This window comes from Melanerpes formicivorus, unplaced genomic scaffold (genome assembly GCF_026170545.1).
Source record: "Melanerpes formicivorus ecotype bairdi unplaced genomic scaffold, bMelFor1.0.p_v2 SCAF_13, whole genome shotgun sequence".
NCBI classification, from domain to species: domain Eukaryota; kingdom Metazoa; phylum Chordata; class Aves; order Piciformes; family Picidae; genus Melanerpes; species Melanerpes formicivorus.
Genome location: NW_027142365.1, coordinates 10,336,289 through 10,407,638, shown reverse-complemented (window position 1 = coordinate 10,407,638; position 71,350 = coordinate 10,336,289). Strand labels below are relative to the sequence as shown.

General features: G+C 46.5%; 1 protein-coding gene across 1 annotated transcript; it reads left to right on the top strand.

Annotated features, from left to right (window-relative positions):
* The first annotated feature begins 21,358 nt into the window (after positions 1-21,358).
* On the top strand, positions 21,359-26,121 carry BAMBI (BMP and activin membrane bound inhibitor). The gene is made up of 3 exons (XM_068146033.1): positions 21,359-21,703; positions 24,665-24,955; positions 25,356-26,121. The coding sequence occupies exons 1-3, from the start codon at positions 21,628-21,630 to the stop codon at positions 25,772-25,774; spliced, it is 786 nt and encodes a 261-aa protein (XP_068002134.1). The 5' UTR covers positions 21,359-21,627; the 3' UTR covers positions 25,775-26,121.
* The last annotated feature ends 45,229 nt before the right edge of the window (positions 26,122-71,350 follow it).

Genomic DNA, 71,350 nt, shown 5'->3' with positions numbered 1-71,350 from the left:
ATGCTCCATCCTACAGATCTCTGTATGTCTCAGCATGGCCTTTTGAAGATCCTGAGAGAAAGGACTGGTGCAAAATTTCTACCAATTCATTCTCCATCTAGCTGAGGATCTGGAAGTAACAAAGCACTTTTCGTCACCCTAATAAAGACACTACCTATCTGATTGGACTCTAGAGAATGAACTTTCAGGTTTTGTCTCCCATAGAAACTAGTAGCATCCTGGCTAGGTCCTGCCTGGAGCTGCTGGGTCATATGGCAGTTGTACTACGTGGCACACTTTACCAGGTACTGCACACCAGGTTGGCAAACATTGCTTGAACCACCTTGTCTTTCCAGTAGTTATTCAGTATGAGTGACAGTACGTTGTCACCTTTTTTTAGTCACACATGCCAAAGGATGCCATCTACTTCAGTGTACAGCACCATGCTCAAAGAGAAGTTCATTCACTGCAATTTGAAATCTCAGAATTGGGGCTGAGTGAAAAGCTTATCTAGTGATGGCTCAGAGTGGTTGGTTATGCTCATCTTGCCTTTTATTGTATGTTAGAGGAGAATTCATCCAATTAATTCTGGATAATACTGGCACAGTCAGCTGCACCAGTAGCTAGAATGGTGCAAGCCACTTAAATTAATTCTCTTCCTCTCTTCCTCCCAGGTTGCTGAAGTTGGCCCATGGAGGTCTGTTCATGTGCTGCCTCCCAGAGCTCTGAACAGCTTCCTTCTGCCTGGCCAAGTAGAGTTGCTGTCTAGATCTTGAATCCTTCACTGCCTCAAAATAAGTGATTTGATCTTTTTTTTCAGTGTAATTGGAATACTGTTGCATTTTGACTTGGGTTCCTATTCATCTGCTAGATGCTGCCTTACTAGCAGCAGAAAGCTTGCGTACTGGGAAGAGTGATTTGGCAAAGTGACTGAGGCCTGTAGCAGATGGTACTGCAGAAGGTGAACTTGTCAGCAAGCCTGAGCTGCTTGATGGTGCCAAGGTGCTCTGATGGCTGTCAGCTCCATCCGGGTTCCTTTAGCTGCTGCTCTGCATCCTTGGACTGAAGACTTTTTAGTTCTTTCACGATTTGAAAGGCTTAATCAAAAGTTATTAAACCACTTGCTAAATAAAACTGCCTGTCTCCTTGCAGTGGCAGTGCCAGTAGAAGCACAGATCACTGAACCTCTTGGTACTGTTCTTCTTTTAGGATAAAAATTCTCAGAGTTCATCCTACCTCGGATAAGATCTGCATTTCCCTTAATTTAAAAAAAATAAATAAAGTCTGCTGTGTTACTGTGTTTGTATGCCCATCTGTAATGGGGTTGGAAAGGAGGAGTCTCCAAGGAGATGCTCTTGCTTTTCAACTGTTACTCCCTGTTAAACTTACACTAAGCTGCTATTCTTGCACTGGATGGTTTCTTGGCAAGAAAAGTTCTCTAGAGACTCCAAACCTTTCTCGAGAAGGAAGAAAACTCAGCTGTCCTCATCTGCCTTCTGAGAGGTTTGGAGCATTTCCTGAACTCAGAGCTCAGTGAGGATTTTGCAGGCTTCCCTGCAGGAGCCTTGCTGAGCAAGCACGTGTCTTCATGTCCTCACAGCGGGGCTGAGGAGGCTCCCAAGCTGAGGATCTCCCACGATTTGAGGACCAGCCCGGGTGCTTGGCAAACCTCTGCCTTGTGCTGGCATGCAAGGGATGCAGGCTCTTGCTCTGCATGTGCTTTCTCGAAACAATCTGCCTCGCTTCTGTGGCAGCCGAAGCTGTGCTTGTTGCCTGCTTGGTGGAGAGCACGGTATGACCAGGTGCAGTGCTGCCCCGGGTTCAGCAGACAGGCTAATGCGGAGCCTCTCCAGCTGGCACTTTACTCAGGGGGAGCTTTCATGCTGTAGTAGGTGAGGATGCTCCAAGGTGCAGGAATCTCTCTGGCACCTGCAAGGCATCCAACTCCGGAGGGGCAGAGCAAGAGAACTACTCTACCAGGCTTGGTAGTCAGATAATGGTTTGACTTGGTAACCTTAAAGGTCTTTTTTTCCAACCAAAATGATTTGATGATTCTGTGACAGTTCCTCCTGCCCTTAGCGACTGTCAGCCCCTGCAGCCTGAGCTCTCGGGGGCCAGCCCTCGGTGCTGACGACACGGGGAGCGGCAGGAACGCTTCCCGTTCCGTGGCAGCCCGCGGGGCCGGCGGCGTGTGCCCTGGTGCGGATCGCGGTGCCCCACCGGGCCGCGGGCCGCTAGATGTCAGTGCCGGCCCGGGGACCGGCCCGGCCTGGCTCCGCTCGGCCTGAGGAGGATCATACGATGTTAGGGGTTGGAAAGGACTTCCGAAGGTCTTCGAGTCCAACCCCCCTGCCAGAGCAGGACCATAGAATCCAGCACAGGTCACACGGGAATGCATCCAGATGGGTCTTGAAAGTCTCCAGAGAAGGAGACTCCACAATCTCTCTAGGGAGCCTGTTCCAGTGTGCTGTGACTCTCACAGTGAAGAAGTTCCTCCTCCTATTGAGGTGGAACCTCCTGTGCTGTAGTTTATATCCATTACCCCTTGTCCTATCCCAGGGTGCAACTGAGCAGAGACTGTCCCCTGCCTCTTGACCCCCAGCCCCCAGATATTTATAAACACTTATCAAACCCCCTCTCAGCCTTCTCTTCTCCAGACTAAAAAGCCCCAGGGCTCTCAGCCTCTCCTCCCAGGACACACGCTACAGTCCCTTCATCATCCTCGTGTTTTCTGCTGTTATCCAGGGAGAAAATTCATTCTTGGAGAACTATTTTTTGTTGTTGTAAAACTTGTTATTTTTATCTGAAAAGCACAGATTTTCCCACCAAGCAAAATGGTTTCATTGTAATAGCTACCATTGTACTGTGTTTTATGAAGTATTGATGGATTTGGGTTTTTTGCATGGAGGCAAAGCAAACCATGAACTGCAGTTGTGCATTATGGAAGATTTATGGAAAATTAAGTTATTTTAAAATCCTCTTCTTTCACCACCACCTTCCCTTTCCCACCATATCTGCCCCTTTTCCACCCAACCCATTTTCCCCCTTTCCCCCCTCAAATCCCAGAGCACCTGGGCTGTGTTGGAGTCTCCTCCCACCCCAGGTGTGGCCACTTTGCCCTCCCCACCCACTCCCCTTTTTAATCTCCCTCAGGAAAGGCAGAATCCCCAAGCTGAGCCCATCTGGGCTGAGGGATCCTCCTCTCATCACTGGTGAGTCCGTATGGTGCACACTGGGTGTTGGTGGTGGTGACAACAAAGGCCGGGGGGCCTGGTGGCCCCCCGGTTAGGTAGGAAGAATGTTGCTGGTTCCTCTAATTATCATCCATGGGTGCTGGCTGGGCCTCCTTACTGGGGCTGAGCTCCACTCTGTGGTATTGTGGCTGGTGAGGGTCTTGTCCCCAGCTCTGGGATGGGTGCAAAAATGGTGGTGGTGGAGCAGGAGCTGTTTAGGTAGGGTGGAGGGAGCAGGAGCTGCTTTGGGAAGATGGGGCGGAGGGGGAACAGGAGATTGGGTTGTTCAGAGCCTTGTCAAGCCTAACCTTGAATATCTCGATGTATGGGGCCCTAACTACCTCCCTGGGCAATCTGTTGCAGTGTTCTGGTACCCTCATGGTAAAGCACTCAGCTGGGAAATGGGAAATCTTTGCAACCTTCCTTCTGGAGCAGCTTTCTTAAAGCTGCTCCCACAAGCTTCCCTCAACACCACTTCCACCCATCCACATCTGTGTGGAGCTGATGTACAGCTCCCACATCATAGAACAGAATTAATAAGGTTGGAAAAGACCTCAGAGATCAAGTCTAACCTATCACACAATACTTCATGACTAACTAAACCATAGCTTCAAGTGTCCCCTCCAATCCTTTTTTGAACATCTCCAGGGACAGTGGCTGCACCACCTCCCTTGGCAGCACATTCCCATGGCAAATAACTCTCTCTATGAAGAACTTTTTCCTCACCTCAAGCCTAAATTTCCCCTGGTGCAGCTTAAGGCTGTGTCCTCTTGCTCTGTTGCTGGTTGTCAGGGAGAACAGACCAACTCCCACCTGTCTACAACCTCCCTTCAGATAGTTGTAGACATGAACAAGGTCTCCTCTGAGTCTCCTCTTCTCCAGGCTAAGTAACCCCAGCTCCCTTAGTCTCTCCTTAGAGGGCTTGAAAGTTCCCCCTCTCTGGTTGTCCATAATTGCTCTTACCTTGGAGGAATAGGTGCAAGACCAATTGTACAGCAGCAGAGTCTTTTTGCCATCATCCAAGTTGGGGTCATAGGACTTCTCTCCATCCAGGATCAAGTCCTGGGTGTTTGACCACATGGAGTAGGAGCCCACATCAGTGATTGGCACTGGCCAGCTTGGTATCACAGTGACATTGACAAAGATGGTTTTGGACAATGAAGTATCTCTAAAGGAGACAATGAAGTTGAAACAATAGTTTCCAGCTTCAGGGCCAAGCTTGGAGATCACCAGCTGGAGCTTGTTCACATCAGCATTTGGCAAATGGGTGCACCTGGGTGCTCAGTAGTCCCACAGGTGCTCTGGTACCTGATGTGTCCTTGAAGCTCAGTCTGTGCTTCCAGGTAGTTCTTCTGGGACTTTCTTATGACTGCTTGAGTGGGGAAGGCTAACTCTGCTTCAGGCTCCTCACACTCCAGGACTCTGACAGTGAGGTGGGCTACAAAGAAGCACCTCTGTCTCTGTGCCCTGTCCCTTTCACCCCAGCAGCCAGCTCCATGGCCCAGCTGGCACACGTGGGGAGAGCCAGATTCAGGCTTCACCCCTTCTAGTGTTTCACCCCCACAGCAGTGGCAGCAGCAGAGTTTGTGCTGTCCCAAAGCTGAGAACAGTCCCCTCCCTGCAGTGGGTGTCCCCTGCACAGCTCCTGTAGGGAGGTTGAAGGATGCCAGAGCTGGTTTGGGGTATCACAGGGGGTTGTTTTCTGGGCTAGCGGGTGGTTTCCCTGTCTCGTGACCACCCACCCCTTAATGGCATTTCCACAGCGTTTCTCAGAAGAGTGCACACCTCTGCATGCTTGTTTTGAGGCCAATTGTTTGAACTTCTGCAGCCCTTCACTAGGCACAAACCCCACCAGCTCTCTCTGGAGAAGCTCCATCTTCCAGTGATGCAGCTGGGTTCTTGTAACCAAACCCACAGGGAACCCAAACTTTTTCCTGATGAGAACTGAACCAAAACCATAAGGCTGAGTGAAAACACGAATGTATTTAGTGATTTTTGTGGGCTACTTGTGCTTCTGATGCTATCTGAGCTGCTGTTGTACCCTTTCTGCAGAAGATGTTTCAGGGAACAGGATTTCTAAAGGATGGTTCTTACAGGTATGGCATATTTAAGAGCCAGTGTGTTGCAAGTATGTCTGTACCTTAGAATTTCCTCTGTGCATAAGGGCTTGCAGCACCTGGAGGGAAGGGTGATGCTCTGCCTCCTCTTGGTGTTCAGCCTCACCTTTCCTCCTCACAGTGCTCACCCAAACCTGCCCCTGGAGACTCTGGGCTCAGCTACTGTATAATAATGGAAGCAAAAGGCTATTAGGAAGGGGCAGGACTTTGCTTCAATGTCATCTTGCAAAACATGTTTGATCTTAAAGACTGTGTTTGAGTTGAGGAGCAGCAACCTGCAAAACCTTTTATTCCCTGCCTTTGATTCCCTCCTTTCCAAGCTCAAATAAGCAGAGTTTTAGTGTGAAATATAATCGAACTATAGTTACATAGCATTCCCTATAGCAAGAAAAGGATCCAGCCACCCAGGCTTTACTCTCCCTACTCTTAATTAACTGGAGTGGGTTGCACCATTTTGCAACTGCTGCTGATTTCACCAGGCTGCTCCAGCAGTGTTGCTTGGCCTTCTGTCTGGATGCTTTTGCTTTCAGCAATGTGATATACTTGGGCACACAACTGGGAAATTACTGGGGAAAACATTGTCTTCATGTTGGTTGTTTTTACTCTGTGTTGACACATTCCATTCCTCCAAACTTTAGTGATTAAATGAGGAGGCTTTTGACCCCAGAGATGACAAATAAATTCACTTGGTTTGCCAAACTAGAAATGGAGTGTCTGATGATGAGAGAATGGTGATGAATTTTTTTCCTGTGTCCCCTACCCTTGTTCTCCCTCTCTCTATCTGTCCTACTTCCCCACTTTTGTACGTAGCAAAGGCACTTTGATCCCTTGGTCAGTGGCCTTACCCCTGGACATACAAGACTGCATATCCACCCACAAACCCCAGTGAGTCTGGAGGTCACTGTATGGTTTTAAGACTTGCTCTTACCTAAAGGGTCAGGGCCTGATCTTGCTTCTCTTTTCCCTTCATGGTCTTGAGAGTCTCCAGCATTAAGCCTAGAGAATCACAGAAAGTTGGAAGGGGTTGGAATGGACCTCCATAAATCAAGTCCAACACTCCATCAAAGCAGGATCACCTAGGGCAGGCTGCACAGGCAAGCATTCAGGTGGAGAAGGAAACCATCAGCTTATTTCTCCTTAATCACCAAACAGGCATTCACTCACTATCACCACTGAAAAAAGGCAAATCTGAGTAGCTCTGAAGAGGCAAGGTCTTTTGGTAGCCACTCCCCTCTGGTCTCACCCTTCTGGTCCATTTGCTCTCCTGTAGAAGGAATAAGGCAGAAAAGCCCTCCAGACACAGTGATTGCCCTCCAGAAACCCCAGAGGAGGAGGTAAAAACACAGGAAACAGTCACCCAGGATTGGCCTGCCCTCCTCCCAAAGAAACACAGCTTGACTTCGAGCTGACCTTCAGGCTTTTACAAGCTTGAAGAAAGAGAGTTACAGAATTGTTAACAGCTATTTTATTACACTTACAGATTGTGTGAGTTGCTTTTTATTGGAACAGCACTTGGCAGGTTCTGCATTTGGCTGCAAGGGAAAGCCGGAGGGCTGTGGTTCCTCTGACATGTTAACCCTATGCTTCCAGCATCTCCTGCTGTGCTAAGCTAAGCCAAGCACTTGGGCACAGCTGCAACCTGTTCCATTACAGAGGTGACATGCAGAAAAACCATGATGTGAAGCCATGTGAGAGGATATACCAGGGGGCTGCAGGTGTCTAGGGATGCAGGAGTACATTTTGATCAGTGTGCTGTATACTAATGCCATGGCTTATTGCTCAGCTTTAGGGAGATGTGATCCTAGTTGAGACCTTGCAAGGTCAGGCTTCAAAGATACTTTCTTCATTATATATTTTTTTCTTTTTAATTGATGCTTGCATCAGTAATTCACACAATAATGCCCTACAGAGCAGCAAAATGTCTATGCCAATGGCCTTCTCTGGACTAAGAATTTGAGGTCTGGGTGACAATGTGGGAGTGTTCAGCCTGTGCCAGGGTGAGACCCTGGCTTCTGCTGGCACTTGCTGGAGGTGCTGTCACAGTGCAAAGCTGGTAAGAGTGCACTGCAGGCTGAGTGACTCTTGGGTATTTTCACAAGCTGGTTTGAATCACAAAGGAAAGAAGTTATGTGAGGATTCCTCAGTTCTTGATGAAAAGCTAATGTGTACTTTTGAAAGGTTCTGGTGAATATCCATACTGGGGCTGTCTCCTTGGACCTTGCAGTCAGCTTTTTTCTCAGTGTCTCTTCTCATTTTGCTGGGCCGGTCAGTCTAGGACAGCAGAGCTCCTCTACATCTCGGAGTGTCCCTCACTTCTTACAGAGCTGCAGAAGTTCCTTTTATTTCAGGCCTTAGCAATTTGGAAGACAGAATATTTGGACAAGAGGATGGGAATGCTGTGACTGCCTGTTCTTTTTGCTCTGCACTCTGGCCTGGTTTTGCATCTATCTGTCTTCATGAAGGAAGAGGTCCTGGCAGCTCCCAGAAGAGGTGGGATGTTGTAGCCTGTTTGCAGTCCCAGTGTATGTTGGAGGGGAAACAAAATCTGTTGACCCGCTCGGTTTGGCAGCACAACCAGAATGTTGCAAGATGATGATTAAGGAGTCTAATTGATTGATTTTAATGTGAGAATGAGGACTTGGCTCCTGTATGTTTGACTTCCCAAATCTTCTTGGACACAAGCTGTTCTCTCTGCCAAAACACCTCCCCTGTACCACAAACCCATGCCTAGTATTAAGAAAACAATTTTCCTGGGTGTAATCTGGGTGGAGATCCTGTCCATTACCTTTCATTCGTGGGTCAAAGGTAGTCGTGCCACAGCAGCTGAGAGGGTCACGAGGGCCTTCTGTGGCTTTGGGTTGTACCAACACCTTGTACAGCTCAGTCTGTTGCAAACCAGGATGCACTGACACTACTAGGATTACTGGAAAAGGAAGAAACTACTGTGATAAGTAGGTATCTTAGCTTGGTTATTATTCAGTTTGAGCCTCTTCCTGCAATAGCTTAGCATATTAGATTAATTATTTGACTCTCCAGGGGAACAGCAGCAGCAGGCATCTAAGTCATGCTTTTCAGGGTAGATTTCCTCATTTAAGCATGCTGATCCCATATGTCTGGGTAGCTTTATCAAAGTTACCCATTGGTGACATCTCTACAAACTGCCTTAGCTTCCCTATCACACCCTCATCCCCCAGCAATCCATCTCTCTGAGAGCTCAGCATTCTTGAGGTGCCAGGTCCTGCAGCAGAGGTACCACACCAGCAGTGTTGGGTACCACAAGGAAGTGTAGACACCCATTCCAAAATATTTTCAGTGGCATGTTTAAGAAAACAGAAATAAATTCTGGAGACATCAAAAAACGTGGAGAAATTGACAGAAGTCTGTTGGCATATATGGAAAGAAACTTCTTTTAATGTTGAGATGACGTTGAGACACAAACTTGAGTCATTTACTCCTGTTACTTTGGCAATGATTTAAAGGCATCAGCTGATAAACATGGTTGGAAATGGCCCTGTTCTGGCAAGCCTGACATCTGATGTTCTCTCCACTTCTGGGCTAGGTCATTGCCTGAACACTGAGAGCCATTGATGTGGAAGGAAACACAACAACACACTGTAACCTCTGTGCAATCTGTGACTATTACTCACAGAAGATACAAAGGACAGAATCAGGAAGGCCTCCCATACTTTCACAGGAGGTTAATGGCTCTATCAGTGATGACAAAAGGGGAAGAAGGAGCACTGTGGTTATGTCAGTTCCTGCTGCCCACCACACCAGGAAAAGCAGGTGGACCAGGTAGTCTTTCAGCAACCAATGATGTCATCCAAAGCACAGAGCACGATCACAGAATCACAGAAACAATCTGGTTGGAAGAGACCTTGAAGTCATCCAGCTGAAGCCTTGACACAGCACTGCAACAAGGAGATTAGTTTCTTCAGTAGGGTTATGTCCCAGTGTGTTACTGTCACAGAGAAGCAGCAAATTCAAAGGTACAAACCGTGTTCCAGTCTGCAGATGCACAAAATCAGGCGAGGAGGGCCTGAGGCGTAGTGCGATGTGCACATTTGTAGACTGCAGTTTGGAAAGGTTCTGGAGGAGAATAAGGACAATGATCTTCAAAACACAACCTGCCAGAGGGGCCTGAATTCCCAGGGGGGCTTAGCCTGGGGAAGGCCCTTTGGGAAAGATGGGAACATCCAATACACAACTCTTCAAATATATAGAGAAGGCTGTTGTGAGACAAAGGATGTGTTCTGTGTCCTTGGCAGGACCAAGGAAGAATTGGGTTCCTCTTTATAGCAAGATGCAGTAACTAAAAAGCTGGAAGGAGCTGCCCTGGAAGGCTGTGGGGTACTTGCACTGGGTGCCAGTGATGAGCACATGGAACATGTATCTGCTGAAAGCAAATGTAATTCTTCTCTGGACAAGAATAGCAGCTTTGAGCTCTTAAGGTCCTTTCTAGATCTATTTCTCTCTCTCTTTTTTTTAAAGCAACCATTACTTTTTATTTTTCCTTGGTTCTGAAGTGATGATGTATGCTGGGCTAATTTATTGCTGCCTGCAGCTCTTTCCTTGTCATTTCTGGATGATTATAAATGAACTTCCAACATCTGTAGAACTTGATGGCTTCAATTCTGGGTGCTGTACAAGTCTCACACATTATTTTATGTACTGGAGCAGGAATCCTGTGCAGGGTAGGACAGGACTTTGTATAATTGAATGCCTTTTGACACTGGATTGAGAAATAGAGCTCATTTCTGTTCATTTCTCCTATTCTTAAGGGGTCAAAAAATGATGGGATCTGATGATTGCCACAAGGACATAGTATTTCATAATGCTTTTCTCTTAAACAGTGCCTTTACCAGAAAGTCACAAGAAGAGTCTTGTCTCCTGCAGTGTGACACTGTCTACAGCATGCTGCCTTCTGCTGAGAGAAGCAATGCTGGAGCAAGTGTGACTTTTTCCAAGGAGGATGCTTTCAGGAGCATTACTGCTGGGCATGCAGAGTCCCAGAATCATTCTGGCTTCTGTGTCAAACAGGAGCTTAAAGTTGTGAGGTTGCCCTGGGGGATCCCAGTCTTCGTTGTTAAGGTTGGAAGAAATGAGAAACAAGAAGTTTTGAATGCTTTCTGAATCAGCTGTAGGATTGTTCTTGGTAAAGGTCCAGTGAAGTTTAATATTGTGATAAGAGTCATGGGGAATGGTGACAGAACTGTGTTTCACAATATATAGAGACTCAAATGCTATTTATTTTGTTTCTTTTACATCTGGCTTGTGTGTTTCTGTTCAGGATTGTCACCCCCACCACACCTGATGAGGCATGGGTCTCTTAATAAACTTATTAATCAAATAAATCATTTTGGCTGGTTTTGTACTTGGCTTTAGTGATCTTCTGGAAGAAACACACTTTATAAGCTGAGGCTATCTCCTGACATATTATCTGCCAATCCCCACTGGTTAGTGGTGGGAAGTCACTGCATACCACCAGCTTTGTAAGCGATCTGTGCTGAGGGAGTCTGAGGCAGCTGTGTAGCTTTAAGGATTAAGGAAGGACCCTGCCACAGTTTCCATTTCCAGATTTCTGACAGCCTCTTCTTTCAACACAAATGAAGTAAATCTCTGACACAAACACAGTGTGGAGGACTGCTGCAGATGTGCCAGCAAAGAGGGAAGGAGCAGGCTTTCCGAAAAAGCCACATCATTTGTGCTTTCCTAATTACATCACTGGAATCAGAAAGGAAAAAATTCCACCAGCCAGGGTGAGATATTTGCCATCCAAGTGTTCTTGCAGGATGACCAGGGATGAAGTAGGCCACTGAGAGATTCATTTTCTGAGCACAGTGAAAAATCCTGAGTCTGGCATGCTGGAAATAATGATCTCTTTCTGGAGCAAGGTACCAGGCTTTAGGAATGAAAGTATGAGTGCTGTTAGAGTTGTCACAAAGGATGCAGAAGGCCCCTTTCAGTAGAGAGATGGATCCTGAGAGCACTGTCCTGCACAGGGGGTGTTCCTGAAGACTTCTGCCCTCCTGCCAAACATCTGCTCTTCAAGTGCACCTCAGCTTCTCTTTGCTCTCGCTGCACCTATCTCTCACACCCAGTTCTTCCCGGCACCACCACAGTGCCAGCTGGGCTCATCAGCTTGTCAAGTTGCAAACCATTAGAATGGACAGCAAAGACAATTTTTCACATGTGGGTGTTTGGAACTGCACGCCTGTCAGTCAGCATGTCCTTAGCTTTCATTACTGCATCCCTTTTTCCTGGCACCTCACACCTTGTTCCCTCAGCATGGTGCCAGGGCCAGCTTTTCTCACTGTGGGGTTGGTGCTCAGATCCACTCACTGCTTTTCACTGTGGTGGCTCATTTCTCATCCTTCCTCTCTGCTAGCTTTGTGGGCTCCTTCCCATTTTGGCCTGTTTTCACTTCTCTTCACCTAGTTCACATCTTAATATGTGTAGCCATTGCTACTTTCTAGCTTCATGTGTAAACACAGGGGAAAGTGGTGTTAGCAAGAGAGACAAAGGTGAGCTCAGGTGTTTGAGAAGAGGCCTGAAGACCGTGTCAGGAGGGATGATCCTATCTGAAGAGCAGAGATTTACACGGGAGCCCACCAGCACAGGGAGGAGTTTGAGTAATTACTCTCAGCTCCTTATTATTTGCCCCCACTGCAGTATGTCCATCACTTTCTCCAGCCCCTCTGCTGAAGGTGGGGAGAATAACCCACCTTGGCCTGAGCACACAGCTGGCACAGAGCGAAGAGCAGCCCTGGAGCCATGCAAATCCCTGGAGCCCTGCTGCCACCCAGTGTGCCTATGCTGGCTGGCATGTCTCATAGCCCTGGGTGACAGGAAAGGAGCTTGAAATGCTATTGTATTCCTGTCTGTGCTTCACTCTGCTGCTGAGCTCTCTTTCTGCAAGGCACCTCTGGGCTTCTGAGTGCCTTCTCTGCCACAGTGAGGGGGACAGGCACAGTCATCAGGCAAATGGCCTTAAGAAATCCTGTGCCTGCACTTAACCAAGTGGCACCTCCTGCTATTGGAAATAGAAATGTTGCAGTTGGCATTTGTGTCATGGATTAGCCAGTGTTGTTTTAACCTGAGGACTTCAGGAAGGGCAAGGAGATTGAATCAGATGAAATGGTCCTTGCTTGACTTGGAACATGGGCAGAGCTGGCGCCAGCAGTCCCTCCTGCCACTCCTGCTTTGGAAAGAGCAGCTCACAGGGTCCTTCCTCCCTTGGCACAGAGCTTGAATCCAGCTGTAATGATGGGAATGCAATTGAGGTTAATATAACCTGTATTTGTTTAGAAATGTAAGTATCTAGGGCTGACAACGGGGACAATAATTAATGCAGATTGTCATGTATGATTTTTGTTGCTCAATGCCTGGGTTAAGTGTTTAATAGCCATTTCCCTTCATTTGGCTTCTACTACTGGTACTTCTGTTACTGCCCTGGTAAGGACAATATGAGTTTAAAATCTGTGCTTGGGAGGGAAAAGGACTCTTCATCGCAAAGGATGCTCTGAGTACAATCAGGATTGCTTTTTTACTCTGGGACTTCATAATGTTTTTTGAGTCCTGTGTCTTGCACTCTTCCCTTCAGTGCTTATGAAAATGTAGGGGCCACATTTCTTCCCCCTTCCAGGATTATCAGCTCTCTCAACTCATCTCCCTGTGTGCCCCCTCACTGCCTCTCAGCCCTGGACTGTGGGGAATTTGGGTTTCTGTTCCATTCTGTATCACTTTCTGCCAGCACTCTAATTCTCTCCACCCATCCTTTGCTCTGCCTGATCTGCCTTTGATCTTGCAGTGCTCCTACAGATGAACTGCTGTGGCATCTTGTGATGCTAGTGGCAAGAGCTTTATATCCTCTCTTCTGTCTGAGATTATCCTCTACATTGGAGAGTGGCAGGAAAATGCTCAGACCTATCCCTCAGGTGCTTCGCTGCCAGGCTGTGGATGATTCCTTCTGCCATTGATGCCACAAGGGTGGGAGTCCTTCAGGGAAGGCTGGCAGCAAGCTGAGGATATGACCACCTTCCCCAGTTAAACTCACCAGAAAGGGTGAGTTAAGGTCTTCAGATGCTGCCCTACACCCCAGCATATGGTGTGTTCAGCGTCCTCAGCCTGTTGCAGATTTGTCAAAACTCACTGCAGCTCCTTTTGCCATGTTGTCATTTTCACTTTTTCTTTTCCTTTTCTTTTTTTTCTCTGATTCCCAGTTATCAGAACTGGGACCTGCTCCTGATGCAGTTACTGATCCTGCCCTAGAGCCAGAGAAAGGAAGAATCCACACATGGCCTCCCTAGCCAGCCTAGAACACATCACCACATGTTGCTAGAATAATAAACTAAGAATTTAAATCCACAGCTTTTACTGACTCATAATTCCACATCTACCCTGTCCCAGAAATATTCCTGTCTATTATGGTTTTCATGGTAAAGTGAGAATTAGGGATTTATTCTTATTTCACGTCTGTGTTTAGATGTCCTGCTGACTTCTTTTTCAAATAGCAGCTTTCTGAGACTGAATTATTAAGGTGTTACTGAGATACATATCCATCTTCTGGAAGCTCTGAGATCTAGCTCTGCCTTTGGCCTTCTCTACTGCATCTGCATTTACCTGTCAGCTCTGGATCTTGGTGTCAACTAGCAGAGTGCTGCCTACTTAAGTAGCTGAGGCTCCAGTCCATTATAATGTGTATAGGCTTTCCTGACTTGCATTGACTGCCTCGTCTCCGGCATTTGGCTCTAAAATACATGGCTCAGAAAACAGAGGTTGAGCAATAAATATTGACTAATACTGAATACCACATCACTGGAGAGTTCCTTTACCTGCATCAAGAGCTGTTAGAGCTGCCACTGTGGAGGGGCTGCTGACAGTAATTATTTGCAAGAGCAGAGAACAATCTTGCATAGCCCCCAGCCCCTGCAGAGCATCCCAGGGTTTGATTGCTGGGTGTAAGTCCTCCAAAGAACTGACATCTGTGATCAGACCTCAAGGGCATTATCTTAACCTGAGATGCTTCCTTAGAAAGGCAATGGGCTTCCCATCTGCCCCTCCCCCCTCCCCCCCCCCCCCCCCCCAACTGACTGTGGTTTGACTTGCCACCATGGTTGTTTCACTCCATGTGCCAGCTGGAGCTCTCTCTAACAAATGTTCCTTAAACTGTGTGTTCTGTCCTGTTACAGTGACACTCAATTTCAAGGGATTTGGGCTATGTCATGATTCTGGTGCTAGCTCTCCTCTCCTGCTATGCTGTGTCAGGACATAACTAATGATTTCTCATGCTTGGCATCTAAAGTGAATTCCTAGTAGTTGCCGTGCCTTATCTCTAGACACCTGATAACTCACATCTGATAGCTGGTGCTTGACTGTTTTGGTACCGTTTATGAATTCTGACATGTAACACCTTTACACGGGTGTTTCACAAGGTGATGTCTGAGCCCTGGATGTTAACTCCTGCGTAGAGGGTGCTGCTGGGATGGGAGCTCATGTTACCCGTATACCACCGGGTATGTTTTGGCAATGGGCTCATCTATGGCTACGCCTGCAGCAGCTGCACCCTGCCAACAGAAAGCAGCCGTACCTTTGTCCTAGTACCTTTTACCCCCGTATTTTGCAGGGCAGAAGTTACCAGGGCGGCTGCAGGAGAGGGCTCCGGCAGCTTGCTGCTAGGGTTGGCTTTGCCAGTAGAGGGCAAGCCCTGCCCGCCCTGAGCCGGCAGCCGGCCGCAGTCGTGCCCCGCCGGGGCCGCTGCCGCCTTTACCACCTCTGGCTCCGTTGTGGCCCCGGCGGCATCCATCGAAAGGAGGGTTCAATAAATCCATCGCGGTGCTGACGGCTTACCTATCTCCGCAGCCTGGCTGCTGGGGCTGCGAGGTGGATTCTATGCTTAAGGAATCAAAAGCGAAACCACCAGTTGTGTCTTCTTAAAGATGCTGCCAAAAGCTGGTGTGAGCTCTGCTCTGGTACTAGCGAATGTGCAGGTCAGGTGCGGTGTCAGACACACATACACCTGCCGTGCCAGGTGGAGTCCAGGCAAAAGCTGCGGGGCAGCTATAAGCTCCTCTCCAGCACCCTCTTTCCCTCTTCAGCATCCTCTTTTCCTCTCTAGCACTCTCTCCCCTTCTCCAGCATCTTCTTCTCCTCTGCTGCATCTTCTCCAGTCCAGCACCAGGAAAATCTGCTCCCCCAGTTTCTTGCACAGTGGGGAAGCAGTGGAGGACAGGAACTGGGGTGACAGGGGGGAGGGTATGTAGAGGAAGGCTGGAGGTTAAGAGCTCAGGACAGAGTTTGTTGTCCTGCCACAGGACGGGACAATATTTGTCCTTGTCGGAGTGATTTGGTGCCCAGGATGTGACTTTCAGCACACAGCAAGGATAAACACACTAAAGATACAGGACACTCCAGGTCAAGTGGAAGGTGTCCCTGCTCATGACAGGGTGAGAGCTGGAACTAGATGATCTTTAAGGTCCCTTCCAACCCAAACAATTCTGTGCTTCTAAGATTCTGCAAAGATGCTACAGATATGGGAGTCTCCAATGGAAAGGAAAACAAGGACTGTGTGACCACAGACCAGTCCAGATGTGTCAGCTTCAGGGCTGCTGGGCTGTCTACACACGAGACAGACCTGTCCCGGGAGCATCCGTGCTGCTTTGTGGGGGTTGTGGTGAGGAGGCTGCAGGCAGGAGATGAGGCAATGAGAAGGGGAGGACTAGGTGCGGGCTACGAGCAAGGCTGGATGCGGGGTGCAGGCAGGGAGCCGGGCTGGACTGCGAGCAGAGCTGGCAGAGGGCAGGGAGCCGGGATGGGCTGCATCGGGGCAAGCCGGGCTCAGGCTGTCTCCTTCATGTGCGTCTCACTTTGTATTGAATGATGTTAAGCAGAGCTGGAGCTGGCGCCTCGGCCTCATTACCTTCAATTACAATAATTGTTGCCTCTCTCCAGTGTTTTGCATTTCTCCCTGGGGGAATCTCTCTGCTGCTTCTTTTCCAGCCTTGCTCCTGCTTCCCCCCTATCGATTGGATCGCTCTGGCCCTGGTCCTAGCAGAGATGCCTCCAGGAGGATAAATGCAAATCGTCCTATTGATTGGGATGAGTAGGAGTGCAGCTCGTTTCGGGGGAGAGAGGATTGGTTTTAAATAAATAACCCCAAAACTGATGAACATGGCAGGAAATACTTCCACTTTCTGTGGCCTTTAGAAAGTATCTCTTTATCATGTCCTGTATCTGGGGGAGGGTGCAGATTGATGCCACCTGGATGATCACATGTGCATGGAGAGGTGGACCCAACAGGGCACTCGCTAGTCTTGATTCCTATTTATTTTATGTGAACAGGTATCACTGAGCAACCCTGGAACATAGCTCCCTCCAGCTTGCAGGTTTCACTGGGCCATGCTAATTGCTGCTGAAAATGAGAAGGCATGTGGCATGCAGGCCTCCATCCACCTCTTTGAACTACCCCATTTACGGGGGTAATGCTCCCTGGGAGTTACTCACCTGCGGGAACCTGCCCAGCAGCCTGCCTGTCGCAGGGGAGCGGCCAGGGAGAGAGCCAGGCTTGGGCTGTGCACAGTCGTAGCTCCTGAAATGGCTACTTGGTTTAGTAAATCCATGGCCAGCCTCAATAATGGGAAGCCAAAGCAACTGCATAGAGTCATATTACGTTTCTTGCCCCCTGGGCTTTATGTTGAGCACAACTATGCCAGCTTAACCCTTAATTATTTTTTAAAGACAATAATCAGCATAAACATAGGCAATTCAGTTCAATATACGTGTTACATCCAAAATGCTAGCAAAGTAAGTGGAAAAATAAAACTGTTTATTGGCTAATGCTGAGCAGTTAACAAAAAAAAAAAGTACTGCCCTGATTAATACTGTTCCAGAGATGCTTTAGATATTCCCAATGCTTTTAACTTTATATCATTTCCAAGGAAGAAATTCCCAGCTGGATCCTAATGGCAAGGTGCACAAAATAAAGGATACAGCATGTGAATATTTCTTTGGCACCAGTTTGCAATGGCTGCAGTGTGGCAGTGCTAACCTTGGCACCAGTTTGCAATGGCTGCAGTGTGGCAGTGCTAACCTTCCCTTGCCAGTGAAACTGGCTTCTCATTCGGCCAGACTGACAAATGCCAGTGTGTACATGCAAACCCAGCAGGATGCAAATCCTCAGCTCCCTGAGGAATGCAGGTTTCCCCAGGACAAGGGCTGCTGTAATGCTTTGACTATAGAGGTGAACGTAGAATGGATTTCCCAACTGCAACTGCTATCCATTTCTATTTTTGCCGGAATTTTTCTCTTTTGGAGGGTGTCCTGGTGGAATGGTTCCAACAAGCAGAGAATACAGTGTTAACAGGATTGTTTGACAGAGGTAGCCTGAAAAGTTGCATCCAAACATAAGAGAGAAATGGTGAGTTACCAGCGTGCTAGGCATGTTTACAGAAGGGTAAAGAATTCATGCTTATGTTCCAAGCTGCCAGATGAAGGAATTACTTTTCACTGCAGAGTCTTTTTCTAGGACTAGTTGCTTAAATCAAGGGCACCTGCTGGCAAAGGTTTTAGCTGAATTCAGACAGTTTTGCAGGTGTGCTGCTGCTGGTGGGATGTAATGGTAAGGAGGAGCAGTGGGGACAGGCATTGATGTCAGTTCATGTTAAGAGATAGGAGATACATGAAAGCAGCAATGCAAAGAGGGAAGGTTGAATTTTCTAAAGCTGGGCTCCCCAAGCCAGAGAGGAGCTTTTCTCTTGTTCAAAGTTACATGCTTGGAAAATGCTGCCAGGTTGACTTCTCTTTGTATTTTCCCCCTTGATCTAGGACAGACCTAAACACCTCATGACAGTCATCCTCTCATGCTGGTGCTGGGGCTCTCAAGCACATGGATTTTCTGAAGAAAGTGGATGTGGTTTTAGATTTCATGGGAAGGATTGAGACATTGAGAGGGAGAATCTTGCATGGCTGCACTGCTCACATGCTCCTGGTGGAAAATAGCAAGTCTCTTCTTGAATGCAGTTGTAGAGGCAAGCAGCTACACAGCAAGACTGGCTTGAATGTGATTGTAGGGGAAAGCAGGTCTTGTGCTGAAAAGCTGCTTACCTGATGGGGAAAGTCCCATCTGGAACAGTCTGGAATAGTTCAGGACCTTGGGTGCTCCTTTGAATGGTCTTCAAGGAGAATTCATCAGTTTTTAAGTCCTCCTGGCAGAAATGTGGCATTGCAACTGTTGGCTTGTGAAAAGAAGTAAAAGTAGCAGACCAGCATTTGAGTGGCCCAAAAAGACTCTGGATGGATCTCATCTTTTGGTTGGCAATTTTGTCTTCTCAAAGGCTAAATTTTGCATCTATGACACAATTTTGAGCTGATGCAGAAGCGAATGTGCTCCTGCGAGATGCTCCCTTTCCCTGAGGTGCCCAGAGGCTGATTTTGCAACCAGGTCCTTAATTTGTGTTGGTTTCCAAGGGCTTCACCGGATCTGTTGGGAGGAGCAGCCCTTTGCTCTGTGGGGCTGTGCAGTCCGTTCAAGTGGAGGCTCCAGGCTGCTCTCCCATGGCTGCTGAAGACACGTCATGCAGCCTCAGGCTCCTGACGCTTTCCTTGATGGTTCCTTGTAGTCATTATCCCACATTCCTTCTGGTTGCAGAACATGTTGTTATTATTGCTTTGTGCTGGGTCTGTCTCCTGTCCCTTTTTACAGGCCAGTCTGGCCCTGTTTGCTCTTGCCTCTAAAACAAAAGCAAATTAGCGCTGCAGAAGCTGAATTATTTTGTTTATGTTATGGTCTGTCAGAGGACCCCACGCAATCCTTGTGCAGCTCCTTGAGCAGAGTACCCAGGAGTAAGCAGATGCAGTGAGCCAGTCCACCCCTCTCCTGACACCCTGGCTTGGTCCACAAGTTCCCCAAAGGGTCTTTAAATTAGTTGCTTGGCAGGGGGGAACTAAGGCTGAGGAGCAATCCCTGCCACCCCTCTCCACTTGTGGTACTTCAAGCATGCCTACAGCCTACAGAATTAGCAAGTTTTTTACAGCAAATTGTACCTCACAATTCAAACTTGACAGCTGTCAATGAAATTCGCTGCTCCAAACTGATGGCAAGCACATTGCCTACCGGTTAGCGTGCCTACGGTCCCTCGGCCAGGATGTTTATAATTCTCAGGGAGTCTCTCATGTTACTTAGTGCAGTAATGTGGCTCCACGAATAAAAGCCATTTCCAGCCTGTCGGTATCACATGTGACAAATGAGATCTGCTAAATGCGCTTGTCACCAGCGGCAGGAACAGAAGCAGCACAACCGCGCACGTTGCCCTAACGATTCCGAGTTATTATGAATGATATTTCTGTGCGTTTGCAAATGAGTGTCTGACAGCTGGTGCCAGAGCAGGAGATACGGCTTGGCTGATCTCTCTGGGTTTTGTTATTTCTAAACAGAAAAATAAGAATTAGAAAATTAACTTTGTGGTGCAGTGCAAATACGTGCAACAGAAGCGTAAAGGCTGTGGTGCAGCGCACGTGCATCTGTCTTACGCATATGCAAATCGCAAGACTCCCAGCAAAACCATTACGGCGTGATGGCATCGCACTAATTAGCTGGAGATCCAGCCTGGTCCTCTCTGCCAAAGTAAACTGGGGTTATCTCAGTCTTAGATTTCATATTTCCTCCTTTCAGGGGAGGGATGTCTCTGTTGCAAGGTATTATGTCTTCAGTTGAAAATGTCTATAAAGGCTCAAAAACATTTCCAATTAAAATTCTATACTCATTTTTACTATTAACTTATTATCTATACATGACCCAAGAGCTTTAATAGTAGTTGCAGACCCAAATATTTAAAGCAATCTGCCCATAAATGGGAAACGGTGTGCAAGTGCTGGAGAAATCCAGGTTAGTAATGAGAACAGAAAGGTAGGGATTAATTTTAACTATGGGGCACATTGTTTTAGGACCAACACACGAAGGAAAACTATCCAAGATAAATATGACCAGCAGCAGCTCTGTCAGAGAGAACCCAGTGGTGGAACATCTCCTCCTGCTTCTATCTCCAACAGTTGTTTTAGAAAGGAGAAGAGTCACCATGGGGTGTATTTGCTGACAGCTCTGGCCCATGGGCCTGCCACTGCTGTATGGACATGACAGCAGCGTGGACATGACAGCAGGGTGGAAGATGCCAGGGGACTGAGTGAGAGGCGCAGACCCACATCCGCCCCCACCCTCCCCGAGCTGCCCAGGCCGTAAGAGTGGCGTGGCTGGTGGGGATGGGGAGGCTGCAGTGCAGTCTGCTTTCAACAGAATGCTCTTAGCCCTGCACCGCTTCAAGCCCACACGTCGGGATTTCATAACCTCGGAAGAAAACCCACCCCGGATGCAGTGCTGCTGCACCCTCGCACAGCTCGGAGTGCCAAGGCAGAGTGCTGGTGGCTGGAGGCCGGGTGGCAGTGCCCGGGTGGTGGAGCAGTGGGTGTAGAATTTGACATCGTCTCACCGTAACTCTGCCGTTCACCAAGAAGTCAGGGCCGTGCAGCACCTTTTATTCGTTAAACGAGGCTCCGCCGAGCCTGCAACCAGAGGTGTTGCATCTGCTTATGCAACTCAGCGCTGCAGCCACCCTGAGGGGCTTAATGCGAGGGATCCTGGCGGCCCCCGGAGAGCCCCGCAACTAATGCGGAGAGTCAGGGCGCTCCGCGCCGCCAGCGATCGCTATCTTGGCAGAGCCCCGGGGAGCCTGGGGGCCTGCACTTACTGCCCATCATCGAATTAAGCAGGGTTAATAGCTCACGCAGCCGGCCCGCCCGGAGCCGCCACCGGAGCCACCACCGCCCGAGGGCGCCGCGGCCTCCGGGAGCTCACGTCACGCCGCGGGGCCGGGACTACCGGGTGGGCGGAGCGGGGGAGGAGAGGGCGAAGCAGCCCTGCCCGGGAGCGCCGCGCCCGCCTCCGAGCGGCGCAACCAGCGGGGCGGGGAGGGGCAGGGGGCGGCGGCGCGGCCCGCGCCCGGCGCCGGCGGTATTTACGGGGTGGGAGCCGCCGCCGCCGTGTCAGTGAGGCAGCGCCAGCCGGGCTGGAGCGCGTCGGCTGCAGCTCCTGCTCTTTCTGGGGACCGGGTTGCCGGCGCGGCGGAGAAGGGAGGGGAAGGCAGAGAGCCGCCGCCGTCCCCTGCCCGCCGCAGCGGTGGCCGCGCAACGGCTCTGTCCGCGGGAGAGCGGCTCCTCGGTGTTCCGGCGGGGCAGGGGCGAGCGGCAGCGGCTCCGCCGTGCCTGCGCTGCGGGCTGTGGCGAGTGGCGCCGCGCCGGCGGGCGGGTAAATGGATCGCCATTCCAGCTACATCTTCATCTGGCTGCAACTGGAGCTGTGCGCCATGGCCGTCCTGCTCACCAAAGGTGAGGCTGCGGCGGGGCAGCTGGGGCCGGCGGCGCCCGAGGGCAGCCGGGCGCCGGAGTGGAGTTGCGCCCGGGGGGAATAGGACGTCTGAGGAAGAGGGGGACGCCTTGAGTGGCCCTGCTACCTGAGGGGAGCCGGTCCAGGAGGAGCCCCTCAGGCGGCGGCAGAGCCAGCGCGCTGCCGCCACCCCGGCGAGGCCGGTGGGTGCGGGTGGCGAGGGGGCCCGCGCACTCTTGGGAGCTCGTCGTAGAGCCTTTGTCGGCGGGCGGCGTGGGGAGCCGCTGTGGTGGCACCCTCCCGTCCAGTCCCTCCTCTCCCACTTGGCCGCCTGTGTTGGTCGGACCGTGCGTGTGGACCCGCGGTTGTCACAGGGAAAGGGCGGCCCTGTTAGCAGCCCGCCGCGGGGCGGGAGACCGGCCGCCCGGGGAGCGCCCGCTCGGGGCTGGGGGAAGCCGCCGGCTGCCTCTAATGGCCGTGCTGCGGGGAGGAGGTTATGGGCTAAGTTAACGCCGTGCTGCTGATGTGCGGCGGTATTTATTTATTTTGGAAGGAAGGCTGTAATTACCCCTAAATAACAGCCCTGGCAGTGTGCAGGGGGGAGTCTGCTGGCCCCATCAAAGCGGGCAGAACAGGGAGTGACTGAGTGATGTGAAGTCGCAGATACTGAAACTATGTGCTGATAACGATATAATTAGGGGATCACAGACTTCTGGCTGCTGCTGACTTCAAAAGCTTTTAAGAGAAGCCTGCGGTCTCTCCTGTAGCCATCTTGACTAAAAGCAGACATTTTTCTTTAATAGCTACATACAGTAACAAGAAAGAGGAGGGAACAGAAGGGCATTGTTCACTGTTTCAAAATACCAAATACCCTTTCTGGCCTTTTGCATAGCACAGGAAGAAACTTTATGAATTGACAGAAATACAGTTTTAATACAGTCATACAAAGTCCATTCTGTTTCACCGCGAACGTGGCTTTAATTAAAAAGCAGTTGCATTAACCTGACGACTAGTCCGTCAGATTTTGTTTAGAAGGTTGTCTTAGGTCAATAAAACTTAGAATTTGAAGCGTGATATTATAAACAATTAAAATGGAAGAGTGTGTTTTGTCTCACTTTCTTCCCGTGCTGTGTTCACGGAAGGGCTGTCACTTCTTCACTTCTGCTGCTGCTCCTCGTTTGTGTCTTGCTCTTAACTCTCATACAATGAAAAAAGGATGAAAATGTGGTGCTTTTGGCTTTGGGTTTCTTTTTTCCAGCGAGGGTGGAAGGAAGGCCTCACATAAAATGCTTAGAAAATGGTTGAGTCTTTTTACCATAGCACACTGGATGACAGTGTGTGTAAATTCATGGGAAATTAGGTTACTTGGTTTAAAACCCCAAGGGAATTGGACTGGAGACAGTGAGACACTCCATCATTTGGCTTCTATTAAGCAGAGTTATTAAAGAGCAGCGGGAAATTCGAGGCCTGGAGCCTGCAGTAGCATTTGGGGGGAAAGTATGAAGGTAGGCTTAAAGAGGGGAAGTGAACTTGTTTGGGATGACTTAACATCTTTTTTTCAGAATACTTTTAAGTATGGGTCGGTAGGAAGCATCATAGGAAGGGGTGGCAGCAGGAAAGCCCGTGTTTTGATTTTTTTTGAAGTGCAGACCGTAGAAGGAAGACATCTGACAATTCAGGTGACTTTTTGCCGTGCACTTTAGAAGCAGTTTTGAGTCCACTCTTACAAGGATGGCTCCCAAACCTGGCTTCCTCCTAAACCTCGGATCGATGGTGCATTGAATTAAGTTTGAGTTGCAGTTTGCCTAGAAAGAGGAGTTTTCCCTACAGCACGGGACACGTATAATTCATACCAGAGCAGCCTGGAGAGCACAGAATGAAGAGTTTTATGAAGGGAACTTTTTTATCGCTTCCTTCAGAAATTTTTGAGGTTTCCTGAGAGATTTTTCATAGAGCTGGTATAGGATTTTCAGTGTAAGTGTTTCCCCTTTTGACCGAAGTTTGGATTGCGTGCAGCGTTGGGGAGGGGAAACTGGGGAGCTTTTTTAGCCTTGCAGTTTCACCCCATGCAATTACTTTACATCTGAGTCGAGAGACACTGACTCTGACAAACAGATTATTTGTAAACTGCACCGTTTCTATTTTGTAATGCTGGGGTGGGGGGGAAGCCTTTTTTTGCATGAATGGCTTCTTAAAGAGCTTTTCTTTCGGGAGAAACTGCAAATAGTTGCCCAGTTTCACACAGTAAAAACCTTCCTGACTGGGGAAACTTGGATGGTAATGGTTCTAGCTAATAGCTTTATAAGGTGTTAGTTAAACCTTTTAAATTTTGGCACAGTACTGAGAGGTAATAAACAATTCAGCAGTTCCGACTTTTTTTTCCCCTTCATTTGTCACACAAATATTTAAACCCACTATTTTTGTTGTGTGCTTATGCCCAGTTAAAAGAAGTGTTACCTTTATAAAAATAGACTGCTGTTCCTGTAGCAATGCTTTTAAACCTAGATGTGACTTCCTTATAGGACTGAAGGTGTGTGTTGCTTCTAAAGTTGGGATTTCATTTTTAGATGTGGTTTAATGCAACTGCTGACAGCGAGTGGAAGTAGCCATAAAATGGTCTTCTCAGTAATTTACCTTGGGGGGGGGAGAAAAAAGCCACTGTGACCTTCCTTTCTCCACCCCCCAACCTTGTTTTAGTGAAATGTTCTTGCTTTAATTCAAAGGACTGTAGTGCTAGTAATTAAAACAAGTGCCCCAAGGCATTTGCAGGGATTAAAGTTACAAGAGGTAGGAACTGTACAAGATGGAAAGAAAACAGCCCTGCTCTGAGGGATTTACAGTCCAGAGGAGGCCCCCAAAACTGGTATGGAGCTTGTGTGATGCTTGTGGCTAGTATGAGTACCTAGTGAGGTGTTGATGAAGAACCAAGTTCTTACTTCTCTTGCACAATTTTTATTTTTTAGGTGAAATCAGATGCTACTGTGATGCTGCACACTGTGTTGCAACCGGCTATATGTGCAAATCTGAACTTAGTGCCTGCTTCTCCAGACTGCTTGATCCTCAGAATACACATTCCCCACTTACTCATGGCTGCTTGGACTCTATTGCAAGCACAGCCGATATCTGCCAAGCCAAACAAGCACAAAACCACTCTGGCACTGCCACCATATCCACATTGGAATGCTGTCATGAAGATATGTGCAATTACAGGGGACTACATGATGTTTTGTCTTCTTCCAGGAGTGATACTTCAGGTAGGACAAGGAAGCTTCAGTGAAATATCTGTAGTGTCAAAACTTTGTTGTTGATTTAGTTGTTAATACAAGTAGTGAGAGCAGAGGGACAAGCGGGTGGCTGGATGCAGGGGGGCAGCCGAGCTAAGTAGCTTTTTTGTCCGCATTAACGTTAGAGGTTTGCTTTGCCAGCTTGACATTGCTTCTGAAAGGCAATGGCAGTGACATTCCTACTTAAATCAGCTGCCAGGCTAAGAAATTCCATGCTATAAACTGCCTCAGAAATGGCCTTTTTTTAATAGGAGTATTTTCTGTAGATACTGCAGAGTGTGTGACTGCCTGCTTAAATCTGTCTCTGGTGTTTAAGAGAGATGCTTACGTAGAAACCAGTTGTTGATGGGTTGTTGTTTCCCCTTTGCAGGACAAGGGAGCAGATATCAACATGACAGCAGCAGGAACCTCATCACGAAGGTGCAGGAATTGACCTCTTCGAAAGAGCTGTGGTTCAGGGCAGCTGTAATTGCTGTGCCTATAGCTGGTGGGCTAATCTTGGTCCTCCTTATCATGCTGGCTTTGCGGATGCTCAGGAGTGAAAACAAGAGACTGCAGGATCAGCGACAGCAAATGCTCTCCCGTTTGCACTACAGTTTTCATGGACATCATTCGAAAAAAGGGCAGGTGGCAAAATTGGACTTGGAATGCATGGTGCCTGTGACTGGTCACGAGAACTGCTGCATGACCTGTGATAAAATGAGACACTCAGACCTCAGCAATGATAAAATTCTTTCACTAGTCCACTGGGGAATGTACAGCGGACACGGGAAGCTGGAATTTGTATGACCAATTATTTTTTTTTGATCTGAGCTAAACATACTCTCTGAACTCTTGAAGGCCTTTGGGTTCTGCTGGACAGGAGCACTTTATCTGAAAACAAAACAAAACTCTCATAAATCATCTTTGAGAAGCAAAGGACCTCTGCAAACAGAATCTTGGATATTTCTTCTGAAGGATTCCAAAACGTTGTCTTATTTGCACAGAGTAAAATACACTCAAATGTATTGTTTGCTTTGAAGTTATGAAAGCAAAAACTAGAAGTTGTAAACACTGTCACCAGGGTTGTCTGAACTGTAGGGAGCTGAGAACTGAGTTATTACAATAAACTGTATGCAAGCTCCTATGTTTCCTGACTTATTGTAAAGATGTTTGGTTGTTTTTTTTTAAATATATATATATTTTGTCTGAAACTTGCTTGTGACTTCTGTTTTGGAAAAAAAAAAACCTTGGGGTTTGAGTGGTGGTGAATAGAATAAACCAGGTTGGAAGAGACCTTCGAGATCATCGTGAGTAACAAATCAAGGCGATATGGATGGTAATGCTGTATGTAAGTTAGGCTCTGAAGAGAGTCCGTTTTCCTACCGTGTGAGGGAAATGAGGTGGTTATTCCAGAATGTGAAAGTAGTGTTGTTTAATACTTCAGGTAGCAGTGAACTCTCCTCCTCAATTCTTGGCTGTTGCATTTTGCTCATAACCTGGGTGAATTCTTCTGTGGCTTCGTTGCAACTGTGCCTTACTCGATGAACTGCTTCCTCTCTGAACGTGTCACAAAGTAGCTCCTAATTCTCTAGACCTGGTTTTCCTCCCTTGTCTCACAGTTTTTTTTTCTTCTCTGCCTTTTATACATTTTTCTTATGTTGTTGGATTGGTTTTTTAGGGGAAGGAAACCCCAAAACCACAATGCCTATTCTGCTCTCTCTATGTGTGTATATATATATGTTTTTTTCTTCTGATAAGCCCTCTGGGCACAGAGGAGAACACCTGCCTTTTATAGTGTAACTCAGTATCTCATGCTCCTACTCTTGTGTTGACTCTTCAGGCTCACACTGTACTTGCTTTTATCTGTCTCCTCCTTTATACTGTTGCACAGAGAGCTTTTCTTCCCTGCCAGGATTTGTTCACTTGTTAGTTTCTTGCTTCACTTGGTTATTTAATTTATTCAGTGCTTAGCTGCTAAAAACAAACAATCTCTGGATTATCCAAGGAGCTTATTGTATTTATTTTTCATGCTTTATTAGACTATCACAGCTATTAAAGCAGACTTACTTAAAAGGCAGGTGCCATATCATGGTGAAAGAAGGGTCCAAAATGCTGCTGCAGGAGATAAAACTTGGCACAGGTCTAGTATTCCACCTGTTTAAATAGCCTTAGAAGCCTTAGAAATGCTTCTGCCTCCTGGTTGTAAAGTTGAGCCTCTGCTGTTGCTGCCAGATGAAAAGAGGATGGCACAAATGGGGTTACAACCACCTGGCAGTGCTCTAGTCTTGTTTGCTGCTTGCCATGGGAGATGGCCTTGAGGTAGGCAGCCTGAAAAGGGATGCAAGCCAAGGAAACTTGCCCCTCTAAACAAGCTGGTGCCTCTGAAAGTACACTTGAACTATGGAGGCTTGTTGGGAGATGAGTTGGTCACTCAACTATGCAAACAGAGGTATTGATACTGCAAGCTTGCAATGAGAGCCTTGGGAAAGGCAAGGTTTCACTATGCCCATGGTTACAGTATTAAAGTGTAGCTTGAAAGGATTAGTTTCATCCCTGTACCTCAAGCTGCTGACTTCTTACTTTCTTGTAGTGTCTGGAGAGTTACTTTCGATGCAGAGAACTACATTCTCTGACTTCTATTAATTTTTTTTTTTTGCTGCTCAAGTTAAAGAAATTATATGGCTGCAACTGCTGTTGGAATCTGGCCTGTGGTCTTCTGGCTGACCTTTCAAATTGCTGCTTTTCTGTAAGAGCTCTGTCTTTCCTTTGCACTGATCTGAAAGTCTAGGGCAGTTGTCTCTTCTGCCAAGTATTATTTTTGGGAATGACTGGCTGCTGGAAAAGACAAACCTGAAATCCTGTCTCTCAGGAGTAGCTGCCCCAGTAGTTAGGATGACTCGGTAAGTTAGATCTGATGGCTAAACCTTTGAAGTGCTTTCTCCAGAAATCTGAGCAAGCCTGTTGTAGTCATTTAAACATCCTATGACCTTCACCACTCATTTGCTGCTGATTTGAATATATAAGGGCCTATTTATGCTTGCCATTAAATGCCAGTGAGACCAGGATGCTCTAATTGGCCCCTTGCTGTGGAGATGTTTTAAAGAAGAAAGAGATTGTTTGCCTTCCCTTGCAGTCCCCGGAGCAGGACCATGGAGTTGCTGGGGACTGCAGTCAGGTTAGCAGCTGCTGTCTCCTGGTGGTGTTCTGTTATGTGGTGTAGTTTAGGTGTGGTAGCTGGTGTGGCCTAGAAGTTTCTGGTCTGTGAGACTTCTAAAAAGAAAACTTGTATTTCTGATCCATTTTAAAGCCATATATTCAGTGATCTCACAAGCTCTAGTGTCTGTCTGGCAGCAGCTATGCAAGGGACAAAACGAGCCTCAAATCTTCTCTGGAAGTACTGACTGCAGAGTCTGCAAGGTGTTGGAGCAAGCTGTAGCAGCCTCTTGTTCTGTAGCAGCTGCTTACATTACCTGCAGACCTCAGCAGCACCAGCTGCCTTTACACTTTAGAAGGCTTGTCTGTGTTCTTGTGACAAAGAAGCACCTGAGTGATCTTCCCTGGGCTTGCTGGGTGCTTTACTAGCATGGAATGAGGCAGTCCCAGACACCAACTGCATGTAACCAGGTGAGGCAGGGAACAATAATTTATAGCTGAAGAGCCTGGTCAGACTGGAAATGGAAGAGGTGAGCCGGTAAGCGATGGCTATCCTTTTAAAATGCATCTGATTTAGGAGCCTGGATTTGTCATTGTGCTGCACCCTCTCGGATTTCCCCTGCAGACAATAACAAACATTCCTTTCTTTGAAACTCCTGCAAGCCCCGGAGCATAAGAAGGACAACCCTCTCTATTTCTAACTGAAAAAGTATCTTGGATCAGAATAAATGAAATTGAACGTCCAAGATAAAATTTAGTGTCCCCTGTACCACTCTTACCCCATTTCTTTCCTCAAAACAATGAGAGCAGTGGCTTTTCTTCACCCTCTGCTTCTCCCAGCTTTGAGAGCTGCTGGGTTGGTATGTCTCCTCTTAACTCCTGCTGAACTGATTCTATTAAAGCCCCTTTACTTCACAGGAGGCTTGACCTTTTTCTGAAATACCAAATGTGCCTGCTTTGGAAATCACAAACTTCTCCTCCTCTGAAGAGCTTGTAAATCTGGTTTCAATATTGGGTGATTACAGGCGGTGTGGAGAGCTTGAAAGTAAGCAGCCACTTCTAGTAGCTGAGCGCTGGAGCTGGGCTGCCTGAGCCGGGCTGCAACTCTCGTTTTTCACCCCAGTGTGTGTTTAGCATAAAGCCACTGACGCCAGCAGATTCACCCTGGATTAGTGGTCGGGTGGCTGGCCAGGCTCTGGTCGCAGCACAGATTAACTTCTCTTATCAGCACCCTGGAATCCAGTTGTTGCTGTTGTACAACCACTTGCTCTGTTGTAAATCCCTTGATTTCATTGCAAGTGGATGCTGCTCTGGAGGGCAAACACCCAGAAAAACGTGGAGAAAGAGCATATTTTTTTTTCTTTAGGTAAGATGGAGACATCTGGAGCTTCTCTTCTTGCTGTCAAGATTGTTCCAACAAGCTATGAACAGGGAAAATCTATTGGGGAAAAAAAATCTATTGCCAGGCTGCCTGTGTGGGTTGGGATGTGTCTGTTAGCTGCTGGTCAGGGAGCTTCCACAGGCAGTCAATGAAAGTAAACCAGATTTGGCCTTCTTGTGGAAAGAAAAGGGGGATGTAAAGATTATATCTTAAGGGGCAATGTTCTGTGGTCAAAAAAAAGGCCTGCATAACAAGACACAAGTTGGGTGAATAAAAGCAGGAGGTCTGTGAAGGAGGCAAAGTTGTCTGTTTGTTTTTTTCCTCCTTTTCCCACGTGGAGACCAATGGAAGCATGCTTGGTTTGTTCCAGTGACTGGTCACTTTGCAGGGAAAAAAAGCCTGGTTTTGTTCTAGGAGTCACTCAGGGAGATGCTATTTTGCATCTGTCCCTGTATTTTATTTCTGGGAAAGATTAATAAAAAGAAATAATGTAGAGGTGCTGTAAAATTATGGTTATCTGTTAGGAGGGGCCCAGTGTCTCCAGCATTATGAATTCTGGCTCCCTCTAAATAAACAACCAACCTCGTTTTCTTTGTTTCACCTCTAACCCTTGTCTGCAACCTTTACAATCCCAGGGGGTGAATCCTGAAGTAAAATAAACTTCAAGGGAAGGAAGCCAGGAGGGAGCCGCGGTGCCTGCAGATTAACAGAGCCTTCTGCTCTCCAGCCAACCTTGACAAAAGGATTCAATCCTGAACTGACCTTCAGGGGGAAAAGCAAAACAAAAACCACCTTGACTTGAACTTTCAAGACTGGAGGAGTTTAATGGTCGTTTTGATGTGTTCTAAAGGGAGCAGGGAGTTAGAAATGCCAAACACCTGTCTTGCAAACTCAGATCCTAACAAGTTATTGGGAAATCTGAGCCCCAAACCCTCGAAAACTTTTAGCGCTTGCTCGCTGCTATTTCCAAGCCATTCATTGTTGCTAAAAGGGCCTAAAACTGTACTCTTTTTTTTCTTCCCCACTGTGGTTCTCTCTGCAAATACATAACATCTCGTTAAGCAAATATTGAGCTCTGTTGAAACATCAGTACTTAGATGCAATTTTTCACAGGGTATTTTTGCCTGGATGCAGGTCCTGCCCCACTGCCCAGGTCCTACTCTCTTCCCTGTAGGCAGAAAGGAAGAGAACAAGTCAGCCCTGACATGCTGGCATGAATTGAGAGCAAGACTTTGTTTTTTAAGAAGTTGTTATTAAAATTGGAATGTTAAAGTGTTTTTCTAGTTATCAGGCTATTATAATATAACAATGGCCACGGAGTTGGGAGAAGCCAGTGAAATGTGTTACTTCCCTCCCCTTGGCTATCAACAGCATTTAAAAAACATCCTGACATGAGTCAGCTTGTTAAGAGCAGAGCCTCTTCTTTAAGTACTTTTTTTTACCTATTAGAAACATTCAGACCAGTGCCTGTGGAGCAACAGGGGCATGAGCACTTGCTTTTCCATTTTCAGAGGAGGGCAACCAAAAAAGAAAAGATAAAAGAAGCACCATGAACTTTCAGCGTCTGTCTGTGACAGAGGCTCTGGATGATGGAGGAGCATCAGCCCAGCAGTGCCAGTGTGGGAAGTCAGCCTTGATGCCATGTTCCAGGCTGGTCTCTAGTTTTGGGAGCATTTCAACCTAAGGGATTGCAGGTTGCAGAGGTAAATCTTCCTGTCACCCAGGAGGAAAGTATTGGTGCAGTAAATCTCCTCCTGGCACTTGGCTGTGACAACAGGGAGGGAGGAACAGTGTGGGCTCAGGGTTCTGCCCAGGCTGGGCTGTGGGGATGCTTCTATTTGTGTGCAAATCAGGGCTTGTGTCAAGCAGGTTGCTTTGAAATGCTCAATTTGTTTAGTTCTGGCTGTGAAGTAGCTATTTCATCGGTGGAGGAAGATTTATTAACCAATTTTATATGGCTATCAACAATGACTTAGCTCCAGCAGGGTCTCCAGCATTTTTATGAAGTGCAGGGGGTTCCAGAGGCAGAGGTGGTTTATGTTGCTCTGGTATTTTAACCCAGTGAACCAAGGCTGCTATCCTGCACATGCTGAGGGATGTGCATAATTCACTCCTGTCCCAGGGTAGGGTTTTATCAAGGCTTTGCTGAGCTCCAGGCTGGGCACCTGTAGGTGCAGCAGACCCATTGTTGGGAGGCAGCAGCAGATTCCAGGGTGGGGGGTCCCTCCCTTTGTTAAAGCCTGGTGGCAGGGGCTTCAGGGTTAGTGCCACGAAACCAGTCACACACTGGCAGTGGTCATCAGGTGGGTGTTGTGCTCAAAGTACTGGCCTGACTGCTCTGGCCAGGAGTGGTCATGGGGGAGGAAAGGCTGATGGTGGAAATGATTTGGGGTGCCACCTAGCACGGCTGTGTGTTTGTCAGGGGCAGTCTCTCAGCTGGCACAGACTTGTTCTGGGCTGCAATAGGCTCTTCCCAAGAGCACTCTAACAGCATGAAGGGAAGGAGGGCTGTGCTCTCAGGGTGCAGCACAGGGACACCTTGCTCAGGATGAGAAACACTTTTAAAGCATTGAAGTCATACCTGGTTTAGCTTCCCAAACTCAAAGGAATACCCCTGTCAAAACCACACCGTCCCTGCTCTGTGCTTCTGGGCTCCTCACTGGCATGTAAGCCCCATGGCTTCCCCTGATGGATGTCCAGCCATGGGGTGGTTGATGGATTTCCATCCTGAGCATGCCCATGGGGCAAGTGAGAGCAGTGTGAAGCAGCACATACAGAAGTGCAGAGGCTTCTGCAGCAATCCGGCTGCTGGCAGGATTGCTTTTTTCCACCTCTCTCTCAAAAAGTTTCCTTCATCTACAGCCTCCTATTTTTTTGCACTCAAGAAATCACAACAGGACTGCTAAGCTTGCAGAAGACCAGCTCTTGAAGGCTACCAAATGCCCAAAGCTGTGTGTTCAGCTGTAATTCACCTCCTCTGCACATGCATGATGATGAAGGCTTTAATTACACGAAGGCATGTAATGGCTTTCCCATAAACCCCCTCCTCAAATCTCACTCTCTGGCCACCTGGGCCTCTGGTTTGGCTGGCTGCAATCTCTCCTCAGCTCCTCATCTAGCAGTGCTGCTCTTCTCCAGCTCCCTCCCTCCCCTGGATGCCTTTCCCCGACCTCTCCCCGCAGGGCTGGAGGCGCAGGGGGCCCTGCCTGGCTGCAGCAATCTCTCCTTGGCAACAGGTCCTGTTCCCAGCCTCCCTGGCTGTTATCAGTCTGCAATAACCTTTCCCTTATTTGATTTTTTTTCCCCCCCTAGAGGGACCATAAGGGCCAGCCACAACTATGTGTCTTCTAGCCCAGTTCCATCTGCCTGCTTGCTGGTGGGAGGGTGGATGAGGGCATGGTCACCCCACAATGGGCTCCTTGGTAGGTGAGTGCAGCTGGCCTCTGCCAGCCTCCAGCAATGAGCAGGTCCAAATGCTGGGGTCTTCCTATTCATAAATAAAAACATATAAATTCTCTTAGAAGTGATTTTTGGTGTAGCTTTTGTTTCAGAAGCTGACACCACTGTTCCCCCTCCCCCCCCCCCCTTTTAATTTCTTTTCCTGCACCAGTAGATGACAGAAGTAATTTTTTCTTCTTTTTCTTTGTAAGAAATGCCCCAAATATGGGAACTGCTCAGACTTTCCCTTTTGATTTGTTTACTGTTATGCCAATGAAACTTACCATAGGTTTTTGTTCTGAAGAAAAACCCCATAGCAAAACACTACATTTCCAGTTGTGTCTATTTTAGAACTGCTGTGCAGCAGGTTGGTGCTGCAGGATGGATTGGTTGTGGGGTTCTGTAATCTCTGCCTTCATGATAGGCTCGGTTATCTGTGCCCTGATTGCTGCTGTGCTTTACTGACTGTGGGACAGTTTTGTCTGTAGAAAGGTTGTCAACCTTTACCTCTTTGAATTGAACTTTGTTCCCTTCTATCTGCTGGTGGCAATCAATACACCTGCTTTTCTCCTGCAAGATGGAGGGGGCCACCTCAGCCCTAGGGACTTCTGCTGTCCCAAGAAGCAAAGAGTCATTCCTCAGCATGCCCCTTCCTGTCCCCACTGGGTGAAGCACAAAGCCGGTGGTTCTGCTGGCATCTTGCAGCTTCCAGGAGAGCTGCCTCCAGGAGGCATTTTATGGCAAGCACCTTATCGTAGATTATGGCTGAACATACACAAGCACTCCCAGTGACCAGTGTAATCCACTCTTTACTGGCATAATTTGACTTTATTTTTTATTTACACAGGGAGTTTTGGGTGGAGTGTTATGTACATGGTATCAGAAAAAGAGTCTGCTCCACCTTGGGGCTGCGTGGTGCTGGAGCCAGCATGCCTGCTGCCCTGAGGGCTCCAGCAGCTCTTTGTACCCACAGAGAGTCTCCTCGCAGCTGGCAGACGTTCAACTTTTCCCCTAGCAGCATCTTGGCAAGCAGATGATAATGGCCTAGTAATCTTAAATACATGGGCAACAAAGTTCAGTGATGTTTCCTGTTTCCAAATGGCAATTGATGAGCCTGGTGTGCCAGTCCTGAGCACAGCTCCGAGTGGTGCCCGTCAAACATGTCTCATCTCATATCCAAACAGTGGATCTCTCCTGGTATTACACCCTACCTACATGTTAATGTTTGGTCATTTGTGAAGAATTTGCAGCGTTGTAATGGGTAATGAAATCCCCTGGAACTGTTTGTTCACAAATAGCTGTTCATTTGTGTTTCATGACATATGAGTTGCCAGCACTGGAATTCCAGAGCTGTCTGTGCTTGGGGAAAGCACTTGCTATAGGACAGACCTCCTGGTGTCTGTTTCAGCACAGCTGGGATGCTTTCAGTGGGGTTTTGTTCCTGCATCACTATCAAAAACATCCAACAGCAAGATTCTGATCCAACAGATCAGAAACACCCAGGAGCAGGATTACAAGGATCTGCCACCTGTATGATTCAGTGAATATGAGTCACAAATACAGCATGCAGGTATAGTTCCCAGACTTAAGTATCTTATCCCACTGATTTCCTTCACAACCACCACTCTTCCTCCTTTGTGTAAGACTTGCTTGCTTGCACTAGCACATACTAAACCTGTTTTTTCTTGATTTTGGGGATTCAGGTTGGATATTAGGAAAAAATTCTTCAGAGAAAGGGTTCTCAGGCATTGGAACAGCCTGCCCAGGGAGGTGGTGCAATAATCCCTGGAAGTATTTAAAAGCCTTGTGGATGTAGTGCTGAGGGACATGGTTTAGTGGTAGTGGTTTAGTAGTAGTGGTGGTTTTGTGAGCTCTCAGTGAGCAGTTGGGTTTGACAGTATCAAAGACCTCTTCCAATCTCAATAGTTCTATGATTTTCTATCATTTTTTTCCCCCCAACAGCTTTCTAAATACAACAGAGCAGTTGAAGAGCAGTAATTGGAGAACATTTGCCGTGAAACACTATGTTCCATAACAGGGCAGTGGACTCCTGCTAATGGGAGTTTTTGCCTGGGCCAAAGTGGAAGGATTTGGCACAGTGGGAAGATCAGAGCATGCAAAATCTGTTTTCTTCCCTGAAAATAGTCACAGCAGTAGCTGTAGTAATTAGCAAGTCCCTTGTGATGTGGTGTGCCATGAGGGTGTTTGCATCTTCATGACTGTCAGGATGCAATACAAAATTAACAGGAAAAAGCAACAAATTAACCCCTCCAATGTCCCATGAAATGCACCATGGTTGAGTTGGCTCCCAGCAACAAATTAACCCCTCCCATGTCACATGAGTTGGCTTCCAGCCTTCAGCACTGACATGGAGGAAGAAGGGCTGGCTTTGGTTGCAGGCTGTGGATGGCTGCAATGGGCAAGGGTCAACTGAGAAGGCAGCAGCCAACATTAGGAAGCCTGTGGGGGTTCAACTTGAGGATGCTGTGTCACACATATATAACTTCTGTGAGTGGGGTGGTCTGGGTCTCATGGCACCACCCCTGAAGCTCACAGCTCCTGGAGAGAGGCAAAGCCATCAGAAGAGCTTAATGTCCTGCACAGCCTGTGCTGATGACCAACCCCAGTCAGGTTGCCTTGCCTGGGCACTGTCACTGCCAGTGCCACAGCTGTCACCAAACAGTATGGTAAAGGAACGCTTGACCAACGGTCTCTGCTCTCTCAGCAAAATACTTAGAGATGTCATCCTTATAACTGATCTTTCCAGAGCCAATGGGAACTTCTCCAGGGCACTAGGAAATCATCTGCCCTGCGCCGTGGCAATGCTTGCTTATCCCAAAGAGGACCATTCCTCTTCTGCAGACAGGTTACAGAAACTTTTCCCTAGAATCTGCACCAAATGATTCCTAGGAGTTTACTTCCTTCTTTCTCCACCAGCCAAGAAAAGCTCACAGGATTTCTTGAAAATAAGGAAAAATACTTAACCCCCTGCTGTAAAACTCTGTGTGTGTGGGAAACCCCTATTTGGCCAACAGAGGAAACAGTAGAGACATAGCAACGATTACTGCTAAGCTTGTTTATCTTTGTTCTCCCCAAAACACAAAGAATGGCAGTAAATACAATTAGTCACCAGCCACTGATGGGGGACAGGAGGCTGAGTCACAACCACACTCAGCTCTGTCTCAGGAAAGATCAGTGCCAGTGCCTGGTGCCTCTGCACCTCCTAGCCTTGAGAAACTTAACCCCAGGATTGGGACACTCCAGGGAACCAAATGGTGGTTCAACCACCCTTCCTGCTTCAGCTGTGCTTTGGGATGCTCACCGTTAGGAAGCTCTGGGATTGCTCCTCTGAAGGATCTTTCTTCTCCCTCTGTGTGATGCTGTGTTGGTGTTTCATCTCATGCTTTAGCTGCATGGACCACTTCCTTGCTCCTATCCAATAGTTATATCTGTAAATGGCACAGGTTGAGAGAAGCAGTCAGGCACCCTGGAGGAAGGGATATGAAGGAATCTTTCCATCCTGCTGTGTGTAAAGTGAATTTTAAAGAAGCTGTTGCAGTTGGTGACCAGGATGACTCCCAAGCAGATATGTCTCACCTCAGACTTCCCTGGCTAGTGAGTGTGCAATGTTATCACACCAACATCTCTTGAAACCTCCCTCTGATTTCTGTGCTTTGCCCCTCAAGGCAAACAGATGGAAGTTTAATCCTCTTCCCTTAGTGTCTCTGGATTGCAAAGTCTTTGTCAAACTGGAGCCTGAGATCTTAAACCCTAATGCTTTTTCCTAGGTATTGAGATAATTGCTATGGGCTAGATGCAAGGAAAATAAAGTAGCTGGGCTAGGAAAATGGGAAATGGCAGCAAGTGAGAACTGCATAATGGAAGAAGTAATTCAAAATTATTTTCTTCATGTCTTCATACACAGATTCATTGCTAGGACAAGTGGAAATGAGCTTAATGGATTCATTTCTGCTCTGACAGTTTGAGACTAGGTGAATTGAATTTCTGCCAAATTAAGGAAGAGCCTGGGCATTTTCCATCCAACAGGATGGGAGGAAAGTGAAAGAAAAGAAATAAGGAGTCTTTCCCTATTCTGGGTTTCTAATAGGTTAGGAAGTAATGCAAGTGGACATGGTAAAACCTGACTCTCTTCTGGCTTGCTTCTGTCTGAAAATCAGTCCAGGCATGAAGCACACAGCCAGCTACACAGGCAAGCTAAGCTTAATAACTTTGGGTGGGACTGACCTTAGCTAGATGATGCCATGGCTGACCTGCTCTGGTGTTAGTGATGTCCCTTTCTGCAGCAGGATGCTGCAGGAGCTGATATCCCTTCCAGCCACACTCCAGGAGTGCTGAGGTTGTTTTTGCAAGGGCTCTGGTGCTGAGGATGGCTATTTCCCTCAGAGACTGGAAAGCAGAGGGTGCTCACAGTGCACCTCTTCCAGTATGTGCTCATGCCTGTGTGATATATGGAATCCAGAGGGGGGGGGGGGGGGGGAAAATCAAAGCTGTGCAAAGGATTTTACTTTCCAGGCCAATTTGGTGTGTATAGGTTATTATTGTAAATCTATTATTTGTGTAAAGAAAAACCCAAGAAAGACTGTAGATAGATGTAAACTGATGCTTTCTCCTGAACAGGAAGAGTCTGGAGATGCTTGAGTAGATGTCTGCTGCTGCATCTGCATCTTTGTGGTATTGAGTTCAGCCTGACAGAGCTGATCTCCACATCTCGGGCTTTACGAGTGGGCATTTCCTTATGTGTCGTGACTGTGGTTTTATTTAGTCCTCACTGTACATACTCAATGACAGGAAAGCTTATGTAACATTTTTAATTGGCAGCAAGAGATCTTGTGCTTGCAGAAAATGTCCTGAGTGGGACCACCCCTTGAGAGCAGTGCCTTGTACTGAAGCAGAGAAAGAAGAAGATCCTTTTGTCCCCAGACCCATCCTGCATGCCACCTGCCTTTCCCTTTGCTGATAGAAACTTGCCCCAGCAAGAACCTCAGGATCTGGCTGTCTATTCCCCATCAAGAAAACATTAGGGGAGCAAGAGCAGCTAACTCAAGTGTTTGGTGATAACACTAGCAAGGAGGGTATTTTTGGTGGATGGAAAATGTACAGCTGCCCCTTTAAACCTGGGTGTACAGTAAAGTATTGTGATGTTTTACAGGAAGAGCTCATGCACAGCTTCCAAACAGATCAGTCCAAATGGGGCAAAGGCATGGATCAAACATAACTTTTCCCATATTGATATCATGCACTTTGCAGTTTCAGTCAACCATAGCAGACACACACACACAAAAATTAGAAGGCAAACTGCACAAATGATCAATGATGCTAATTACAGTCCTCAATGAGGGAGATAATAGCAGTGCAAGAGAAAGTAAATACTTATTAGCTCTAAGAAGCATCCTGTTATCTGTATGAAAAACAAACACATTTATCTGGGCATCACCTTAATGGCTCAGGCTACAACGAGGCGGTCTGCTTACTTCACCCAGATACTGGCATGATTTATCGTGTCTGCTGGAAAACAGAAGTAGCTCCATTGATGCTAATGAACTTAAAACTGGTCTGAATAGGGAACTGGATCTTAATATTCACCTCAGCTGTTGCAAGGACACCAGCCTGCTACCTTACAGCTATGGCAGGTGTTAAGAATTACTTAGCAGTATGCTATACATTATATATAATAGGGTACATTACACAGCCCCCCTCTCTCCTGGCCATCTGTAACCCTTCTGAAAATCTCATTAAGCACTAATACACAGTCAATGGGCACTTAGTTTAAAGGTAGGTAGGAGGTGCTGAGGGCCTCTGGATCCAAGATGGCACAGGATTTAAGTCTCTTCGTTGAGATCCACACAACAGTGTTGTTGAAAGCTGTTGTGGTTGTCATGTTTGGGGGATGATAAATATCTCAGTGTTGCAGGATGAGTGGCAAGTGGGTTGGACCTGATGATCTTTGAGGACTCTTCCAGCGTTGGTGATTCTGTGATTCTGTGATTCTGTGAAGTGCTCAACACCTCTGGATGTCAGGCCAGCATGTCCACAACTGGCCACCCCTCTTCAACCATCTCCAAACTATTCCCTAATTCATTGCCACAGAAGGCTTCAGCCCTGTCTCAGCAGCTCTCTGTTAATGGCATAATGAACTGATACAAGGCTAAGTCAAAGGACTCAGAGCTAGTGTGCAGTAAACATAAGCATATGTTTAGTGTTGGGTTATAAACTGCCGTAGCCAAAGTGGGCAAGTGTTACAAACTTCAAACATGAAACAGATGCAAGTTAATTAGAGGCATGAAAGTGATGACAATAGAAGTGAGCTGCAGCAAGGAAATGAAATGTTAGTTTAGGCAGAAGCTGCTTCAGCTCTGCATTACGCTGAAAAAGCCTTGGGTCTCTGCTGAAGATGGGAAGGCTCAGACATTTTACCAGGACAGCCAGGCACGTTGCTCATATGCAGAAATGTAAATCACTGGTGTGAGCAAATGCTCAAAGGGAAATGCAGTCTGGGAATTAGTTTGCCATAAGTGGGCTGTGGCTGAAGCTGGACTGCAATGTGTGAAGGTCTCATACCTTGTGTCAGTGCATACAGGGAAGCACATGTCCCACTGACATGAGCATCCCAAGAGAGGGGGGCTGGGCTTCCCAGGCAAGTACTATGGGTTTGCTGCCCTCCTGCTCCTGAAAGGCTCCGGTCTGCACTTCCCTACAATTTCACAGCTAGGAGAGATCTCCAGCCCTGGCCAGGGGCTGTTAGGAGTCCAACTAGTGGCATGAGCCCAAATAAGAGGGCAGAAGTGCTTCACCAGGACTAGGCAACCCCTGAGACCACAGAACTGTGGTCTCAGAGGATGCAGTCTGCTCCTGCCAAGGCTTTCCTCTTCCCTATAACTGTAGACAACAGATTTAATGACTCTTTCCTTGCCAATAATTCTCTCTAGATGCTTATACTCTGCCCACCTAGCATCTGAGTAGCCCTAAAAGCAGTCAGTGCTCTTTCATTAGGCTCTTGTAAGCTGGTGTCCTTCAGGGCCATGCAAGTTTCCATGCCTTGCATAGAGGTTGTGCAAGGAGTGGGTTGTCTGGTGTTGGAGGGAAAAGTCCCAAATAAAAGCCCAAATAACAGGACCTATGAGGTAGCTTCAGGAGCCATGGGTATGTTTGTATCCTCGGTCTCAGATGAGCAAGTGTGAATGTGCCTCAGTCCTGTGAAAGACTGGGCTCCTGCACAGACAGACTATCTTTGTCCTCCTGGAGTGCTGCTCTGATGTTCTTCCCTCCAACATTTTCTACACCTCTGCCTCAGACAGACTTGGGAGCCAAAAGGGCTACCCACAAAGAAGAAGGTTTAAAATAGCTCCCTTGACAAAAAAGGCATTGCTGTTCAGCCACTACTCCCTTCCTACAGCCCTTACCCATGGGCACTGGCAGTGCCAGATGCAGGGCATTTGTGCAAGGATTGAAGGTCTGGGAGGGTTCTTGGACCTCTGCTGCTGGGGCACTGCACACACAGCACACCACACCACCCCCCCTGCTCATCCCACCTGCATTTCCATATACTTCCAGTGCCTTGTCCTGCCACCACACAACCAACAGAGCAGAGAAGCTCACTCTGCCACTTGCTAAAGCTCTCAGTCCAGCCCCACATCCTGGCACCTTCTGTGCAAGCCAGGGCCTCAGAGAGGTGTTTGAGGGATTAGCAGCAGTAAAAGTCCTCCTCTAAATGAGAATTTCAGGTTGGGGTCTGAAATTGTGGCAGTTTGGAAAGCACCCAGTGGCTGTGCTGTCAGGGAGTGCTCATGAGCAGTAAAATAAAACTGTTTCCTAATTATAGTTTCACCAAGGGGCACTGCACTGCTGGGATGTTAACTCCTTGCACACAGACACCATGGGTAGGGACTTGCCAGCGCTGCTTCTGCCTCCAGGAGAGAAACAGGTGAAGGTATCATGGTGCTGCCACACAGACACTAGACAGCTGCATGGCAACAGAGGCAAAATCACAGGCACATCTACTCATCCTGCACCAAATTCCATGTGGCTGGGGGAGGAATGACATCCAAGTGTTATCCAGTCTTTCCTTCACCGGGGGGAAAAAGTCTGTGCTTGGGAAAGAGCAGAGCATGGCGGAGCAAGGCAGGAACAAAAAAGGGGCTTCCCTCCATTTGTGGAAACTGAAATTAAAGCAAACAGAGAGGAAAGGGAAAAAAAAAAAAAAGAAAGCAACAGCCCAGGGAAGGTTGCAATTACTCTACAATGAGCTATTCATTTCACTAAATCACACACCGGCACAGTCGTTGTAGGAGGGTCTTGGCTGGCAGAGGGATGCAGATTGAAGGGGGGAAGCTCAGATGCTGTTGATATTTTCGTTTGGGCAAAGTTTCACCATGGAAGTTATTTTAGACAAGATGACTCACAGCAAAAAAGCACAACAAAATAGCCCAAACAAAAACCCCCAACCTCCAATGAAATGGCTGGAAATGACCACACTGAGGGGAATCACAGAGTAGAATTATAGGATGGTTTGGGTTGGAAGGGGCCTCCAAAGGTCGTCCAGTCCAACACACTGCAGTAAGCAGGGACAGCTTCCACTAGATCAGGTTCTCAGAGCCTTCTTGAGCCTGACCTTGAGTTTCTCCAGGGATGGGGCCTCAGCTCTTGCATTGTTCCACCACCTTCATTGTAAAGAACTTGTTTCTAACATCCAATCTAAATCTTCTCTAATTTCAAACCCCTGCCCCTTGTGCTATCCCTGAAGGCCTTTGCAAACAGTTCCTCTGCAGCCTTCTTGTAGCCCCCTTCAGGTGCTGCAGGCTGCTATTAGGTCTCCCTGGAGCCTTCTCTTCTCTAGGCTGAACAACTCCAGCTCCCTTAGCCTGTCCTTGTAGGAGAACTGTTGCAGCTTCCTAATCACTTTCACGGCCCTCCTCTGGACCCACTCCATCAGGTTCATGTCCTTCCTGTGTTGAGGGCTCCAGAGCTGGATGCAGGAAGAGGAGGTGTGTTGTAGGTGACTTCTGTCCACATGGAGTTGTTTCCTGGGGCTAGGCACTGTGGGTCCTGTACTGTCCTGGCAGAAGATGGGCAGAGGCACGCTGCAGCACTGGCATTAGCTCTGCAGCACAGGCTGGTCAGAATGACACCCTGCTCCTCATGCACCCTTCTCCCTGAACACACTTGCTCTAGGAGGACATGCCATGCAGGGGGAACTGCAAAGGACATGGGTGAGCAGGGAGAGGCAGCAGAACATCACCTCAAAAGTCAGACTTGCAAGAATTTCTGATGCTCTGAGCAAATGCTGTAGGTTGGTTACATCCTTCAAATCTTGGGGAAAAAGTAATTTTGTTAGAACTTCCAGTTCTGTGCCTGTTTAGGTAGAAGATTGCAGCAATGTCACCTGTGATGAAGCACTGCCATGCAGGCAACCATTAAATGGAGCTCCTTATTCGAGGAAACATTACTCACACAGCCAAGGGAAAGAACTGGAAAGACTCTGCTACATGGTGCAAGGTCATATTTCATTTCCGTAGTGTTTTCTCTCTCCAGGAGGCAGCCAGCAACCAAAGCAAACTCCAGTCTGTGAAGAATTCCCTTATTAAAGATTACTCAGCTCCCTTGCTGCTCTAAGATGTCTCTTAGGAGCTGATCCATTCACAGAGAAGGTATTTTGTTTTGTGTATGTGTATATATATATATATATATATATATGTACACATTTAGGGGTGGGGTTGTCTGTTTGCATGCCTTTTTGTTTGTTTTTAATTGAAAAATATCTTTCCCCTTCCTACCATCCCTCCAGTCTGGGTAGATGTCCTTTAGCATAAAAAGGGGGTTTTGACAAGTTGAATTAAACCTTCCTGACTCTGATGAAAAGCAACCACAGGGCTGAGATGATTAACCGGTCTGATTCGGTGACTTTCCTGCCTAGTTCAGCCTCAGCAGCACTGACTGCTGCAGATCTCTGATAACTGCTGCTGGACACCTTTCAGGATGTTTTTCTATCAGCTTTTTATCTGCAGTTTGATAGATCCTGTTGCTTTGGAAAAATCTGCAGACTTCCTGGCAGGTCTGAATTTGGTCTGTGAGAAGCACAGGTGGCCCTGAGGCTCCTCAGCCCTTGGCTGCTCCATACATAATGCCAGCACTCCTGATGCTCTCTCATCCCATCCCACCTTCATCTTTCATTAGAGCCCACTGATAAGGAAAATGCACAGGTCTGTATGGAATCTGCCCAAACTCAGAATGTGTCTGTGTGCTCATGGAGGTTGCTGTGGCACTGAGCTGAACAAAGTGTTTAGAGTGATGATTAGTTTTCCATTAGAAACTAATGTTACCTGACCTTGATAGTAGTGACTTTGCTACAATGGCAACTAACTGGAATGTTTTGAAAAACACAGGAATTTTTTTTCACTTGGACAAATGTCACAGAATCACAGAATCACCAAGGTTGGAAGAGACCTCAAAGATCATCAAGTCCAACCCGTCACCAGAGACCTCATGACTAAACCATGGCACCAAGTGCCACATCTAATCCCCTCTTGAACACCTCCAGGGATGGTGACTCCCTGGGAAGCACATTCCAATGGCTAACAACTCTCTCTGTGAAGAACTTTCTTCTCACCTTGAGCCTAAACTTCCCCTGGGGAAGCTTGAGACTCTGTCCTCTTGTTCTGGTGCTGGTTGCCTGGGAGAAGAGACCAACCCCTTCCTGGCTACAGCCACCCTTTGGGCAGTTGTAGGGAGCAATAAGGTCTCCCCTGAGCCTCCTCTTCTCCAGGCTAAACAATCCCAGCTCCCTCAGCCTCTTCTAATATGAAAAGAGGCATTTAAAATTTCTTCCATTACTTTGTAGGAGTCTGTAAACACAAATGGACAAATTTACCATGGCTAGGAAGGAAGTATTCTACCTCCAGCTCATTCTGAGGAGTGTCTGTGCTAGTGAAACCCTCTGCTGTGCAGCTTCTCCCACCATGGGCATCTCTGCAGCCCCCACTACCTCTTGCCAGATGACCAAGGGCAGCACAGATTGCTTATAGGTCTTTCCCAGTCTAATCAGGTTTATACCTGCAGGGACCAGGCTCAGCAATGGGATTGGGTGACACTGTTTAACTTCTGGTTACTTTTTCAAAGGGCTTTAAAAAAGTCCTTATTTGTCTGAATTACTGTTGAAGGAAGTTCTGGGCTAGCTACCTTTTACTACCTGCTTCTCCCCAGCCTAATGGCCTTTGGTGCACATTTCTCCAGGAGCTCTGTTTCTGCAGAGAAAGAACAACACAGATATGGTGGCATCATCTCCTGTTTGCCAGTGAGGTTTCAGTGCTTACCTAGAAGGAGATGCCTCCATGATTGCAAGACTCAGATAATAGTTGGTTGGAAAAGACCTTTAATATCAAGTCCAACCCTAACCCAACCACCATGACCACTAAACTACATCTTGAATCACTACATCTACACACTGCTTGAACACCTCCAGGGATGTGTCCACCTCCAGGTTTGTGTCCCCCACCCATCCCTTCTTTTTGAGTGAAAACAAAGGAATCAGCTGTATCATGGCTTTTGTCACTTGGCTTCTTGCCCTCAGGCATAACATCTTTCTACAGCTACTTCTAGATCATCATCAAATGGGTCACAGTCACTCCTGAGCCAGAATGGACTCACACTGCTAACACAGACAGGCTCTAGAGCTCAGTCTCATTTCTACACAGGGGTTGATCTGCAGCAACTTTGGCCTAACATGAATGCCAAGAGATGAACCTTGATCTTCTGGTCAAGACTTTGACCAAAGCCTCTCTGATGCAAACCAAGAGAAACTACCCAGCCTAGCTGGTTGTAACAGGATGTTCTCTGCACAAGCTGTGTTCAGCTTTGATTTAGAGTCTAACAGCCCTTAATTCCTCTCCTAAGCTCCCCTGTTGAATGTTTGCATCATTTCAGGAGAACACTAGAGATTATTTCATTGAAATAGCTTTCAGAGATTTGAAAGCTCCAAAGATCAGCTGACTTTTCCAGGAAAAAAAAAATAATCCAAGAAGAGCATTTAAAACCAAAGGAAGGGTTGCTCTGAAGGTTAGTTCTTTATTTTAAGACAGCTTAAGAATGATTTAACAGGGTTAACTTCAGAAAGAAATATCCTGAAGTCCTCTAGGAGACATATTCTTGCAAGATTGCCAGCTAGTTTATAACTGAGATTCCTCATGCTCCATGGGGGCAATTACTGCAGCTGGGCTGGAAAGGCTTCGGTATTGAAACAGCAGTCAGTGAGCTACCGAGCACAGGCTCAAATCCACATGGAGATTCTCAAAGCCTGGGCTGATTAGAGCAGAATAAATCTTGGATTGGGTTGCTGTCCCTGCCTTCAAGTCTCATACTAGGGGGGTATGGTATGGAATGGGGTAGGCTGGTCATGCATTTTATCTGAGAAATGAGCTTTCCTTTCTCTGGGAGGTTGTCTGGAAGAGTCACTTAAAGGGAAAGCCAGAGGTAAGGAATTCAGCACCAAGCTGTGTAATATCCAGTAGCAACATACAAAAAAGAAAGAAAGAAGGAAAAAAAGGAAAACCTTTCTGACAGCCATGAATTGGTTGAAGCGGATACAGGGGTGCCAGAGCCACAGGAGCCAAGTGGCACCTTTCTAGCAAAACTTCCTATGCGTAGACATGGCACTTCAGGACATGGTTTAATGGCCATGGTGGTGTTAGGTCAGTGTTGGACTCAATGATCATAGAGGTCTTTTCCAACTAAAACAATTCTGTGATTCTTGGGCAGTTGCTTACCTTCAGTAAATCCAAACTGAAATCCACATGCTGTAAGGCCTGTCAGTGTTCCTGTTGTCTGGGTGAATGCATGGAAAGGTGTTTCAGCTTGCACTCCTCTGCAGGGTTTTGCCAGGTCCATTCTTCATGGCCTGTGGAATGGAAGTCTGACTGGGCTCTCAAGCGCCTGGGGTGCTGGGTGACCATATCCAGAGTGGCTTCACAAGGGGCTGCTGCAGTGCTCTGCTACTGCTATCAGTTCAACCTTCCTGCTGTGACCCTTCTAGATCTTCACCTCCCTCACTGACAGCAGTGTCTGGCAGCTCTGTCATGGGCACAGAGTCATGTTCTCCCTCTTTTTGATCCAGAAGATCTGCAAGGTGTGAAAATAGAGAAGCTATGGCAGGAGCGAACACTGATGTCCCTGCTGTGCTCAGGGGCTGCTCTAGCTCACAGGCTGGCTCCAGCTCCAGCATCATTCTGGTCACCTTCATGCTGTCTCTGCCACCAACCTCGGCAGCCACTGGTACCAGCAGTTAGCAACAACCAGCAGGGCTCTAATGGTGGTAAAAGGCTTCCTTGAATTTTTGGCTACTGAGTAGCTCATTCCTTGCTCTTACTGTGGGATTGGGAAGCAAGTCACAGCAAATACTTGTGTTAGAGCAACCACTCATTTTTGAAAGCTGGAACAATTTTGATGACTTGAACTTCTTGGCTAGTGGATTCCAGGACAATCCTCATAAAAAAGCGAAGGGGTTTTTCCATCCCAGGCTTCTGGAAAAGCTGGGACTGCAGTGCCAGGATAGCTGCTGGTTTTATTCTTCTGCTGTAAGATTTGGTGAGATCTTGCAGCATTAGGTCAGGCTTGGGAGCTTATGGCTGAAGTGAGAGGCTGGTCCTCCTCTTGAGCTGCAATCAGAGCTGGTGGGGAGCGTTTGGACAGAAGGGCTTTTTTATTGCTACTGTCAGAAGCTTTTTGATGGCAGCATGCCTATATTGACTGAATTCTATTCGGGGAAATATGTCAGATCCAGCCTGGACTAAAGTAATTCTGCAGAACTAACGCTGATGGGGTGGGTCTGATTGCACTCTGGTGGCATGGGGCTGCAGGCCTGGTCCTTCATGTTGAGGCTGCTGGAGGTGCCTCTCTCTGACTCTGCTATTGAAGCTGCTACTTCCTTGAGAAGCAATAAAGTCTCACAGAGAAGACGCCTTACCCGTATCATGTCTCAGGGCTTACCACAAGTGCTGAAACATCTCCGTCACAGGAGCCCTCATGGTGCTGAGCTAACTCCTACGAGCACTTTTTTACAGTTGAGGCTTCTGTTGGTGGGGGGTTGTTGTTTCTTTTTTATTCCCTTAAAAAAAAAAAATAATAATTTCCCAAGGTCTCAGCTACGCTCTGATGCTGCATGAGAACATTTCTGAACTCTTAAAATTGTTTACTGAAGAGGAGAACAATTTCTTACCCGGTTCCAACTCTGCCTGGAGCTCTGCGAAGGCATTTCTGGTGCCTCCCAGAACGGCTTCACCTTCTGGAAACAGCGCCTGCAAAACCCTCTTTGGCTTATTGTTTGTTTGTTGCTTTTGTCTTTTTTGTTTGTTTCTTTGTTTGTTTTGGTGGGTTTTTTTTCCCCCCTTTGTTTTTTTACTTATTCTTTAGCCTTGTCATTCTGCTACGTGAGCTGCAAGCGCGGTGTTTCCTATGCTTTCCAAAGGGAGCGCTCACTGAAAGATATAAAAGTGTAAACAAAAAGTTGGTGTTTGCTGGCACGGTGTTTAAATGCAGACATCTGGGTTTGAGATGTGAGAAAATTGTAAAGAATTTGGGAAGGTTCAAAGGCTGGTGTTATTAAAGTTTTAATAATCTCCTTTTCTGCCTAGCCCCAGCCCCCTGCTAGTCTTTGAATCTTGAAGGAAAACGCCGTCTGAACAAGATTATAGTTAATTAGGGGAGGATCTTCTTTTTGAAAGCCTGTAGGAAGCTGTCCTGGCTCTTTCTTTTCCCGACTCGAATGAGCTGTGTGTAGGAGGAGATACATGGCAAAGGCGCTGGAGTGCAATGTTTTAATTTAGAGACTCCAGGGGCTCTGTTAAGTTTCTATAACACAGACGATGGTATTTTCACAATCGCTTTGTTATGTAATCCAGGGAGAAGTAATTCACCTGAGGTGGAATTCACACCTCGGAGAGGGGCTGGGGAGGGCTGCCAATAAACTGGCACGGCACGCCTATGGACACAGGATCCTACACACACATGTGCCTGTGCACTCACACATACAGACACACCCCCCCCTACACACACATGTGCTTGTGTGCACACACACACATAGACACACACACCCCTACACACACATGTGCCTGTGCACTCACACATACATACACACACACCCCTACACACACATGTGCTTGTGTGCACACACACACATAGACACACACACACACCCTGCACACACATGTGCTTGTGTGCACACACACACATAGACACACACCCCCCCCTACACACACATGTGCTTGTGTGCACACACACATAGACACACACACCCCCTACACACACATGTGCTTGTGTGCACACACACACATAGACACACACACACACCCTGCACACACATGTGCTTGTGTGCACACACACACATAGACACACACCCCCCCCTACACACACATGTGCTTGTGTGCACACACACACATAGACACACACACACCCCCTACACACACATGTGCTTCTGTGCACACACACAGACACACACACCTCCTACACACACATGTGCCTGTGCACTCACACAGACACACACACCCCTACACACACGTGCTTGTGCACACACACACATAGACACACACACCCCCTACACACACATGTGCTTGTGTGCACTCACACATACAGACACACACACCCCTACACACACATGTGCTTGTGTGCACACACACATAGACACACACACCTCCTACACACACATGTGCTTGTGTGCACACACACAGACACACACACCCCCTACACACACACGTGCTTGTGTGCACACACACACATAGACACACACACCCCCTACACACACATGTGCTTGTGTGCACTCACACATACAGACACACACACCCCTACACACACATGTGCTTGTGTGCACACACACATAGACACACACACCTCCTACACACACATGTGCTTGTGTGCACACACACAGACACACACACCCCCTACACACACATGTGCTTGTGTGCACACACACATAGACACACCCCCCCTACACACACATGTGCTTGTGTGCACACACACACATAGACACACACACACCCCCTACACACACATGTGCTTGTGTGCACACACACATAGACTCACACACCCCTACCCCCCCAACATGTGCCTGTGTGCACACACACACATAGACACGCACACCTCCTACACACACATGCCTGTGCACACACACATCCAGACACACACACCCCTACACACACATGTGCTTGTGCACCCACACACCTATAGACACATGCACCTATAGAGGAAGGCTGGGGTGAGTGGATGGGATTGGATGGGATAGGATGATTTCCATCCCAGCTGCCCTGGGTGATGACAGGTAGAGGGAGAAGACAAAGCCTTTGCAATGGTGGCCATGCATGGCTTGCCCCAGGGCTGGCTGCTTTGGGTGAAGGACCCTGACTTGCGGGTTGCAGACAGTTCAGTGGCTCTGCCTGCTGCATCATGGTGCTGTGCACTTCTTGTGGCATGAGCCAAGCTGTCACCCCATCTCACTACTGAGATTTTGCACATGTTCTCAATGGGCATCTCCCCAGCAGTACCAGCAGAGAGCCCATGGCACCTGCCTGATGTATTCTCATGGCCACAGTGCAGGTGTCTTGCAAATACAGCAGATCTGCACCCGTCTCACTCAACCCCTGTGCTGCTGGCTCTTGCTTCTCTGCTGGCTCTTGTGGCCCCTTCTATAAAAGAGCCTAAATCTCTTCTGGAACTCTACATGGAGACGCTTCTGTGGCTCCCACTGGCATGCCAGGGCATGGCTCTTTCATCTGCAAGAAGCTGCTGAAGTACAAAAACAACAGACTGGACCCTGCATTGTGTCCCTCAGCCTGCAAAAACTGCCTGATGCTGGCCCTGGGTCTGTAAGGTCTCCACTGGTCATCATTCCCAGTTGACCTATACCAAGCCTGGGCTCTGCAGGTAGAGGTTCACAGCCTCAGCCATTGTTGAGTGGCAGGAGGGCTGAAGCTGGCAATTTGTTTTAGAAGAGGAAATGTATCTTTTTTTCCCCTGAGTTTGCTATAAAAAAAATAAAGCCAGTTACACTTCTGGTCTATTTTGGGTATAGTGCTTGCAAGATGTCCTGAGGGAGCTATTTTTAGTTTTACTTATTTTTTTCTAAAGAAAAATTGGGCGTTAAGAACCATAATTTCCCTACCATAACAATTCCATATTTATTTCACTTTCTTTTTCTTTACACTCCCTAACTTATAATAGTAGCGCTTTCCCCCATCTCCTCCTGTCTCTCTCTAGTCTGCTAACAACCCAATTAGTGAGTGCCCAGAGCATGAAGCATTCCTGGCCTTGCTGCTGTTCCAGCCAGTCATTAACTAGGTGGAGAAGGTCTAACAAACACTTGGAAAAAAAACAAAAAGGCAAAGTAATTTTTTTTTTTTAGCAGTTATTTGAGTTTTACAGCCCTGAAATAGAAAAGGTAGTAAAAGAGGGGAAGGAGGGAGTAAACACATTGCCAAAATACTAAGTCAATTAGCTTAGTTGAAGGGCCAGGATTTTCTGATGCAGCCTGGAGTCTGGAATTGCTCTCACCAGGGAAACACTTCCAGAATACCCAAAAGAGCAGATATGCTGGGTTTGGTTTGGTTTGGTTTTTCTCAATGGATTTTGGTGCTCAGGCCTAAAACCCTGATCTTAACTGAGATATTCTTTTGTCTCTCTTGATATCACTTTATCTCGGATGCTTTATACTCCATTAGGGGGAATTCGCTCCATGCCCCGTTTGCTCCAAAATGCTTTGCTCTGAAAACAAAGTTCCTCAAAGAGCCTCAAAGCAAAGTCTCAAGAGTCTCACAGCCAGAGTCCCTGGTCAGTCTTATTTGAGTGCTCAAACACAGTTCTTTGATGTGAAGCCAGCAACAGCACTCAAACTCTACAGCACAGACACACTATTCAGCAGGAAACGGTGCCAGATGAGTGGCAGTGGAGTGACAAGAGAATGCAGCCCGTGACTGAACATCGGTAGGCAATACTGTCTCTGGAGACACATAAGCACGCAGTACCACTGCGAACACGGCGACTAACCGGTGCAGCATCTAGCTCACTGGATGTGGGCAAGAGAGGCTGGTTTTAGGGATATATGTTGTGGAAACATTGATCAAGCAGGTCAAAACCGCATCGCGTTGGGGCTTTACAAGTTCGGTAGCAGAAGTGGACCATCATCCAGTTTTTACTTCATTACCACACAGGCAAGCTCTCGTTGAGAGACGTCTGAAGGGGAAACTTCCCAAGAAATTCAGGCTTGCAGCCAGTCATTACTTCACATACAGCACCACAGAGAGTCCGGGTTTGCTAAATTCATGCTTTTCAAATGAGAAGTTGGAGCACTCTGCCTAAGCATAAACCCTCCCACCCCTGAGGTGTATTCCCACCTGAAACTCCCAAAGCCGCAAAGCCCTGGAGTGCTGTGCCTTCAGCTATCCGGCCTCTGAATGAGAGGATGGCATCGAGCCCAGCAGTAGAAAGACCTGTTTGCACTGATTATCCTAGGTGTCATTAGCAGGATTCTTTACAAACAACTCCCTCCTTTGAAGGGCAGACATTCCCCTGCCTGTGGAGAATGACTGGAAGCACTGGCTGCCAGATTTATTCTTCCTTTTCAGTGACTTCTCCAGTACGTGGCACCTCTTTGAGCTGACTGCTCTCAGAAAAGAAAGCTGAATTTTCTGTTGGTGTGTCGTCCTGTTCCGTTGTACTTTGGGCAGTACGTATTTGTGTTTTCATTGGGTTTAATGAGGTGGTCTGGGAAATTAAATTGACAATAATCGATTGTCAGAAGGATCCTGCGGCCCAAAGGTGCTAAGCACCTTCTAAGTAAATGCCTGAAGCCAGGTGAAGTAGCTAAAGGAAGAGTCTTTAGCTGCAATTCGTATTTGGAAATTCTGATATGAAGAAGCTGAAGAAATGCAAAGGTGAGAAGTGCATTTGTCAGGCAGCCCCCTTTTGAAAATCCCTAGTACATATGGCTGCTCTTCAGAGAAACAGAGGTGGGTGTGATGTGCTGCAGCCCTCAGCTTTGCCTTCGGCATGGGATTATCTCCTGGGAAGGATATAGCATACCATTAAGTTCCTCTTTGTAAAGGTAATGAGGAATAACGTCTCCTGAAGTCTTGCTGAAGAGGCTGTCGACTATAGGGACATCTTTTTTCTTTTTCTTTTTTTTTCTTTTCTTTTTTCCCCCCTCTCTTTTCACCTCTCAGCTTGTGTGATAAATGAAACTGCTACAGAAGAAAGCATAATATTAGCATGCAGTAGGGGAAGAGGTAGGCATGAGCTAGAGGTAGACATTTGCACATTATCCTTGCTAACTGCAAATAGAATATAGCATTCTTTCTAAATGTTGGGGGGGAAAAAAATCACATTTTTTCCCTTTCTGTGTCACTTTTATACTGTAATGTGTTGAGGAATGTACCTTCCCATCGTGGACTACACATTGGTCGGTGAGGAAGACATTGAGCTGTTACTGTTATGACGTGGAGCAACCTTGGCGTCAAAATCTGTGTACTGGCAATCACTTGGGTCACATGCACATGTTCCTGCATCAGTTTCAGTGTGCTGTGTGTGTCTCTGGGACTAATATGACTGCAGTTATAAAAACATGCTCTGCACTACTAAAGTTTCTTCCCTACAGCTTGGGAATGTAAACAGAGTCTGTTGGTTTAAGGACTTAGTGCAACACACTTTATCTAACTAAAGTGGAACAAAGCCTTATGCATAACTTTGCAGAATAGGTACAGCGGCTCAGCACTTAGCAATATTATTCTATTAAAGTAAGGAATGTGCTCTTGCCTTGTATCACACAGAGATGACTTAAGACAGGATTTGGTTCTTTCTTTGCAATATTTGGAGCTGAAGTAGAGCAAAACTGTATATGGTGAAGAAATTTTGAAAGGTTGTTGCTTTGGTTTGGTTTTGGTAGGGTTTTTTGTTTGGGGTTTTGATGTGGGTTTTTTTGTTTTGTTTTGTTTTTTTAATGGGATGGTAAATACAGATCAGTTTTTGATGGCATTTTATGTGTGAAAATAATGAATTATTGGCCAAAGAACACTTGAAATCTTTTCATATTTCACAGCAGTTATTTCTTTGATATGATTGTCCTACTTTCTTCAGCCATGTGAAGGGCCCTGTAACCTGCTAGCTTATATGTGAGACATGTAAACCCAAGGAAATCATGCCTTATCAAATGCATGAAAGGCAAGTCAAAAAGACAGAAAACATGCTTAAAGACAGCACTAATAATGCTGGATGATGAAACTGCAGAAGAAATGTATGCAGCAGAGTTCCATAACCAAATCATAAGGACTTTTCAACATTATTTCCTCATAGGAAATGAAAATGGGGCTGCTGAGCTGTGTTCAAGACCCAGCCTACAGTTTGAAGGCAGACTGTGTTAAAGAAGGGAAATAATTAACCATGAAAGGCACCAAGTGGTTTAATAATTGTTGTTCAAAGAAGCAAAGTATCAGTAGAAATGGGACCGGAAGGAAAAGTTAGGTAAACAGAACTGGGGGATATGCTGTGTAATGAGCTGATGGGGCTACCCACAGGAAAGATCCCTTCATTAACTGATTTGCAAGGTAAAAGACAGGTAATGCCAGCAAAAGATTGAAGCAAACCATCAGTGAACAAGAATCTCAGATGAAATATTCCCAGTAGACAGGTTGGTGTGGATGTGCCCGTCAAGCCCTGGCCCTGCACTCATTCTAGCTGGGTTTCTTGAGCTGCCTGGAGTGACAATCTTGGTCCATGACATCTCCAAAGCAGGCTGAAGCTTGGTGACTGAAAAGTGCCCCTTTACAACTTAGTTTTACAACTGCTGTAACAGGCAGTTCAGGAAAAAGGTAATTGAATTGTCTGAATGTAGAAGGTACCTCTAAGAGAGCAATCATGGGGAAATATAAAAGAGGAATATGAGAATGGTCACTTCACAAAGTGTTAGGATGAGTGCGGTTTCTAGAGATGAGTAGAGGATGAAAGAAGAACAGATGGGCTTTCACTTTTCCTGCTTGTATATGAAATGAAAGAATGAGGACAAGAAAAAAAGGTGACTAGATTAAATTTGTAGAGAAAGCCCTCCTTAGTTCACTCTCATTTTACTTCTTTGCATTATACCAATTACACTCAATTAAACTAAAGGGCAACAGCCACAAAATGTATAAAGGAAACTCTTCAGTACAAAAATGATACTCAGCCTTATGGAGCTTGCTGCTGTGAGGAATTGCTGAGGTGTTGAGCTAGCAGGGCACATGGGAGAATTAGGTTTTCCAGGGGTTACTGAAGCTATACAGGAAGTCTGGGGAAGGACTGTTCAGAAGGGCTTGTAGTGATAGGACAAGGGGCAATGGTTTGAAACTGGAGCTGGTCAGGTTTATGTTGGACATAAGGAAGAAGTTCTTCATAATGAGAGTGGTAAAATACTGGAACAGGCTGCCCAGAGATGTGGTTGAGTCCCTGTCCCTGGAGGCACTGAAGATCAGACTCAATGTGGCCCTGGGTAGCCTGATCTAGTTGGAGGTGTCCCTGCTGACAGCAGGGGGGCTGGACAAGATGGCATTTGAGTTTCTCTTTCAACCAATGCAATCTGTGAATCTGTGGCTGCTCCTCAGAGAGTTCTCACAATGCAGCCTCAGTACTGTGCATTGCTTTCCATTGGAGGAGGTCCCTTTTCAATTAGCAAGTGAGAATCCTTTCCCTGCTCCATGGCTGGCCCGATGCTATCACACTGGCTCTTGGGTAACCACAGTGCTGTGACACAGCCCAGCCCTGTGTGCAAGATGTGCTGCACACTCATGAGGGCCTGCCTGGGAAGGGCCCGCAGACATCTGGACTAAATCTCCCTCCCATTCACAGCCATGTCCCCATCACTTCCTGAGGGATTATAAATAACTCCTGGGGTTGATACTGCATGGAAGGCTGGGCCTTGGGGACCAGCTTGTCCCTTTCCTGGTGTGCATGTGCTACTCTGGTGGGGCACAGGCTGTGGAGGGTAGCCAGGAGAGTGCATCGCTCCTCACTGCAGGGCTTTGCTAGATGCCTCTTCTTCCTTCGCACCCTGATAGCAGGAGTCAGCCTGTGATTTCTTGTGCAGACATGTAGTGTCAGACCTGGGGACTGCTTTTGCTGCTTCATGTCCAGGTCACCCAGCAGGATCCTGATTGATGTCTGTGGAAGTTAATGCTTCTCCATATGGGAGAGTCTGTGTGGGACTTAGATAGACAGGACAGATATGGGGCTTGGCTTTCTTGAACCAATCCATCACACTTTTAATTGCCTCTCAGTCAGTGATGTGTTGTCACATTTGTTGAAAGGAACCTAGAAGAGCATGTGTTAACTCTGCTCCCCCTGCTCTGTGGTTTTGTGGGAAGACTGAAGGAAAGTTAGGTCATAGAAACACAGTCTGACATTTGTATTAGGATGCATGGCTTCTGTTGCCATGTTGTAGCTGGTGGATCTCACATTTCCTCGATGTGAAACTGCATCTGAGCATTACAAAACTTGCCTTGTCACCTCTTCTCTTTTCCTTCTGCCCTGTCTCCATGAGCCACAGTAAAAGCTGATGAGAAAGAGGTGGCATAACCTGGAGCCCTTCTAACAAAAGAGAAAGAGGACACTTGGAGCCAGACACAGGTGGTGTTCTGGTGCCCACAAAACCTGTGCCAGAGAGGAGAAATACACCAGGTGCTGGGGAGGGGGAGGACAGGAGTCATCAGGAAGGCAGAGAAAGGGGCACTGCTTCTGATTTCGTGCTTCCCCTCCAGGAGTAGGGAACTGTCAAGGGCAAGAACAAGGACAAGAAGAGCTACTGAAAATTATCAGATCAGTTATCCTTTTTCTCTTCCGAAGGTCATTTCAGCCCCATTGAGACTTTGTCCTGAGTGCCATCTGCTCAGAACCATGGCTCTGCTTCTTCACATTGCCTATTCATGAGGTTTGCTATGGAAGATATTTTTTCTGATGTCAGGACGCTTCTGCTTTTCTTATCTCTGTTAGTCAAACAATGTTTTCCTCTTCCATAGTTAACATTGTGAGGTGCAGGTCCAAAATCCACCGACCTTGAGGGAGGCCTCCCATCCTGGCAAGGTTTTCAGTCAGTCTTATGGAGGATGAGAACTCATCCTTAGAGGAGTTGGATGCTGCATTCATGGGGACTTCCTCACTTTCCTGTTCCTCACCAGTTTCCTTCTGGCTTGGGAATGAGGAAACAGTTGGTAAACTTAGAGAAATATTTAGAAAGTTCTGTGCAGAGAGATGGAGACTCAGGGCTTTATGGTGAACAAAGTGCAATTCATCCCAGCTCCAGTTCTGGCTAAAGAGAAGCTGTGCTGTTGTGAAGAGTGTGATCAGGCCAGGTCAGATTTATGTCATTCAAAAGTCGTGTGGGGATGCTGTATCCTCAGTGGCTGGTGTGTGGATAAACGGTGTCACCAGTTTAATCTTCATAATAAGCACACTCTTGTTCTCAGAAAAGATCAGTGGCCAGCTGGTGGCGTGGCAGCAGCCCATGACACTGCCGTATGACAGACGTGGGTTTAGGAGAGGTGAAGGGGAATGTTGCCTCTAGGAACTTAAAAATTACAACTACAGCCTACTTAGCAAATGTCTGAGTACGCCCTTGTTACTGCACCACAGGCATCACAGGGGAAGAGTTTTGAGTTAAATGTCAAATAGCAACTTTTTTCCATGATGGGTTTTATAGGTGAATGGAAAAAGTCTGGCAGCTAGAAGATTTTTTTTTTTTATTTTATTTTAATTGTTGAAACCATTCAGTTTTAATGGGAATATATTGTGCTCAGTCATACTTCTGAAAGAGCAGAAGGTGTTCCAGCTCCAGGCTGGATGGATGTACGTACTTCCTAGCCACAGGCAACGAGGTTGGGGAGAGGCCTTGAGCACAAGCCCTACAAGGAGAGGCTGAGGGAGCTGGGATTGTTTAGCCTGGAGAAGAGGAGGCTCAGGGGAGACCTTATTGCTCCCTACAACTACCTGAAGGGTGGTTGTAGCCAGGAGGGGCTTGGTCTCTTCTCCCAGGCATCCAGTACTAGAACAAGAGGACACAGTCTCAAGCTGCACCAGGGGAAGTTTAGGCTTGAGGTGAGGAGAAAGTTCTTCACAGAGAGAGTTGTTAGCCATTGGAATGTGCTTCCCAGGGAGGTGGTGGAGTCACCATCCCTGGAGGTGTTCAAGAGGGGATTGGACGTGGCACTTGGTGCCATGGTTTAGTCATGAGGTCTGTGGTGACAGGTTGGACTTGATGATCTTTGAGGTCTCTTCCAACCTTGGTGATTCTGTGATTCTGTGAAGAGAGGGGACACAACCAGGATATGGTGGGAGAAGGGCGAGGAACTGCACCTGGGTTTTCCTCAGCTTCTCTGGCTGCTCTGAGCTGGAGGCATTGCTCTATGGGTGTATGTCTGCCTGATCACACAGTGTACTCCAGTCTCTTCCTCTGCCCCTGACAAAAGTTTTGTTTTTCTGAGGAACCACAATACTTCTGAGACTTAAAACCTGCCACAAGGCAGGAGGAGAGCTGCCTACCTGGCTCTTCACCTGGCTTTGACCATGGCTTTCCCATAAGGGCAATTATGTAGCCCTTATATTTTTTCCAAGTACACTCATACATGGCAGCTGAGAGTCAGTTTTCTAGCTTAGTGGGGAAAGATCTGCAAATTTCATCCCATTACAGCTACTTTAAATTATGAATTGTGGGACTAACTAATGGTTATGACCTCTAGAAATGTAAGGAGAGGCTCAGTTTAGCTGATGAGTAGATTATGCAGCTGTATCTATGCATAAGTGAAACAAGACAAAGCTGGAATTAATGTGTGAGCCATTAGGTAGAGCTTCCCCCACTCCTGTTTATCTCTGTCTGGTTTTAGACTTACCATTGAGAGATTCATAAAAAATGTGTGCTATGCTTCCTGAAGAAGATAAGCTTCCCCAGGCCCCCTTCCTATTTAATTGCTCTTCAGTGAAACTGGACTAGCTGAACAAAGTCAACAAGGCACAGCTAAAGTGTTTTGTGGATCTCCTTGTTAAAACATGTTTTCTAGTATTTCTGCTTGCAGTGAGTGGTATTTAGGTAAAAAAGTGGCACAGGATGGATACAAGGGTGCAAATTCAGAAGTGGGCAGACTGCATATGGATTTATTTACCTTCATTTGTCTCAGCAATCTCTGAGACCTACCAGGGTTTCTTTTCTAACTGGTGCCTTGTTTTGTGCATGTATGAAAATTAGAGGGAGGCAACGAGAGTTCAAACTGTGGAGCAGGGCAAGACTGTAATATATCATGACATAGTATGCATCAACTTTATATTCCTTTGGATTGCTGTGGATATCTGCCACAAAAAACTTCACAAGCTCCCTCTTAAAATGAAAATCTCTCCCTTCTGGAACGCTGCCTCAGCACTCTGCTCTGCTGGATGAATGGATAAGTGTATTATGCCTCTCTTAATCTACTCATGGCAAGTGTTGTCCTTTGGCTTAAGTATTTATCTCCTAGTTCCTAGTTATGCCAACCACCGACTTTTTTAGACTCTGTGTTGCTAGATAGTACAAGTACTTCTCATCTCCTCTTGTAAGATGCTCAACAGTTTTCCCCTCATCCTAGCAGCATTCCTCTTCAGCATGCATCAATCCAGCACACATCCTGGGCACACTGGAGTAGGTCCACCTCAGAAGACTAAACAAAAGCAAGGACTTAGGCCAAAGACACCTGCACACAATTCATTGTCTGCATGGATTTTGCCTGTATTAATTAGAACTCTTCCTTGGAGTTGACAAGGACCAGGGACCGTTCCTAAAAGTCAGGATGAACTTCAGACTTTCGAGAAGGTGTGAGGTTTTAGAGGTTTAGACATGCTTTGTGCCAAGCTGCTTGGCCTCCAAGCCAGACAGCAGTCCCTGATTTTATTATTTTTTGTCTCTTTCAGTAGCCTTGGTGACCAAAAGTAGGCATGATCTTCTTGAGGAGGTCCTGCAGCACCTGGCATTTGCTGGTTTCAGCAATACTTTGCTTCCCGTGGAGGAAATGCTTCATTCTAGGTAACATTTACCTTTTCCAATGATCAGGCTACATTGCTGGCTTGTCACCACACACACTGTTAGCACAAGCTCCTACTCATGTAGTGTATACCCTTTAATCTTAAATAGTAAACATTTCCCTCCATATCTATTGTTTCTGAAGACTATTTGGCTCTCCTTATGTAAAATTTTGCTGTTTGTCAGTATGGACAAGGCTCCCTAACCTCTGTCACCAGGAAGTTTCATTAGACACTCTTGTCTCCAAATTGTTAAAGAAATACACAGGATTAATACTGACTCTTGCAAAACTCTGCTAGTGATTTTCTCCCTTTCAGTTCAAGCCATTGTCACCTCCCCTTTAGCCAATTCCTTAACTACTTTGCAATTCTTATCTTAATCCCACTTTCTCTACTTGAACTAATAGTTTCCATCTGGCAGCGTATCAAATGCTTTATTCTAGTCCAGATAAATGACATCTTCTCATACTTCCTTTCTCTGTACAATCAGATAAGAGTATTCTGGTAGACAGGCAGAAGCTGCTTTTGTTAGGGCTATGTTGCATTTTGTGCCAGTTCCATTCTTTTTTTCCTGTGTTTCTGGTTGTTCCTTTCCTCAAAATACCTCCAAACCAGGGGTTTACTCCCTGGTGCCTGGCAGATATTTATAGCACACATAACAGTTTTTGGTTTTTTTTGGTAGCCTGCAAGGGGACAGCTTTTCAGTCCAGGATGTCTTGAATTAGAGGCAATGAAAATCTGCTGCCCAAGTCCCACCTCAGCACTGCTGAGGCCATGATGTTGATTTCTATAGGCCTGAAACTTAGTGCATGCTTTCATTGAGCCCACAAGCTCATTGCAGAATGAATTTTCATATGTGTTTTCAGCTTAACAGTTCTTCCCAGTGGCACATAAAGGACTTGTTGTCCTGTGAGTGAACATCAAGAACTAGTGCAAGACCCCAAATACCACCCACTAATCACTTCTGCACCTCATTGTATTTTCTAAGCCAGGTAGTGCAGATTAGACTGTTGTATTTTCCCTTGCACTGTCCATGGAGCAAGCTTTAGCTAATGCAAGGAGCAGGAAATGTGGAGGCACACATATGGGCCAGCAAACCACCAACACAACTTGCCACTGGTGAGTTTGTAGAGCCTATGCTGACTTTTCTGCTGCCACATCTTTCAGCTGGCCAGTATAAATAAATATGAATTGGTTTCTAACTTACTTTGTTGGATCAAGTTCAGTGTAATGATAAAGCACAGTGAGTACACAGGTTTGGTGCTGGCTGGGATATGTTTGCCTGCACTACCATCCCATCTTCAGGTACAAGGTAGGTATCTGCTTTTGGCACACAGGATGTAAAAATTGTTGTGGTTCAGAATACCTGATCTAACAAACATCTCTGCAAATTAAAGCAACCACAGTGGAAAAGATACAAACCTATTCCACCATTCTTGCTTGCCTCTAAACAGCTATCTCCAGCAGTGAAGGAAAGATTCCCTGTGGGTAGGTGAAGTTCATATTCAGGAGTTAAGACCAGTAGTTAAAACTCTGTAAGTACACTCATTAATTTTCAGCTTCTGAGATGAGGTGACACATTGCCAGTAATGACTGAACTAAGACTACTTAGGTTGCCCTCTGCTTTCTCTCCTCTGAGCAGACTGGGCTACAAAAGGCATGCTAAGCCAGTATTGCTTGTATTATTTATTTTCCTTATTGCTGTTTTACTTCTTTTAGTTTTTAATTATGAAAGCAGAGCTCATTCCAGCCAAGGGTCTGTGCAGCCAGGGAGAGAGCAAGGATGTCTGCAGGTCCCCTCTACTCCAGCTGTGCAGGTCCCCTCTACTCCATCTGCAAAAGGCAACGAAGGAAAATGAGTTTGTGGGTGTTACACAGTGATCTCCCTGGGTGAAATGTCTAAAAGGGTCCACTCCTCTGAAACCTTCTCGAGGCTCTTGGGCTGCAAAGAGACTGTGAACTCGGGCTCAAGAGTAAGGCTTTGTTCACAGTGCTCTCAGCTCCTTTCTGTGTGCTTATTTATTTATACAATCTCCCTTATCTTTTCTTGTGTGCCTTGCCATTTCCTTAAGTTCACATCTCTGCTTCTTGACCTATTCAACTTCTTTCTTTCATGACGTCAGTGTGTTTTCACATTCTCCTTCATTCTGTCCTGGAATAAAGACCAAGTTTTCTCCTGCACACTTTCTGGGTGATTTATGTATGTGTGTTATAATTTGCTTTCAAGAATACAGGAAGATCTGTAACATGGGTGGTTTCCATAGTTCATGGTGCTGCACTGGGTGAGCAGGACTGGGAACCCCCACTGAAAGACCTGTGTCCAAAAGAAGCCTCCTACTCGGGCTTGCCCTGGGCCACCCCTCTCCTGCCACTGCAGGAGTTGTGTGGATATCCACTATGTGGGTATGGGTGGTGCTGTACATGTATAAGCACATTTGTCATGCAAATCTAGGTCTCAGAAGTGAGGCAAGAGATGCTCAGAGCCAACTCTTTATCCTGCAGCACCTGTATCTCACGTGTCTGTGTAGCACCAGTGCCCTGCTCCAGGCTGGGACAGCAGATCAGGAGGGACGCTGTGGTTTCATGTTGCATCTGAAGTGCCTGAAAGTGGTGCAGGCCAAGTTTATTGGGTGCCCACAGGTCCACTCCTAGACACTCAGGCTGAGGATCTGAAGCAAGACTTTGCTGATAAGACATTTAAGGGAGCCAAGACAACCACTAGGCAATGTCTATACATGCTTTATTACTAAAATCTGAAAGATACTCATTATTTACATACACGTGAAGGGACAGCAGGATTTGGACTCCTCACCCCATGCCATGTGCTTCATAGTGCAATCAAATGCTTGACTGTCCTTCCAGATGGGGCATGCAACTCCCATCCCCCAAAGAAAGTGCAGCAGAATTAATATTCTGGTACTTAATTTTTCTTTTGGCAATTTAGGTCTGCCATGCAAGCTGCTTGCTTTGATCACTTGGAAAAAAAATACTGATAAAATAAATTAAAGGAGAAGTCTTGACTTAAGTTTAAAACCAACTTCCTTCTCATTAGGCTTTCCACGGGAACCATGTATCATATTTATTTAAGCGTTGAAGAAAATATTTAGCCTATCCACAAAGGTTAAATAATCAGCTGATAAGATTTGTAGCTAAAGTATGTTTAAATGTACTCATTAAACATAGTATGTGTTAGGTAATTTTTCAAAAGCTCTGCTTCTACATGTAAACCATTAGGAAGTGGAAAGGGAAAAGTCAGAAGGAACCAAAGCATTCCTTGTGAACAAATACAGTTGTGCATTGTGCAGGCTGCAGCTAGCTGGAGTCAAAAAGTCAGAATAACAAGACCCAGAAGAAGGCTATAATGATACAATTTATTCTTCAGCAGCAACCAAGAGAACTAACCCCAGCATTTTGCTCTAAAAAAAGGACTACATATTTTAGCTCACCTTGTAATTCATGTCTATAATAATTGGAGAGGGAAGGTTGAATGTAACTTATACAAGGCTCAAAGCCTGTGGAAACAAACTCTTCTTGGTGAGCTGAATTTACTTTCCAGCGCTGGCAGAAAGTATTTTTTTTCATCTGATTTGTTTTAGTGGTACACAGAGTGACTCCATGTTAGGATTGGGTAAAAGTAAAAAGTTAACTTTCATTTAATAAATAAAAAGAGGACCTTTTAGAAACAGACTGTTTAGAGTTTGTTTTCCATGCTCTTTTTTTTCCCCGATTTGAAAATCAGGGAAATTGATTTCCCTGCAATTTGATTTCCAGTTTAAGCAGAAGCCAAAAAATGTCAATCAGCTCATCTGAAAGCATTAGGCAAAAAGAAAGGAAGTCTTTTTGGCTAAATAAATCTTTTCCTTTGAGGATTCTCAGCTTGGTCTTTACTATGATGTGAATGTCATCTTGGGGCAAACAAATAGCCTGAAGAGATACCTTTTTTATCTAGACTGCAAGCCTGAGAATGAAGCTTGCAAGAGGGAGTAGGTGCCTTCTGTGCTAAGCATCAGCTTCTGCTGCTTTTATTCACAAATGGTCTTGTTCCTTGGGTAATCCTACTTTTTCTTTCTGTGTTATGCCTAATGGTGGACCGTAATTTGCAGTGGGACCAGTCAGGGGTTAGGTTGCTGCTCCATAGGTACGTGTCAGGATTTGGGGATAGAATATTGTAGCAGGAATTAAGGGATTAATGTTGTATAAAGAAAACAAGCCCTTGATCTGCTGTTTGTGATCCAGTTCAGGACATTGTCTATTTCTCTGGTTTGGTGTAGATAAGGGATAGGAACAGTCAGGTAGGGGTTTCTCTTTTGAAGTACTTGAGACTTATGCCAGAGCCTTTTTTCCTTCTTCCTCCTTGGTCATGCAAACAGATATATATATTGTGTCACCAAAACCCAAACACCCTTGATCACATTACAGTGCACTTCTGGTCTTATGGTGAGAACATGTGTGTGTAACGAGTCACATGTGTGAGATCTAATTGCTGCACACACACAAAGTCTAGCCCCATGAAGAGGCATGGAAGAAATTCCCCTCTCTCACCTGTGCCAAGTGGTAAGAGACACCTACTTGTTTAGTAGTTCTTTTATGGCTGCATGTCTGGTACAGGCTCAGGAACTTTTGGAAGAAAGGATGATACAGGTTTGGTGGGTTTGGTGCAGTGTAATGGACAATCCCAGGCCACAGGCACATGATCATCACTGGGATAAGGCTTTACCAATAGTATCTAGAAGGGATTAATGTTACCTGCCCTGACAAAACCATAATTCTATCCAAAGTGGGATGGGACATGCAGGCAGCACAGGGTGATCATTGCTGGACTTATGCAATGCCCTCTGTCTGTAATGTTCACTGCAGGAGGGAGGAGGTAGTCATGGATCACCTTTGTCCATGAGCCTGGCAAGATATCATCATCCAGTGTAGTACAGTTCAATGACCTCTTTTATTGCATGGCTGTGGAGGTGCAGATGGACCTTTTCTTTCTTTTTTTTTTTTTTTTCATAGCAAAAGTATTTCTTCAGCTCCAGAGTTTTGTTTGCTTTTGGAAATCATTATCTGTGAGCCTCAGTGACCTTTTTTTTTTCAACATTGCAAGTGGTGTTGTGACATTGCTCAGAAAACCATTTGGAAAAGCTGGAGGGACAAGGTGCTGCCTGTGGCCATGCTTTGACACAAGCTGCTTCTCACAGCTTTCACCACCGTTTGTGGGTCCTGGAGAAAAAGAGTTAATGGGGAGGTTTCATAATATTTTACAGCACAATAATCAATCACGGTAAACTTGCTGTCGCGTGAGCTGCTTCCTCACCCAGCCTTTCCTGACCTTCAGACCCGCTCTGAATCACCAGTCATAAATGCTTGAGCACCCTGGCAGCTCTTGGGTATGTGGAGGGCCCTCAACAGACCCAGGGCAGAATGATGGGGAAACAGATACATGCACGACATGCATACATGCACATTGAGAACGTACACTTTAAATGCTAAGCGTAGATTACAGGCTTGCAAACCCGTGGTTAAAGCTGGGTTGGTTGATGTGAAAGGGGCTATGCCGCTCTAATCTGATTGCTGTGTATTGCCCAAGGAAGTGTTCAGCTCAGTAGTTGGATGACTGGGGTTTGGTTCTGCCAAAATATTTTTCTTTTCATCAGAAGATTAGAAAGTGTGTGTGGGGGGGGTTGGTGGGTTTTTTTTTGGGGTGTGTGTATTTGTTTTTAAACCACAAACTGTGCACTTTTCATTGTGGCCAAGTTGTTAGGTTTTCAGGGGTTCAGATTTTTGTCAAAAGCTCAAATGTCTCAGAAAAAGCTGAAACATGACAAAAAAAAAGTCCATTTTTGTCAAAGACAATTTGTCACTTTCAGAAAAAGGCTGGACAAAAATCTCCACACAACTTTAAGCTGTGTGTAGGCTATGATACGGTGTGAGACAACTAAACTTCAGTTCACTGACACTATTCCACCGGCTGCTGTTTTGTGGATGCCTACCACAGAGAAAGAAAACTATTTAGGATTGTTTTCTGTCCAAGCTGTTTGGACAGACCCAGAGCGACACCTGAACACATGCCTAACGTCTTGGCACAGGAGCTGTGCTGTTGGCCTCGGTGGTGTAGCTCATGTGCTTAGGCTTAAGTGCGTGCTGGAAAACAGAGATTAGAGTGACTGAGCTCAGAACTGCAGCCATGAAAAGACCCCTGTGTTTGCACTCAAAATAGGAGTGGAGCTCAGGGGCTAAAACAATACTGCTAGGAAGAGGTTGTAGTTTTTATTCTTAATTCTGTTTCCCTCTTTTTCACCTGGCTCGTGAGGTGACACTGCTGCCACCAGTGGCTTGCGTGACAAAGGCAGTCCCTAACCCTGCAAAAATTCCACTGTGTGTTACACAGACAGCAAAGTGTTAAACCAGGAATTACAGTGAAGATCCCCCCTCCCTTTCCCCCACTTTCTCCTCTGTTCTTTTTGACATCTGAGAGGAGCGACCACAACTGCATACCATTTATAGATTTGCCTGATTAAAACCAGTTTTCCCTATAGGTCACATCATGTAGAAGACACAAGGTTTTTGTCAAGAGACCCGCTACTGGCAGAAACTGTTTTGCTGCTATTGCTAGTAAGAAATTAGTAACTAGATCCATGTCCTGTTTTATGCCAGCTTTATAATTATACAATTTCAGTGGTAAGCCAGACATTTGGGCCAAGGGTAATTTAGAAATCCTAGCTCTCCATTCAGTTTGGCTTTTTATATTCATCTTTAATGCAGCTATGTCTTCTTGCAACATATAATCTTCCTACATTTTCCTCCCTTGCTATGGTTTCTGTGACCCACTGTCATAATGTAACAAATGCATTTTATTCAACACAGCTCTGTGAGACCATGGCAAAAAATTACAGGCTTTAAACAGCATTATTTTCTGTTCTTTATGTTTCTGGCCTCAGATAATGATGCATAGATCACGCTACCTTGTGCGACCAGTGGGGCAGGATTTGGCCCTTCGGTTCAGAGGTGCTCTGGCTCTCCTGTCCTTCCTGTCATTTCAAGAGCTCTGTGGAGCTTAATTGACTTTCTTGAATGCAGTTTTTTATGACCTACGAGACTGTGGTTGGCTGGGTTATCCTTTTGGTGTGGTAATGGGCTGCAGTCTTTGCTCGGCCCATGATTACACAAAGTATATATTTGTCTTTTTCAGCTCATATATGCCATGAATGTCCTGAGCTAATGGTATCTTTGAGACGTGGTTTTTGGAGCACTGGTGTGTCCATTATGTTGTGTTTGCTTTCTGCAGCGAAACATCCAGCCAAAAATAAAACTCCTTCATTTCCTTCTGTGTAAACTTTCCTCTCTCTCTGCTCTTTATCATGTTCTTCTTGTTCCTTCGCCTATCCTGTATGATTTTTTTTGTTTTCTTTTATGTTCTTTGGATCTCTGGAAAATAGACTCTGAAAAACCTCAGTTTCAGCTGAGGGCTTTCCAAACCATGGATTTAGTGTGAACAATTTCTCCCTTTGCCTATAGCTACATTAATTGCTGACTAGGTTTCTTTGTAGCCTACAAAGACTAGATCTTAGGAAGAAGTTCTTCAGCATGAGTGTGGTGAGACATGGGAACAGGCTGCCCAGAGTGGTTGCAGATGCTCCCTCTCTGTGAAGGTGTTTAAGGCCGGATTGGATGAGGCCTTGGGCAACCAAGTCTAACATCCCTGCCCACAGCAGGGGCAGTTGGAGTAGATGATCTCTGAGGTCCCTTCCAATCTAAGCCATTCCGTGGTTCTACCTGGAAGCCCAAACTCCTCCCAGCTCCCATGTGTCACCACAAGCAAATGCCTAAACTTTTTCCCCACACTAAATAGTGACATTGTTGTTGAGACTCCCAAATAACTACCTCGTGCCTTCTCATTTTCAGCCTCCTTTCTGTTTCTGTTGGTCATGTATAGTCCTGGAGGATTATGTAGAGCACTGCACATACAGTCATGCATGTATGCGATTCTGGGGCAATAAGGAAGAGAAAATACAAAGTCAAGTGAGGTGGCTTGTGTCTCTAGCACTCTGCAGAGAGCCACGGCTGAGGCACACGCCTCCTGCACCGCTGCTCACTGTCAGGGCAAGCAGTGCCTCCTCTGCAGACAGATGTCTCCTATTTCAGATGTCTCAACATTATGGCTTTTTTTCATTATCTTTGAACTCTGAGATTTGGGTTTAGTTCCAGATAAAACACAAGTAACCATTTTCTTAAATTATTCGGTGCCAGTGATGGGATGCCTCCACACATGGGGGTGGGCACGTCCGTGCAAGTGCATGGCTGTGTACTGGGGAGGGGTGTATCAGGACTGTGCTTGGCACATGGGCATAGCATAAATCTTGCAGCAATTTTCACCACATAAATTGGTGAATGAGTTGCTTCCTTTTGTTTGTGGCTGAATGTATTTACAGAGGTTGTTTGACAAATGGGTCTTGAATTACATCTCTTAGTAAAGATGATAGCTTTTTTATCTGCCTCTTCTTCCTCCTCACAGGGAAATGGTCCTAGGGTTCACACAGCTCACAACATTGGGCACATAAAGCAGAAACACCTAGGAATCAATCTTTAGCAATTTTTTGTGGCACCCTCTCCATCACAGCCTCCAGCTTACCACCTCCTTTGGTCTTTCAAGCAAAGGAGTTAGTAATTGCTTGTCCTTTCTGCAAATTAATCTGTTTTCTGAGGCTCAGTAGCTTTTCTCTGTCTTCCGTACCCACTTGAGCTAGTCATGGGACAAAACCTCTCCCTACAGGATGGGCTCTATGGAAAGCTGAGCATCAGCCCCTGGACTGCCCTTGCTTTGGGAAGGACACTCACTGAGGCACCCAGGAGAGGTCTCCTTTACAGGGCTCCTACCAAGTCTGGCCCAGGAAGATTTGCATTTACTAGAAGTGTTTACTTGAGAGAGATTGCCACCTCAGTTCCAAGGAAGCTTTCTCAAGTAACCTGGGATATTGTCTCTGGACTGAACTTTTGGGGTGCTGCCATCACCAGGCTATTGCTCCCATATACACATCATTCTTCTGGCTCCTAGCTAATCCTAAAGTCTGATGTGCACTCTCTGCTGCCTACAGGTTTCAATCTGTAGCATTCTCCTTTTGTTGCTTTGTACCTAGTGTTGGCATTTTGACATGTATCGCTTCCTGAGGTGGGCTGATGGAGGGGAACCAAAGCAGCACTTCTTCAGCTATGTATTTCTCAGTTTATATGCCCTGCCTTCATATCAGCCTCATCTTTTTTATATTCAGGCCTCACCTTAGATTCTCAATGGATTATTACTTGTTCCAGAATAACTCCAGTGCTTTAGATAACAGCAAGACCCAATGCACAGCCCAAGTGCTTTAGATAACAGCAAGACCCAATGCACAGGAAAGCTCTTTCTCTTTCACACAGTCAGGATGGTTTGATAGTGGACAGTTTGTTTTACTTTTGCTTATATATGTCTGCAGAGAGCTGTTAACATGAGAGGTGTTCTGGCAGAGGGAAGCAGGAAGGGAATCCATCCCTTTGATTCCATGGCATTTTAGGATAAGTTTGGTTTCTCAGGGGAAAAACCATTAGATGAATGTTTCATATGCGTTGAGTCAAAGGGAAGGCAGAAACAAGTCAAAATCTGACTCCTGTTACACTCTGAAATTCTTTTCTCACTAAGGAATTTCTGTCAGAGACATAAGTAAAGAGTATCTATCTGAACATTTGTTTATTTTTAGTGCCATTTAAGTTGTTATCATTTGGACTAGTTTTATCCCCTCCAGGGTCAGGACTCAGTGCTAGCATCAGCAAAAATTGTAGATTGTAGAATGCAAAAGCTGTGTTATGTGTGTTGGCTGGAAAACTGGGCATAGAGTGGATTGCAGTGAAACACTTCTGAATTTTTTGCCTCTCCTAAGAAATTTGATGAGGCTGAGTTGGGAAACTGACTGAGCCATTAACTGACATGCAAACTCAGATGACATCTAATAGGGAGGCTGATGCTTTCAATATGCAATTTCTCATTAGCCTTTTTTCATTGTTGTCCTTTCTTATCATCTTAATTTTTACTAAACTTCCCCACCCATCACAAAGGCAAACAGAGTTAAACATCTGATTTGACCAGAGAGGCTCTGCTCTGCCTTTTCAGCTTTTCACCAAACCAAATCTGCAGTCTCTGGCACAGGACCTCAAAAGCTGGATGGGGTCTAAGGATCTGCATGAAGTACTGTCGAGTGTTTGCCCAGCCTCTGCAGTTTTACCCATCTCCTTCTCATGGGGATCAAAGACCCTTCAGCTGTCCACCTTCACCCGACCCTTCAGCTGTCCACCTTCACCTGCCAGTCCATCTTTTTTTCAGCAAGTGCGTGTGGAACCAAAATGAGGATTTACTGCTGAGAATTAAATCTCATTCAAGCCCTGGCTGATGCTTTTACTGCTAAACTATAAGGCAATTTGTTCCTTGGCACAAGGCAGAAAACTTCCTGAACTCTTCATATCTCCACTAGGTATTTTTCTGTTTTACAATTTAGTGTAACACTTCTATTTGAAATGCTTTGACTAAGCAAAACATAGTGTGTATATGGCTTGCTGTTCAACTTGCAAGGCAGCAGATTAGAACAATTGTTTTCAAACAGCTTTTCTTCTGCTGCTAATGTTACCCTTAAGTCTGTTCTTGGACTAACTTGCATGGGGATGGGTCCAATGGATTGTACAGTAGTTGGTTACTCTTCCAGCAGGGCCATTGCTGAAGCAATACTGTGTCTGGTAGTGACTGGCAGTGTATGCTGCCCTTCCACCTGTAATGTTCAGAGCATCACTTTGAAGATGTCAAGATGTGATATGCTTCATGTACTTCAGAACTGCTCAGCTTAAAGGACTGTTTCAGTATCTGCTTTGGGTGAACTACAGCAGTTACAGACGAAGCGGTGAATCCAGTTTGCTCTAAGCACAGCTACTGCACATTGTAGTCCTTCTGTAATCCTCTGAGAGGTCTTTCAGGACCCAGGGAATGCAATGAAAGATTCTATGACTATTACTCTCAGTAATTTCACTATACAAGAAAAAAAAATCCCAGCACCCCAAATCAAAGTTACATCTAAGGTTGTTGAATTTACAGGTAGCTGAACCCCATTTTACCTCACTGATTGTGTAGCTGGGAGTGAACAGTGTCTCTCTCTCTTCCCCCCCTGCCTCTTTATGAAGGTAACAGGAATGAACTGCAGTGTAAATTGTCTTCTTGACCACTCAGGGGACCTGCAAAAAGTTGATTGCTTCACAGAGGTCATTTTTTTGCAGGGCTAGAGCAGGGCTGTAGCTAGTAAATCTGAGGATACCCTGAGGGTGGTCCTTTAAGACAGGTAGGGATGTAACGTAGTGGACTCTCACACAAGTTTCTCTGTATTCTTACAGCTGGATGAAAATCACAATGAAAATGCAAAACCACCCAAACTGTGAGAAACTTTCAGTGGGAACCAAGCTGCCCTGCTTGTTCAAGCCTTTGGAAGTGCTGCCATGGGGAACTGCAGTCAGGCTGGCCCTGCAGAACAGTCAGGAATGGCTTTCTGGTGAAATGTGCTCTCTGGGCCCTGAAGAATGAAGTACGATAGGTATAGGCACTGCTGGGCAACGGGTCAGAGAAGATGGCTGGGCTGGGATACATCTTCTTCAGCTCAGGTGGCTTTTAGGACCTGGTCAATGAGAGTATGAAAAGGGGCTGTCTGTCCTTGCATTTAGTGCTGCTGACCATGTGCAGCCATGGGGTTCCTGTGGCTTTAAACCCTTGCTGCTGTGGTGCATCTCTACTCCTTCCCTCCTCGAGCCTCCCTCCTGTCCCCTCAATGCCCCGGCGACCTTTTGTTTAGATCAGCTATCAGCTGCCATTTTGGAAAGAAAAGCAGCTCCCAGAGCTTTCGTACTGATAACACAGTGTGGGCTGAGATGAAGTAATTTCCTCCTGTATTTTTTTTTTTTTGGCTGAATTATTTTTAATTCTTGCTACTCTGTCCATCCAATGACCTCTACATGGCTTTTTGAGTCCATCCTTTTAACCCTTTCCTCCTGCCCTAGCTCTGCGTCTTCTTTGTCTACATTAAACAGCACTGACTCAACCCATGTGCTCTTGGAGCAAGGATTCACAGAATTACAGAATGGTAGGGGTTGGAAGGGATCTCTGGGGATCATCCACTTTAACCTCCTTGTTAACATGGGTTCACTAGGTCAGGCTGCACAGGAACATATTCAGTGAGGTTTTGAAAGTCTCCAGAGCAGAAAACTCCACAATCTCTCTGGGCAGCCTCTTTCAGTGCTCCAGCACCCTTACAGTAAAGAATGTTTTCCTTAAGATCAAGTGAAATCTCCTGTGTTCTAGTTCGTGCTCA

Excerpts from the sequence above, each read along its gene's own strand:
- BAMBI (XM_068146033.1), top strand. The coding sequence starts at position 21,628 with ATGGATCGCCATTCCAGCTACATCTTCATCTGGCTGCAACTGGAGCTG. Across the intron at positions 21,704-24,664 it reads GGCCGTCCTGCTCACCAAAG|GTGAAATCAGATGCTACTGT; the intron begins GTGAGGCTGCGG and ends TTTATTTTTTAG. Across the intron at positions 24,956-25,355 it reads TTCCAGGAGTGATACTTCAG|GACAAGGGAGCAGATATCAA; the intron begins GTAGGACAAGGA and ends TCCCCTTTGCAG.